The 72,089-nt window shown below is 39.2% G+C and overlaps 4 protein-coding genes across 5 annotated transcripts; 3 read left to right on the top strand and 1 right to left on the bottom strand.

Annotated features, from left to right (window-relative positions):
* The first annotated feature begins 4,038 nt into the window (after positions 1–4,038).
* LOC103971446 (auxilin-related protein 2) lies at positions 4,039–14,010 on the top strand. Its single transcript, XM_009385467.3, has 8 exons — positions 4,039–4,899; positions 7,954–9,538; positions 9,617–9,752; positions 9,886–9,983; positions 10,136–10,201; positions 10,425–10,514; positions 11,956–12,132; positions 13,613–14,010. The coding sequence occupies exons 1-8, from the start codon at positions 4,226–4,228 to the stop codon at positions 13,649–13,651; spliced, it is 2,865 nt and encodes a 954-aa protein (XP_009383742.2). The 5' UTR covers positions 4,039–4,225; the 3' UTR covers positions 13,652–14,010.
* A 1,534-nt stretch (positions 14,011–15,544) lies between these two features.
* On the top strand, positions 15,545–24,220 carry LOC135597279 (serine/threonine-protein phosphatase PP1-like). The gene is made up of 4 exons (XM_065090027.1): positions 15,545–15,885; positions 22,801–23,360; positions 23,444–23,635; positions 23,803–24,220. The coding sequence occupies exons 1-4, from the start codon at positions 15,690–15,692 to the stop codon at positions 23,824–23,826; spliced, it is 972 nt and encodes a 323-aa protein (XP_064946099.1). The 5' UTR covers positions 15,545–15,689; the 3' UTR covers positions 23,827–24,220.
* Positions 24,221–24,945: 725 nt separating this feature from the next.
* LOC103971444 (U1 small nuclear ribonucleoprotein A) lies at positions 24,946–34,753 on the top strand. 2 transcript variants are annotated; one of them, XM_009385464.3, is made up of 5 exons: positions 24,946–25,118; positions 26,090–26,262; positions 33,388–33,481; positions 33,669–33,763; positions 34,306–34,753. In XM_009385464.3, exons 1-5 carry the CDS (start codon positions 25,022–25,024, stop codon positions 34,597–34,599), a joined length of 753 nt encoding a protein of 250 aa, XP_009383739.2. In that variant the 5' UTR covers positions 24,946–25,021; the 3' UTR covers positions 34,600–34,753. The 2 variants fall into 2 exon arrangements, with proteins under 2 accessions (XP_009383739.2, XP_009383740.2); XM_009385465.3 differs by having other exon boundaries at positions 33,672–33,763.
* An 862-nt stretch (positions 34,754–35,615) lies between these two features.
* LOC135597281 (folate-binding protein 1-like) lies at positions 35,616–43,425 on the bottom strand. Its single transcript, XM_065090028.1, has 4 exons — positions 43,269–43,425; positions 37,292–37,650; positions 36,631–36,965; positions 35,616–35,984 (listed from the first exon to the last, which is right to left on the bottom strand). The coding sequence occupies exons 1-4, from the start codon at positions 43,357–43,359 to the stop codon at positions 35,879–35,881; spliced, it is 891 nt and encodes a 296-aa protein (XP_064946100.1). The 5' UTR covers positions 43,360–43,425; the 3' UTR covers positions 35,616–35,878.
* Between the last annotated feature and the right edge of the window lie 28,664 nt (positions 43,426–72,089).

A 72,089-nucleotide genomic window follows, 5' to 3' on the forward strand; every position in this document is an offset into this window, starting at 1 on the left:
GGCCGGTGGATTGGTCGACGTATCAACAGAAGGCTTCGGGCCGTGGAATCGGGCATCGGGCCAAGAAGAGCGGGTATTGTGCCAAGGATATTGAAGTTGCAAAGTCAACTGGTCGATTGGGCAATAGGCCGCAGGAGAGGACGATGCGCCGAATAATCGGACGAAGCGTCGAGGGACCAATGACATGCCAGGCAACTTGGTTAATTGCTTAGGATTAATTATCTCGATCGAAGTTTTGTTTTACATGTGCAGGATTAACTACGATGGAAGTAAGACATGCAGCAAAAGTTGCACCGGAGTCAAGACCATGATCACGTTGGGGGTTCGAGAGTTCGACGGAAGTCTGGACGGTCGTCGGAGGTTCTACGGGAACAAATCCGAGAAGTCCAAGAGCTTGCCAAAGAAGCTCATCGGAACTCGCCAAGTGGATCGTCGCAAGTCCAGGAGTTTGCCGGAAGTCCGCCGGAGCATCGCCGAAGGTTCGTCGGAAGTTCGCCGGAAGCTCGCTGGAAGAAGCGATTGACGCACCGGAGCAAGTTGCAGTAAATGTCTTAAGAAATATCGTAGTTAGCATGTAGATTAAGTTAGGAATGGGAGGTGATCTCATTAACTTAATATGGGGGCAATTGGATCCTTGATAGACCTAAATTGGGCCGAATGGATCAACCTATTCGGACCAGAATTCCTACTAGGCGGTGGCACCGCTAGGGTCGGTGGTGGCACCGCTAGGGTCGGTGGTGGCACCGCTAGGGTTGACGGTGGCACCGCCCAAGAGATGGTCTTCCAGGAAAGCTAGGCGGTGCAACCGCCCCAGTCAGGTGGTGGCACCGCCTGGGCTCAGTCTCCGAGCGAGACTGGGCGGTGCAACCGCCCCATTCAGGTGGTGGCACCGCCTGGGCTTAGTCTCCGAGCGAGACTGGGCAGTGCAACCGCCCCTGTCAGGCGGTGGCACCGCCCAAAGGCTCAATCTCCGAGCTGCCAGGCGGTTGTACCACCCCAGTTAGGAGGTAGTACCGCCAGGACCCCGAAAATCCGGGAGGTGACATTTTTAAGCTCCAAATTCAAACCAGTTTGGGGCCGATATATACCCCACCCTTTCCTGCATGAAAGGGTAACCAAAAGGCATCAAAAATCCAATCTTACTCTGTGATTTTTAGAGCTCAAAAGTTTTGTAAAGGCTAGAAGTTCTCCTCCCTTTTTTCTTCCAAGTTTTGATCTTTCAAGAGATGAGAGAAATTTCTGTAAGGGTAGTCTCCTAAGCCCGTCAAAAGAAGTGAAACTATAAAAGGGTGATTGGCCTTCACCTATTGAAGGAAGGCCTCTAGTAGACATCGGTGACCTTGTCAGAGGAGGAAGCCAAAAGTGGATGTAGGTCACGTTTGACCGAACTGCTCTAAAATCTGGTTTGCATTTCCTTTGTGCTATTTATCTTAACTGCAAACTGCCTTCCTTACTTTACTTCAAGTACGTTTCCGTAAGCTTTCAAAGTTATTATCTGCATGAAACGACTTTTACGTTAGAATCGGATTTCAACATACGAATGCAGTTTTAATCGTCGAAAGTTTTCCGCTGCACTAATTCACCCCCCCCCCCTCTTAGTACTCTTGATCCTAACAAGGTTCACACCTCCTGAATGAGGATTAAATTTAGGGGGCGTGACAATTACAATATCTTAGATATGAATAACCTTTACACTAATTAGATATGAAAAATATCTTTCTCAATAGAGGAGAAGAAGGGTAATAGATCTATCACTCGATTTTAAGAATTTGTATGACTCAAATAAGATGTGCAAAAAATCTCAAAGAATCAATATGCACCTAGTTTAAGAGGCTTATAATGTTGGTACACAATCATGATTATACTCAAACTCACTTGAACCATATAATGTTTTACAAATACTTAGACAAAGGATATATTACTATTTTTATAATTTATATAGATGATGTTCTCATAATAGGTAATGATATTTCAAAATTGAAGAAATTGAATCATGTCAGAGAGATTGTAACTAAATAAATTAGCTAATATTTTTTGGACATGGAGATAATAAGATCAAAGAATTAGATATTTATTTCATTAAAAAAACACATAAACTTCCTAAAAACACAAGAATGCTTGGTTATAAATATGTGGATACTTCAATTATTGTCAATCATAAATTGGGATGTCTCTATCAAAGAAGCCACAATAGATAATATAAGATATTGATATGTAAATTGATTTACCTATCTTATACTCCACTAGACTTCACATTTGTAAGGAGTGTAAGTTAATTTAAAGAATATTCAAAGATAGTATAAATATATTATTTATACTATAAAAGGAATCTGGGCAATAAATTATAATTCAAAAAAGATAATCAGATGAGAATTGAGATCTTTACTAATACCAATTGGGTAGGATCAGTAAATAATAGAAGATCAACTACAAGATATTATATATTTGTTAGAGGTAATTTGGTAGATAAAAAACAGTCAATTGTAGCTAAAATCAGTTCTGAAAGGAGTCCAAAGTAATAGTAACACAAAGCATTTGTGAACTTTTATGACTAAGAACACATCTAAAAACACTACCAATTGAAACTCTATACTGTAATAATAAGGTCGCTTACAACATCAAATTAATCCACTGCACCATGATAGAACAAAGCATGTCGAAATAGATTGACATTTCATAAAGAAAAAATAAAAAAAAATTTGTATGCCTTATCTTCGAATATAGAAGTAATTGATAAATATTCATACAAAGATCCTCTTTTGAGTATCTTAACTAGGAAGCTGAGAATGATTGACATGTCAATGCTAACTTGAGAGAGAATGTGAAATATCTAATGATTAAAGAATTATTAATGTTGAAAATCTAATGATTAAGGATATCTATTTCCTATTTTAAGACATATAAACGAGATCAAATATATGAAACAATCAATCGATATTATAAGGACTATAATATGAAATATACTAGAATAAAATAATTTAATATATATATATATGTATAATTAATTAATTTTCTTAGTTATTATAGTCAACCTATATATATATGTATATATTCCTTTGTTTAAAGGAAAAAAATGGCATGAATAAAAAAAAAATTCTCTTACAAAAATACCTTTGTATTCATTAAAATTATCATAATTTATTTTTAATTAATTTAGAATATCATTAATAATAAATATCAAATTTATTATATGTTTGGAGATATTATTAAATAATTAATATAAGAATTTGAATGATTTTGGATAAAAATTATAAAGGATTCAACATATTTTTAAAATAAACCATATAAAAAATTTATTTTTTTTCCTCTTTGTCTTAAATTTATATGTGAATATTAAAAAAAATTATAATATATAATTATGAGTCATCATCCAATTATAATGTTTTCTAATAAAGTTACAATGGTTCTGGTTCACTTACAATTGTAGATATATTAAAAAATATTGTTAAATTAAAAAATGTAACTCCATTTAAAAGAAATGTAAACAAAAACACTATAACTCAATTCAAAAATATTATAAACAAAAAACATTGTATTACTTGACCGGGTTAATTCAAGCTAATTTATGGTAGGAAATTATTTTTTGAGAATATTTTTTACAAAGGGAAGAAGATCTCTTTGAAAAATATAAAAATAAGGGAGAAATTCAAAATGGTTTTTCTCACAAATTGTTCGAAAGAAGAATATATGAAATATATAAAAAGTATTTTGGGGAATTTATTCTCATCACTTTCTTTCTATCGAAACTTTTTCTTCTGCATAAGTGGTGGAGTATATTAGTTAAATTTTCTTGCAAGAATATATATTATTTAAGTTACTAACCCACGGAATTAAGCAGGTCTTTGTAATATCATATTAATTATCAATCGCGATTAATACTTACCTCCTCGGATTAGTCGCTTGGTTTCAAACACCAAACACTCGCACCCTCAACAAAACCCCATCCCCATGTGATGTGGGTCCCGCGCCAAATTTAGGGCGTGCGACCGTGTCCACCACCGCCCTCTCGATCTCCATCTCCCTCCCCCCGCATGGGTCCCGCACCGAAGACAAAAAGTCTAACACCATTTCCTCCTTCCCCGGGCTCGAATCCCTTCCTCCTCTCCATCTCTCCCCCCGATCTCTCCTCCCATCGTCGGCCTCCGCCCGCTGGATCCCCGCCGATCGCCGCCTACAGAGGCCGCTCCACCTCTACCCGCATCTCGATCGCCCGTCTCGACCCCCCATGGACGACTTCCCGGGCATCCTGGCTCGGGATTTCGGCTTCCGCCCCCAGGGAAAGTCCGTCCCCATGGCCGCTTCCAAGGCCGCTGCCTCGTCTGGCGGCGGATCCGCGAATTTTGAGTTCGGATCGGGCAGATCCTCCGCAGCAAACGGCTCCTGGGGCAAATCAAGATCCGGCTGGAATCCCAACTCCGACAGCGAGCCTTGGCTTGGCGATCACGGGGTTGAGATCTCTGAGAGCCGCAGCCCCCCGGCTTACGATGATGTGTTTGGAGGTCTGGCGAGGCCCTCGAATCGGTCGGCCTCGTCTTCGCCCCCTCCTGCTTTCGACTCCATCTTCGACGGGTACAATAAGGATGCGGCTGTAAAGCCGTCGTCTTCGTCTTCTTTGCCTGTTTACGATAAGCCGGTCTATGACGATGACATCTTTGATGGGGTGCCTGGGGTGAAGAGCTCGTCGTCGTTCAAGTACGATGATGTCTTCGGTTCGATGTCGTCAGGATCTAATAATGTCTACCCTCCTCCATACGAGGATCTCCTTGAGAATCTTGGCAAGCCAACGTCGGAGTCTAAAGGTACGAGTTATAGGGGATCCGCTGTTGAAAAAAATCAGGACTTGTCTGGTTTCGATGATCTTATTCCTGGTTTCGGTGGGAGCAGTCCTCCTAAGAAAAGGTACGGTGCTAGATTCATGCATGCTATTTCAACATTGGACTATATATATATTTCTTGTTATTGGTTTTGTCCATGCCTAGTTAGCAACGTGGAAGAAATGTCTCCTAGAACTAATTACTTTAAACTACAAATTTGACAATTAATTAAGACGGAGGTTTTTTGGTGTTTAGTCTAATTGTTGATTCTGGTCTCCTGGATCAAAAAATGTATGTATGTCTCTTATGCTTAAACTTTGTGCTGTTCACCCATCATGTTGGGGTGGGATATATCTCATTATGTTGGGCTGCAGGACAGATCTGTTGAAAGAATTTTCAGTCACAAAGTTTCATGCCACCTGTCAGCTACCCTTCTTTTTCTGGCTCTGGGATCAGCTGTGAAAAGGATAGAATGTTATGCATATGCAAGCATGCTTTTGTTTGAAAATGATGATATTTTATAAAACTGATACATGGTTAAGCAATTGCAAGCAGATTGCATTGGAAAGATAATAATCTCAGAGTTCAGTTTTACAGTATATAAATAGACAGTTTTATTTGGACATTGTGATGCCACTCCCTGATCATTTGATGTCCAGAGCTGTAAAGAGGAAACAGATTGAATATGGATAAGACCGATTGTGGTTCCTTTATCATCCCAAAACTGGATCAAAATCTTTATCTATGTCCAAGACAACAGTAATTTGTGTTGTGAGCATCATCAATGCCTATTTTATTATTTTAATTCTTGATCCTAATATTGCTTTTTCTTGAACCTACTTTTTGTATTATGTTCTTGCATATACTTTTGCTATACAACGGTAAAGCTTAATGCCTACCATAAGATATCATCTACTCCCAAATTTACTTGAACAAGGTGGCCAGGTACATTCTGTTGAAAACCCGGCATCTAGCCATTTCTTTTTCTTTCACACCCATTTGCTTCTGATTTCAGATAGTTAGAAGTTTCTGCTTGTTACTACCTTACTTGGAACATGAACCAATTTCCTGCTCCATATTAGTGCACAATATACTTTGGGGTTTTTGTTCTTTGATTATTTCAATGATTTTTCATCATTTTATTTTTAATTGGTGTGACCTCAAAATTTCCAGTCATGCAATATTTCTTAATCAATATTTCCTGGAATCAGTCATTCATCTCAATGTTCTCTTCTTATTCAACATTTGTTTATTATTTCCTGTAACCAATCAGTTGTCTCAAGAATCTCCTTTTAAAAGTAATAACACATGGTTACCTATTAGCCATCTTTTTAGATTCTCACCAAATATAAGTGATTTTCTAGGGTAAGACAGTCATCAGACAAACCTCTTAATTTAGTCATCTTTCTAGCTTTATGAATGATTTGTTCTTTGGTGTAATTCTTCTGATTATTTTTTTCTTGATCTTCTTTTTTAATCAAAACTTAAACTTATTGTTTAATATTAGTAAAATTGTATTTGGTTACTTGCCATAGTCTTTTTATACCTTGAAATCCTTGGGTTCTTAGTTTTCAGTAAAAGTCTGGAGTTTTTTCATATTCCAGTTACCTGAACAAAAATTCCTCAAGTTATCATATGATGTTTAACCTGACACCAAATACGCCTGGTACATTTTTGAGAAGTCCGGGTAGATAATCACTCAAAAGGGAACTTTTTCCTTTTTCCTAAACCACTAGAAGTGATGGAAATTAATCTCTTCAGTCACGTGTCACAAATTCAATGCTTCTGTTATCTAGATAAAGCAGAGAGCTGATTATCTCGACTGGCATTGATGGACAATTAATTAGTTTTTAGTCCAATTTAAATGTATGATCTGCAAGTTTGAATGGTTAATCTTTGGACTCTGAAGAAATTTACCGAGACTAAAATGTATGTGCATTGAATTCTAGACTAGAAGGCAACTTGTGATTATTATTTCTCACATTTTAAACTCAATCATGGTTTTATGTTTCGGCCTTATACTGGTTTGATAACTTATTATACTGGTATTTATGTACTAGGAGATATACCAACTTGTGTTGCATGGTATAACTGATACCTAATTAGAAATGAATACGAACATTATATCTACAGTATCATTCTATATGTTTTGTTATTAGTATTTGATGACTGGTAAATGTTGTCTGATTGATAGTTAAAACCTTGAGATATATACATGTACACTAATTATTAGTATTATTTTGTTGGTTTACTGACACTTACATGGAATAATAAATTCACTGATTACACTGGTGTAACCAATATTTAAAATCTTGAGCTAAATACATTTACACTGAAGTGCATTATTTACTTTTTTTCCTAAGACAAACATGTGGAATAATAATCTCACTGATAACACTAGAACTAGCAAGGACCCCTCTGTTATGCAGCCATTGCACCACATTGTTTGATCTTTGTATACATCTGTAGAGAAGAACACAATTCTCTTGGATATGTTCTTTAGATATAACTATAGAATGTACATCCCAATTCCAGTATCAAATGAGAGTTGGAATGTATAGATGTAGAATGATAATTTCCATCAGACCATCAGCTGAGTTGTCTTTGAAGCTTATCTTTTAGTAGTTTTCTATAGCAGCCTTTTGGTCTTTTTCCACAATAAACTTTAAATTTAGTTCATTTGAGTTTGGAAAGTGATTCATTTTCACTGTGTACAGCAGTCAAACGTGTAGATGCATGTGCTTTCGTGATGTAGGATTGGAGCTACAAGATTTCCAAAGTACAAGTCATTGCTTTTTTAGGAAAATCCCTTTGGAAAACTTAGAATGTAACTGTACTTAAGTTTTGAGGAATATTCATGAAGTATTCTTAGCATATCCTTGTGATCCTATATCATGTTTACTCTACAGAGATGAATTGAACACTCCTATGGCAGTTTCCTCTTTGCTTATTTAACAGTGCCAATGAACACTCCTATATCATGTTTACTCTATGTTATAGCATTATGGGATTAAGGGCAGAGTCTATGCTCCACTCATCTTGTGATAGATGTCTTCCTGCCGTATTGAGGCTCTGCATTTTCATGTTATAGTTGCCATTATCTCTTATTGTCATATTCTTTAATACAAATGTTTTGCAGAGAGTTTTCAGTGGCTAATGAACAGAAGCCCGCTGTTTCATCAGCTAAACCACCTGCCAGTACGACGGAAGATCCCTTTGTTGTTTTAGAGTCAAAACCTCCCTCCACATATTCAGCCTCTGGGTTCTTTGCTGACCCTTTGGAACACATTAGTAGACCAGAAAACTTTGGGAACGTGAAAGTTGATGCCTCCTCCAATAACAGTGGAATACCTGATGATAGTATTGCTTCTAATGGAGTCTCAAGATCAGAACCCTTCTTTACAACTCAAACAAATGATGTTAGAAGGGACAAGAGCCCTCTAAAAGGTGCCCAGAACATGAGCTCTGGACACAGAACAAAACCATCTTCTCAATCTCCAATGGATGCTTTTGAGAACATCTTGCCAAAGATGCAGACTAACAAACCGTCTTACTCTGAAGAATCTGGTGGCAGCAGTGGTTTTCAAAGTTCTGACACAGTTGGAAGAAATATCTCGGGAAAATTTTCAGAGTCCAATGAACAACGGGATACAGCAGATGATGTTTGGCTTACTGTTGATGAGGTTCCCCTCTTCACTCAACCTACTACTGCTCTGCCACCTTCTAGGCCACCACCTCCACTCGTGATCAATCAAGCTCCTTCTAGTGCTACTGTGACAAGAAAGGGTAATGAATTTTATAGTCACCACAATGAATCAAGAAGGAAGCCTGTTGTATCTCCAATGGATGAACTTGAAGATTTTGTAATGGCCAAGCCTCAAATGCCTTCCCAAGATCATTCAGATATTTTTCCTGGTGAAGAAGAAATTGAGACAAATTCAGCTGCTGCAGCATCTGCGGCTGCCATGAAGGAGGCCATGGATAGAGCTGAAGCAAAATTCAAGCATGCTAAGGAGGTAAGGGAGAGGGAACGTGATTCAAAATTTGCTAAAAATAGGGAGTCCATGCTTCAAGAAGATCTGGAAGATACTGATAAACAAGAAAGATTAAATTGGGAACGGGAACAGAAGGAACGGGAGTATAAAGAGGAGCGACAGAGACTTGAAAAGGAAAGGGAGCAAGAACTTGAGAGGGAAAGAGAAAGACACAGACAAGCTGTGGAGAGGGCTACAAGAGAGGCCAGAGAAAGAGCTGCTGCAGAAGCTCGAGTAAAGGCTGAGAGGGCAGCTGTTGAGAAGGCAAATGCGGAAGCACGGCAGCGAGCTGAACGAGCTGCAGTTCAGAGGGCAGCTGCCGAAGCACGTGAAAGAGCTGCAGCAGAAGCAAGGGAAAGAGCAGAAAAGGAGGCCAGAGAAAGAGCTGAAAGGGCTGCTGCAGAAGCGAAGGAAAGGGCAGCTGCAGAAGCACGAGAAAAGGCTGCTGCAGCTGCAGCACGAGAAAGGGCTGCTGTGGATAGAGCTGCAGCAGAAGCTCGGCGTAGAGCTGAAAGAGCTGCAGTAGAAAGAGCTGCTTCTGAAGCTAGAGAAAGAGCTGCTGCAGAAGCTCGAGAAAGGGCTGCTGCAGCTGCAAGAGAAAAACAACAAAAGCCGGAAAATGATCTGGAGTCCTTTTTTGGTATGGGTGCTCGAGCAACCAGTGCACCAAAGGAAAGAGCTACGCCGTCGGTGAGAGCCAATTTGAAATTATTGGGAGCAATGACTTTTAATTTCTGCAGGTTATCACTTACAGGTTAAATATTTTAGGAAGCTATGTTTGATGGTCAAGCACAAAATAAGGGTGGTTTTGATGCGACAAGGAGAACGACTTCGAGTTACTCCTCCGTCAGAAAGACAGCATCGACATCAAATTTTGCAGATGATCTAGCTTCCATTTTTGGAGGTAATATTCTTATCTGTGCAGCTTGGTTTTCAATTTTTGCTTTTCTGCAGTGACTCTTTTTGTAGATTGTTTTATCTAATTATTGTCTCTCATCCTTATCCTTTCCTTCCCCCTCTTTTCTTTTAATTAAAAGGCCCTCCATCATCTGGAGAATTTCAAGAAATTGAAGGAGAGAGCGAAGAGAGAAGAAGAGCTAGGTTGGAACGACATCAAAGGACACTTGAGCGTGCGGTAATGTTTTTTTTTTACCTTGGTCGTATTGTATAAAAATGAGGATAGCCACTTGTGCTTTTCTGCTGGAAATGAACTATCTGATTCTGGAAGTGCATAACTTGGCTGCAGTAAATCTTTATTTTTGGCATAATAGTCTCGATTCTGTACAGGCTAAAGCTTTGGCAGAGAAAAATGAGCGTGATATGCAGACTCAAAGGGAGCAGGCAGAAAGACATGTATGCTTTCTAGTTTCTACTTTTCCCAATGCTATAATTAGTCTTATCAACTATTTGTCTCTCCCTCTCTCTCTCTCTCTCTCTCTCTCTCTCTCTCTCTCTCTCTCTCTCTCTCTCTCTCCCCAAAAAGCTTATATCACATTTTTTCTATTCTTTGTTCTAAGGTCATTGTCTCATACGCATTGCTTGTCATCTGTCTGATAATTGTCCATGCTAATTTCAGAGGATTGCTGAAACCCAAGATATTGAGATAAAACGATGGGCCTCTGGTAAAGAAGGCAACTTGCGCACCTTGCTATCAACATTGCACTATGTAAGCAACTGTTCTTTCATATCACTGAATTTGTTGCCAATATTTTGAGATTGGCATGTTGCATTGGTAGTGGTTATATTTCTTGCACCTGTACTTCTAATATTTTCTTGCCCTGAATTCTGTCTTTTGTAAAGTGTAGTCTCTCTTTTGAACTCCTTAATATTGATCATTCTACAATAGGACATGTGCTTTCAGTCAAATGCTTCTTCACTGTTTACTTCAAATATGTGTTGTTATTATAGTACTGGAATATATCAATTTGTCTTGAATCATGCCACATGCCCCTCTAGCTATTCTTTTTTGTATGTTACTAAGAAAATCTTAGGAGTTAAATGTCTTCGTAATGTGAAGGGAGTCATAATTGATGCCTAACAGATATCGTGATGTTGATATGGTCACCCAGTTGAATTATATCTAATTGGTTGTTGCAATTATTCAACTTCCTTACAGACCTTACCAGATAGGGTGTCATGTTTAAGGCAGTACGGAACAGAACTAACGATTTGTAAAGTTTTCACTCTTATCTGGACAACCTGAATCTTTATGATAAAATCATAAAAGTATGTACTATGTGTTGTGTGCCCAAAGATATCTAGGAGCTTGTGTAATACGCCTTATGCCTAGGAGAATTAGTTCCATGGTGGAACTACAATGTCCATTTATAGGTAAGAATGTCAAATGATATGGAAAATTCTTCAAAGCAGTGTTAATGAGGTTACTATTATATTAAAGGTCATCAGTGGTATGTTGGAGTTGGAGGTGGAGGGACTAGGTGGAGCAGGGTTTTATCAGTCGGCATATCTTGAAAAAGGTGGAGGTGGGGGATAGGAGGAATGAACGAGGGAGGTTCCTGATTTTGATCTTTCCATCTAATTGCTTGTTAGCCTTGAAATTGTGAACAACTTAACAGTCTTTTGTAGTCACAAATTGTTTCTTAACCCTTTGTTTGAATCAACTAACTATCATCATAATTCATGCATGTTAGGATTCATTTTATGCTTTTAATAAAATATGAGAAAGCAGTTGGGCATTCATATATATATTTAAATATAAATATCTGTACTTGGGAGGACATCTGTGTCATGATCAGATCAAAAGAGAGACCTTGTTCAATTGGAAATGTGCTTTTGTGATCGTACATAATGTGCTACTTGCATGCAGTTCCGGCAGATGAATGTACATATATATGAAATTTAAGCAGTCGGCGGCGGAAGGGTGTCAAACATATGTCAGTCCATTCTAGTGGAATTTTTTTTTTCAGTTTTCTAAAGATAAACTTCAGAATTTGATTGAAGTTTTAAGGGTTCATTTGGATATGCAAGAAACACATTTTGATTTTGTGTGGGAAGTTCAGTATTTACTTAAGACAAATGGACCGGGATTTGACGTTAATTGTCACCTACTTGTTGATCATCTTCCTGATTTTACAAAATGTTGGCAGGTACTCTGGCCTGAGTGTGGTTGGCAACCTGTATCTTTAACCGATTTAATCACTGCCGCGGCTGTGAAAAAGGTCTATAGAAAAGCAACTTTGTGCATTCATCCTGATAAAGTTCAACAGAAGGGTGCAACTCTTCAACAAAAGTATATTGCAGAGAAGGTGTTTGATCTCCTTAAGGTATGTATCTCATTGCAACTTGCTCCCAATTCTTGTTGATTGCTTTCATAATGAGCTTTGCAGTCTCAAGAAAAAGTAAAATGGCTATTGTTTTCATTTTGGTGTGTCATGTATGTTATGAACTAAACAACAACAGTGGTTTTGCAACCCTTAGTGTTCTTTAGAACTCAGAGCACCATTTGAAAAGAGGATTACAAATTTCTTGAACCAAAGCTTGGGTTTGGTATCATCATTGAAGAACTTGATGAACAGATGAAGAACATATATTATAAAATGAGGGTTTTATTACATTTTGAGAGGCTCATTGATGTGTCCTGATGAAGGCTACGAGTTTTTGAGCTAAAAGTCTTCTTATTTAAAGAACTTAACCTGAAACCCATAACAGTTCTATATCCCCTTTATTAGAAATAAAAAGTTTTATCACTTTGAGAGAAACCATACAGCATAGATCCAACTTATTTAAATGTTTACGCCCTCTTCAGATATATTAGTTTCCTGAGCTTTGTAATTCTGCAAAGATTGCTGAACTTGTTTATCTTGGAGAGCTTAGATTGATATCATAGGAAAGGTTCGCAATATCGTACCGTACCGGTATTTCGACCTGGGCTCAGTACCGGTATGGTACGGTGTACCGAGCACTGTAGCACTGCTACAGTACAGTCCTACAATGTACTGGTACACTGTAGCACTGTATAGTGCACCGTACTGCAACAGTGCACTGTACTGCTACAGTATCGCCGTACTGGGCGGTCTGTATACCGCTGGCCTGTCGGACCGGTATGTATCGCCCATACCGAGCGGTATGATTCGGTACAGCAGACACACTAGGAAGTATACTAGTGATCGATGATATTAATATTTTAAGAATGTTTTGTGAAGTTAATTCATGCTTTGATTACTCGTAGTTTTGTGTTTATGAATCTTTTATGTAGGTGATTGAACATCCCATTGAAACTTGTTTCTTGTCCCCCCTTGTATGTGTGGTTTTACCGAGGAACAACGGTAGCATAAGTTTAATGTCTGGATTTAAAACATTATTATTTCTTAGAAAATACCTTAATTTACTAATACATCACTTTGGGCCAATATGCTCTGGTACCTTGTTAATTTAATTTTCTCTATTTAATAGATCAGGAGTTCTACCGGGTAGCTGGGCCGTCTTGTCTCGTCATGTTCTGTTATTATGGTCTATATTCAGTTATCCAGATTAGGAAATTAGCTAATAGCACTGACCTGATCTAGGCATGTCCTTGTCAACATGGTGCCCTGCAGTCTTTGCAATCGAGTTCATAACCTAGACAGCCTTATGCTAGTTTTGTGTGTGTCGTAGTGTGATTATCCTTCTCTGAAAATTCTGAAAGTAGGCAATTGTAAGAAAATGACGGGAAGACAAGCTAGTTTGCTGTGAGAAGCTTGATCCGAGTTCAGTGTATTCCTTTTTGCATTTGTTATCAATCTGTTCCTTTGTGATGTGAAACAGGAAGCTTGGAACAAATTTAACTCGGAGGAGCTCTTCTGATGTCCCTGAGATACGTTGTATGTCAATTGCATAAGCTATCCTGGAGCAAAACTCCATCATCAGTTTCGCCAAGGCCTCGATTTGTTGATTTTCTCTTTCAAGTTTTCATTTCTTGTTTCTAATGTGTTGATCCATGAGTGATGCCTTTTATATTAGCTGCAGCCACATATTAGAGACATCGTCTGCTGTAAATGTATTTTGCTTCTCATATATCACTGTTTGAGTAGCAGGGAAGGGCAGGAGTGCAACATATTATGTGAATCCCCTGCTTATCTCTACTCAAGCCTACGTCACGTTGCGGAACCTAGTTTTGATAATCAACGATCTTGTAAGTGCAATCTATTTGTTCCTTTCATGAAGTCATGTTACTCGTGTAAGACCACAATTTTCAAGACTACAATGGTTAGGCTGTACCAAAAAGAACCTCGTGTTGGGTTTGTGTTCTGCAATTGTTTCATCATAGCGTATGATTGCAGATTACGTTATTTAGTAGTTATGTCTCATAACTTGATTTCAGGCTGTACCAAAAGGTCCGGATGCAAAAAAAAAGCCTCATAACACTCGAGGTTTTGTGATCAAAGCCTTGGTTCATCCCTTTCTCCTCCTTTACGACTCTCATATCAGGGAGGATGTTCATCCGTGTTTGCGTCAGTCATATGATGTAGGATTGGGATCAATGTGGTTGTAGTACTAATAGTTGTGTTCACAGATAGCTAGCTTTGATCACAATACTTGAAGCGATATAATTTTGATTCCATATATTCAGGAAATGGATGGAATAACGAAAGAGGAGAGAAATATCCGATATAGATATCCGAGCAACTTTCGATCACATTGGTGCTTGCTACCACAACATACTAGACAAATAAATTCCTGTCTCTTTATAGAGCTCAAACATTACAATTAGTTTGCGACTCAACAACTCAGTACTTACCAAACTTAAAACTCTAAATCATATACAATTCTAGTCACAATCAAACTCAAGACTCCTAAAGCAACATTATCTTAATTGGTGACTCAGGTGATGATGAGCTACCATCATTCCTTTGAAACAAAGAGACTACTTGTTCTGATGCAAATTAATGGAGTTCTTGTTACAAGGAAAGAGAAGAACCTCAAAGAACTCGAGGCTGATATCATCGCTACTTAGGAGGATTGTTTTTGTTGCACAAGCCTTGTTCACTTCTTAAGGTTTTGTTTCTCTGTGTGCTAATCTTCAAGTATGGTGGAAATGTATCAAGTCATGATCCCACCCCAACCGCCTTACATGCGTTGGCAAAGAAATTGTGTGCGACTTTCCTTGAACTCTAAGTTAAACATGCAGAGGGTACGAAACCCCCACCACAACCCAACCAAACCCAACCCAACCCAACCAGAACAACACATACTAGTCAACAACTACATCTCAACCATAATCCTAGTGGGGCTATTCGACTGTTGCTTCAAGATTGTTCGATAACACATGTTTCATTCCAACTTCCTTTTAACCCATCAAGCACATCAATATACCTCGATGGTAGGTCCTGATCAATTAGTTGGACTGGGCCAAGCCAGGCCACGTTGAAAGAGTCGGGTCGCATTTGATGGCCCATAAACCGCTCGTTATTTGAGACCCTATTCAACAGTTACCCGCCGCACGTACCCCTCCAATCAGAACTGAGGGACCCGCATGAGTCGCCAAGGCTGGTAGGGAGACAATTTTGAAGGCGGTTTAAGCGAGGTGTCTTATCAAGTGCAGCAGCGCCACGCGCTTTGTCCGACGGCTGAGATGATTTCATGCTCTAAATCCGACGTCTATTTCACATCGACGCGCTTTTGAATTCCGCTTCCGCGGAGGCTTTTCCTTTGTTCCAATCGTCTAATCCTGGCAGCATTCGTGCTCTGTGTTTTTCCCACGCTTCAATCCCCTATCCGAGGATTGAGAGAGAGAGAGAGAGAGAGAGAGAGAGAGAGAGAGAGACTTCGATTCGCCAAGAGGACAAAGAGAGACGCGCTGCAGTCTCTGGGAGCTGGGATCGGGAGGCGAGGGGGAGCGAAGATGATGATGACGAGGGCCTCGATGGGCGCCATGGAAGGCCCGGTGCTCGATGACGTGATAAGGAGGCTGCTCGGTGGCGGTGGCCGGCAGGTCAAGCTCTTCGAGGCGGAGATCCGGCAGCTCTGCGTCGAGGCGAAGAAGGTGTTCCTCTCGCAGCCCAACCTCCTCGAGCTGCACGCCCCCATCAAAATCTGCGGTAAGTTCGGATCCTCCTCATCCCTCGATCGACGATTTTCAATTTAATGTGGTGCAGTTGCCTTTTACGAAAAACAGATTCTTCTGTTCTTCTCGGAAACTAACTAAAAGCCAAAAAATTGCAACTGTTAAACTCTCCCACGCTGTGCTGTTGATCGATGATTGTTGTTCTTTCAGATATGCATCTTATGCCTTTCTTATGTTTTGGACTAGAACTTGTTATTTAGTTGGAGCTACTCTGCAAATTAGGAATTGCTGCTTGATTGAGTCAGGAGCCAGAAAGAAGTGAGGAAAGGTTGTAGAGGATGGGGGAGATCTTAAGGTAATATTTGAGGAAACCTAACTTCCTAAGGTTTCTTAATCAAGTTAGTTGGTAGAAAGGAATTTAGCAGAATTTAATCGGTAAAGAGTAAGGAAGGAATAATGTGGAGCGAGGCGATTAAACTAGTGGAAAATTACTTATGCAGACTCACTGACCTTTATGTTGACAAGAGCAACCAACATATGTTCCATTATGATAGTAATTTACGTGACCACCAAATCTTACTTTACCATTGTTGGATAAAAGATTTTGCCTCCCTCATTTTAGTATTTATGATCATTCTGTATCTTCTATCTACACCACCATAAATGTCTTTCTGGAGCTCTTATTTACTTATATGTGGTTTTATTTACTTATATGCGTATTAGTTGGTCCTTCAGTAGATGAACGTAAAACTAGTGCATCTTGTAGTCTTACTCATGTAATTGTGCAAAATGCATTATCTTTTGCATGCCTTACCACTCTTTAGCTTTAATATGCCAATTTTTATATAAAGTTTTACAAAATTGTACAATCAAATGCACGTAAGGATATTAGTATTTTGGCTACTTGTATTTGGTAGCATGCTTTTGACATTTATTTAATATTTATGTGAATAAAATGATTAGATTTGTTAATCTAGATTTTGGTTGTCTGACGTGGAGGTGTTTCAGATCCAATCGTCGCCCTTTCCTAAGTCTATCACAGGAGGATTCGGTGTTGAGAACGTCGAAATGTCGAATTGAAATCTTGCAAAATTGTGTCGAGGTGTGCCCAACAAAGTCCAACCAATGCTTAAGTTAGCAAGTGAGCTCGAAGGATTTGGTCAAGTGCTAAACCTAATAAAAGTCAATCCTAATCCTCATAAGTGACATACTTATGGGGGTTTTATAGTACGATGAGGGATCGTGAGACCCGAGATGTGGTTAAATATCGGGGGCGGTAATGCGCATCTTTCGACCATGAATTCATCGAATCTAGGAATCACGGGATTGTAGCTATGCTCATTTTCCTACTCAACCACATCACCTACTTAATGGACTAGGGACCCACATACATGTGAGCTAGAATGTCGACAACTTGTGTTATCTACCCATATCATTTGCCACCATCATGCTTCGACATATGAAGTAGGGCCAAAGCACGATGTAACTCTTTTAGGCTATTCACACAAAGAAGGACTTGGTGGTTAATTGAGTTATATTTAGGTTGTCGAAGTGACGCTTTGTGGTTGATTCAGTGTTGTTGGCATTGAAGATGGTACTTTAGGCTGCTTCAGTTGTGTTGGCATCTAAGATAGTGCTTCAAGTCTATTTGATTGTGTTGGCATCGGAGGTAGCACTTCAGGCCGATTCAATTGTGCTAGTGTCGGAGATAACACTCTAGGTTGATTCGGTTGTGTTGGCATCGAAGATAGCGCTTCAGGCTGATCAGATTGTGTTGGTGTCAAAGATAGCATTTCAGGTCAATTCAACCATGCTATCGTCCAAGATGGCACTTTAGGCCAATTTGGTTGTGTTGGTGGTGGGGGTAGCGGTTCAGATTGATTTGATCGCACTATCGTCAAAAATGGCGCTTCATGCCGATTTGATTATCCTGTTGTCAAAGATGGCACTTTAGTCCGATGCGGTCATGGTTGTGTCCGGGGGTAGCGCTTTAGGCAGATTCAGTCACGTTGGCATCGGGGTACGCTTCCCTTAGTGGGATAGTCATTTTGGTGCTTCCTTATACTATGCATCATGTAGATTTTTTGTTTCGTAGAGGCAAGTTGCATGATGGTTTCGTCAATGAATATGATCGATGCATGTGAGCTATCTCTATTAATTTGATTTCTCACAGACACATCATATTAACAACTATGTCGGATCATGGGAGATCTGATCCTTGGCTTGATGCAATAATTACCTGCTATCTCACATTGTGGCACAATCGAGAAGCTTTGCGTGGCGGTCAGCTGAATTGTTAGGGATCCTGAAAGATTACAATGGGGTCCTACCACGTCCTTGATCCTAAGGGGATCACCCGACGATCCAACGACGAAAGCTTAGGGGTCACTCAACCCCTATAAATTGGATCCTGACTTTATTTGCTCCTCTCATGCTTTTAAGTGGTTTCGGAGCATTCGGGCTTCTCGAGCTTAAGAACTCCTCAAGGATTTAAAACTTCCTTAGAAAAAGGATTGAGATGTCCTCCAACTCTTCTTCTCCACATCCATTCGGGACTTGAACGAGTTATTGGCTATGTCACCATCTTTGTTTTCAGCCAAGGAAACTTCTTCCTCCTTTGAAGGGGTCGAAGTTATTATTGAGGGAGGCTGCCCTTTTGGAGGAAAATCCCTCTAGTAGTAAGTACCCACAATCTTTAACAAGATCATTTAAACTCGACTTGCGCTTTGCTGTGAGGACTTAGGATAATAATGAGATTTTTCATATTTTGATCGAGTTTGAGCTTATTACTGCTCAGCGTGGTGATCGACCCTATACATTGAACCACTATTTCCACACATAAACCAATGCACTGGAGGTTGAGCTTTGATTCCTCTTCATTCGTTCTTTGTCGGGGTCTTTCAATATTGGAGGACCTCGCCTGCTCGGGTGGCAACTAACACTTTAAGTTACCTTGTGGCCTTTATTGGGGAATGCCAAAGGATCGACACTGCCTGACGTCTTCTGTTGTAATCATGTTGCAACATATGCTTCAAGGGTTTAGTATACTTCCTTTTAGCCCGAAGTAGCTGCAACATCAAAGGGACACTGAGCTTCAACAAGGGATGGAAAAGAAGGTTTTTTTAATGTCATTTCAAGGAATGGATGGCTCGTTAGCATGTCTTAGACCGTCCGAAAGTTTGCTATTGCCCCTCCGAAGTTGCACAAGTTCGACTTGGAGCAATTCCGTTGAGTTGCTCACTCCTTGTTCAAGTTCACTGCAATCCAGCAGATGAGCGAATAGTGGGTTATTGAAACAAAGCTTAGTCTCGTGTCTCGGGGTTAGTCTTTGCTACCTTCCCCTCTTATACTTTGAGGTTTCGAGTTCATGATTGGTTTTGCTTCTTTGTGTATTTTACAAACATGGATTTCCATAGAGACATGCTTCAGGTTGCTTCCAAGCATGGGAAGAAGCATTCTAACCCTCCCAATCCTCTTGTTGGGACAAATGGGTTGCACGTGTCTGAAGGCATGAGGCAGAGCCGAATCCTCCTATTGAGATTAGGGCTTCATTATGTCGAAAAACTTAGACAGAGCATCACATACGCAGTGGAAGAACATAAAACAAAAATCCCATATTTCTCAAAAGAAAGAAGTTCTCGTCATCGTGCGATGATTGGTGTGCGAAAAATTACAAAATCGAAAATTATATGCATGTGAAAGATGTGTTACATAGGGAGATCGTATATCCCTAAAAACTTCTAGATCTATAGGAGAGGATGAAGAAGGTCAATTATCCTCCTCTTTACCGGTGATCCACAAGGTAGATATGGCGAAGACGCTTCTCAAATTGCTGCACGATCATCCTCTCCACATGTACCACGTAATCAAGAAGGGGCCGACCCTTCTTACTGTCCACACACCCCAAACTGGGGCAGTCGGCTAAGGAGGAGAGGGAGGGAGGAGAATAGGAGGTGACAGGCAAAAAGGGTCTAGCCTATGCCCCTTTGGTTCCCTCCTATTATAGAGGTTCCTGTCAACTTAACCCTAATGGATCCTGTCTTATTGAGTACTGGATCTCTATCCAACTACCCAAGCCTCTTTGATTAGTGGATCTCTACCCAATAATCTCTCATTGGCTCTTATTGGATCTTATCCACAAGATCCAATAATTCAAGGGCTTATTGGATATCCAATAAGATAGGGTCTCCAGCGGATATCTCATATTCGAACCTCTACTTGTTGCAACACCTACCATATGTGTGATCCTCTAGGCCCAATATCGAGCTGGCTGTGAGTCATACCTGTTAGAACTCTTAACTCAGTGAATTATCATTTCTTATAATAATTCAATCGACTCATCGACTACGGACGTACTAGGCCACTACGTCGTAGTTCCCAAACGATATAAGAGAATCCAATCTATTGGGTCTATTTGTCCTTAATTACCGTGTATCTATAGTCCCTCATCCATTTAATATTCCAGAGACCGTATAACGAGCATGGTGCTATCAGGCCCATACAAAATCTACTCGAGTTCGCTCTAATCAAATTCTCTTGGAGAATTCTTTCTCTCAATCCGAATAACCCTGGCCAGGGATTTGCTTGAGCAAGAACACATAGGATATGCTTCTCATGACACCGAGAGCGGATAATCCTCTATCGATACTCAATTGCTTTCGTAACGTTGGCTACGACCCCCGACGATCGGTTGTGTCAGATCTGAAACCTCCAGACCTATAAATCCAGTATCAAAGAGCGAAGTACTCATACTAGACATCCTTGGTGTCTCAGGTCTAAGGATCAAACACACAAATGAGACCACGAAATCGTTATTTGATAATGAAGTACTATCAACCATCCAACGTTCCGTGAGTGGATCAATCAGTGAACTCATTCTTCAATGAGCACTTGTATTGTATCCCTAGTGTCCCCACACGAGCAGCTATGAGACCAACCGCCTCTATCATATAGATGAGTATATAGCACACTAGTCTGTCCGGTTATCTCGATGTCTCTTTGGAGTAGTAACCTACGATTGAGATTATTTAGTATCTGTGTTTAAAAGTGAATCAATCTCATTATCGCGATCTGATTCTCATTGCACAGATCCATGGACATTACAATATATGCAGCATGCACCATAAAGTGAAAAAATGCCAATAATAATAATAAGCAAAAAGACTGCGTAGCATGTCACACGTGCCATCACTCACGTGGTTGGCTTGCAAGGCACCTATGACTAGCACACTAGGCCCGAGCATCGGGCACCTCAACATGCTTGAAGAGGAATGGCGAGCCTTGGCATTGAATATGATACACAAGCACCGAAGGGACTCACCACTACCACCTCTATCTAGCTAATGCTAGAGGATTAAGGAGCCTTCCTTTTTAGGGTGTATAGAAGGTCCTATCCCCCTTTCTGCCACGAGGGGGGAGTCTTCGAGGGTTGTTGAATCCTCCCGTTCGAGGAGATCTCGATGGGAGAGGCAGTGGTAATGGTTTGGGGGGGTTAAGACCTTCAATCTCATCGGCCCACTCGAGCGGCCCACCTCTTAACGTGTTCAAGGTCTACTTGATAGATCGATTCTCATTCGCTGCGAGTTGGCACCAAGTTGGCCTGAAGCAGGAGAGGGTCCCCTTCTAGCTCAATTGGGGGTTGGTTGCGACCAACCAACTCTTGGAGGTTCCACGAGTGGCCGCCTTAAGGAACCGGGGTGTCCTACACTTGGGGTTAGTGAAAGGTTTGTATGTGAGGTCCAGTAAGGACCTCATCGTTAACGCCCATAAGGGTACCATCATGGTAAGCGTCTAAACCACCATATAGTGGGAGCATTGATCAATTGAGTCCTCGATGCCTTGGTCGTCGTGTCTCACTTGTTGAGGGAGTGCAATGACCTTCAGAATAAGGCAATTAACTCGAACATAAGATAACAATCATGCACGAGGCAACTCAATTCTAGCTTAAGGTGGATGAGATGGAGTTGAAGTCCATTGCAACAAGGCATATGGTGTTGGAGCCATAGGATCAGCCATAGATCTCATGGCGTAGAGGAAGTATAAGTGGAATGGGACTGATTTGCTCAAGTGGCAATGACAGCCTAAATCAAGCTCGCCAATCTCCAAGGTATCGTGGAGGGTCTCAATGGGTTGCTCCAAGAAGAAGAGGCCTGTTGTATGGAGTACAAGGCCTCTCGGGGCTTCGCCAAAGGATTAACCCAGTTTGGATATAGTTCCTTTAACTTTGGGTATCTCTTGGCAATTTCTCAGGTGACTTCGACCACCTTAGATTAGCTTTGCCCGAAGATCCCATCAACATCACCCCATCAACGACAAATTCCCCTTTGGGAATAATAGATTCAACGGTCATAACGAGTCCTCAGATCCTATGAAAGAATATGATGTTGAACCTGGTGAGGGGGTGGAATGGGTGGTAGGTGAGGAGATGACAGAACCGAGACGAGTCCTCAATTCAAAGAATGTCGAAATGCTAAATCATGACTTTGCAAAACTGCATTGGGTGCATGCCCATCAAAGCCCATCTGATACTTAAGTTAGCAAGTGAGTTCAGAGAATTCGATTAAGTGTCAAACTTATTAAGTCAATTGTAATCCTCGTAGGTAGCTTACTTGAGGGCTTTTATAGTACGGTGAGGGATCGTAAGACTCGAAGGTATGGTTAAATATCATGGAAGATTATCCTACGATCATAAATTCACCGAATCCAAGAATCACAGGATTTTAGTTACCCCCGTTCACCTCCTCAATCACATCACCTAGTTAGTGGACCAGGGACCCACATGATGTGCGAGCCAGAGTATTGACAGCTTGCCATGTGTTATCTTCCCATATCAAGATTAAAATGGATGCTTGAAATTTAGTTGTTTGTTTTTACTAACATGCTTTTCACATTTGAGTGATAAATTGGCTTGAGAATCTTGAAACATTTTGATATGCCTTTTCTGTTGCAGGTGATATACATGGGCAATACATTGACCTTTTGAGGTTCTTTGAGATCGGCGGTTTCCCTCCTCATTCGTCTTATTTGTTTCTTGGAGATTATGTGGATAGAGGCAAATATAGTTTGGAGACCATATGCTTGCTTTTGGCTTATAAAATAAAGTACCCGGACAAAGTCTTTCTTCTAAGAGGCAACCATGAAGATGCTAAAATCAATAGAGTCTATGGATTTTATGATGAGTGTAAAAGGAGATTCAATATTCGACTATGGAAGACATTTTGTGATTGTTTTAATTGCTTGCCCTTGGCTGCACTGATAGATGAAAAGATTTTGTGCATGCATGGCGGTCTTTCACCAGAATTGGAGAACATTGACCAAATTCGAGATATCTCAAGGCCCACTGAGATTCCAGACTATGGTCTTCTTTGTGATTTGCTTTGGTCCGATCCTGATTCTGATGTACAAGGCTGGGGTGAGAGTGATCGAGGAGTTTCAGTCACTTTTGGTGCAGATAAGCTTGTCGAGTTTTTGGAGAAGAATGATCTGGATCTTATTTGCCGAGCTCATCAAGTAATCACTGTCCTTTCTCCTTCTGTTCCATTTTTTTTCCTACGCTTTGTTAAATGTTGCTCAAGTTGATAGTTATTTCGTAGGTGGTGGAGGATGGATATGAGTTCTTCGCTCACCGAAGATTAGTCACAATTTTTTCAGCTCCAAACTATTGTGGGGAATTTGATAATGTGGGTGCTTTGTTGAGCATAGATGAAAACTTACTATGTTCATTCGAGATATTGAAAGTAGCCACACCCGGAAGCTTTGACGCATTGGCAAAGATACCCAATAAGGTAACCTTCTTTTTCAACTTGGAGAAGATCTGTTGTCTTACCAATGATTTATGTATAAATATGAAAAAATGATAACAAGTTTATTATATGCTTAACATACTAGTTAAATTTCCTGCTTTACTGAAAGACACTAATCCAGCTGTTCGTTCTTTCTTCCAAACAAGCAGCCATCAAAAGGAGGAAAAGTTTGATGCGTCTATTGACGATGTTAGAGGATGAGTCGGCCTGGCGGGCGGGATCTTGTGGGTTTGAGCTGACCGGAGCTTTACATTGTTTGGTGCTGATTCTGGTTGGCCCTGAAACACATTCCACTGAGTCTTGAATCATTAGGAGAGTGAAGCCTATGTCTCGTTCTTGCGCCAGTAGCCGACGCTTTCTAGTTGTACAGCAAACTAATACATGTTTTCTTCTTTTTTTGCCACTACTCCTCCTGTACACGACTGCTTTCAAGGGTCATGCTGATTCAGGATGATCCGAGTCTCTTAAGCTGTTGAGATGAATGGTGACCAAGCAACAGCCGATGCTTTTGACATGACCTGAAGTAATCAGTCAATTGGGACCTGACAACTACATTTTTTGCGGTCACCCTCTCATTGCTACGCTGATAGGTGAAAACAAAATACATTCTATACCTTTTTCTTTATTGAACTCAATCGTGTTTGTTTAAGATCAAATGACACTTTGTTACGCAAGAGGTAGGATGATAATGTGCCGGAGAATCGGCAGGCCAATTCCTGTTAGTATTAATTATATGCCTCTGTGAATGCTGGTTTCGGATTAATAGTTTGGTATTATGTCTTAATCTTAATCCATTGATCTATTAACTTCGTTATTAGCTCATGCAAATAGAGGCTTCGTTGGATAGTAATACCGTAATGTTGGGTTCTATCTACCAAAAAAGCACATTTGGAATAAATACTTCATTTTAAAATTTGGCGTTCGTTTTTTTGAGAATTAATAATTACGAATATATGGTAATTAATAACCATTCAATTCATGATACGTGTCATGGATTTAGCTGGCTTGTCCAAGTTAAATGGTATTTTAATTTACTGCATTTGTAGCTGACGAGCCAAATTAATGTCTTTACTTCAAAAGGGGTCGGATAAAAATTTGCACAAGGTGATTCCACAGGATCGTGCGCTTCCGATTTCATCATCATAACATGACCATCGGATCGGACGACAAGTGACCGATCTTTAGAGGAAACCGAACGCCCTAACGCGGTGTGAGACGGGAGCACACGTGGCGACCTATCTTTGTTCGGAGTCGTGCGGTCTAAGGAACGGTTCGACTAACTCACTCGGTGATCACCGCTTCTCCAGTTGGGCTCCCAAAACGTGTCCCGCTTAGAGTGCGGAGGGAGAGAGAGAGAAATCGAGAGAGATGAGCACCGATGGCGGCGGAGGCGGGGAGACTCCGACGGTTCCACCCAACATGACCATCTACATCAACAACCTCAACGAGAAGATCAAGCTCGACGGTGATTTATCGTGAACCCTAGAAGCACCAGTTCTTGTTTTCCTCCTGCTCTTCGTTCCTGTTCCTTTTTTGGTCTGTTGCATGAACATAGGACGATGAGTTCTTGCTTGCCCCATTCTCTTCGTTCTTTCTTTCTCGGGTTCTTGCCTGTCCACGTCTCTTCGTTCTGTTTGTTTCTTCCTCCCTGGAGTTCTTGACGGGTTGTTGTTTTCTATTCTTTTTTTGCACTGTAAAACCTAGAAAGGATGCGTGCGCTTCGGTAGGGTTCTTTGGATCTTTCTATCTTGCTTTTGGTGCTTGGAACTAGCGATGCATGCTCATTAAGGCGTGTTATATTGTCCTCTTAACCCTAATTTACCGCCAACCCTAACTGGAGTTCTTGACGCCTTCTTGTTTTCCTAACATCTTTAATTTTCGTCTTTTTTCGAGTTTTTTGCTGCGCTCTCTCCCTTTCTCACAAACCTTGGAAACGACGCTTAGAATTTCCGAGTAATCTGTATGATTTCTTGAACCTGTTCATCAAGATCTCTTCCTCTTTTAACGCTAGGTTAGCTCCCGTCCAGTCAGTCAAATTACGATCATAGCGAGGCAAAATCCTTCTTCTCTTTGTTCTTTATAGATTTATGCTTATCACACCTCTGTCTGTTAAATCTCTCACTTGGCGTCATTTGTACAACAATTCACTTGTACAACAATTCACTTGGCGTTATGTTACAATTTACTACTTTTAACTGAATATTAAATAGCAGCACTTGGTTTGTTTCTGATTCTTGAGTAGTATTTCCATTGTTCATAGCGAGCATTGAAGAGAAGCCAGCAACCAAATGTTGTTATGCTAATTCGCATTAATTGATGTTTCCCATATCATAATTTTGCAAGCTACTGCTGTAAATCTGCTTGTCCTTTTTCTTTTTCTAGTTTGATTATAATAGCTGGTTACAAGAGCTAATTCAACTTCTTATTCCATTCTAGAACTCAAGAAGTCTCTGCATGCTGTTTTCTCCCAGTTTGGGAAGATATTGGAGGTTCTTGCTTTTAAGACATTGAAACACAAAGGGCAAGCGTGGGTAGTCTTTGAGGATGTTTCATCAGCAACTGAGGCACTTAAACGAATGCAAGGATTTCCTTTTTATGATAAGCCTATGGTAAGCTTTTAATGCCTCAAGTTGCCTGTATGGAACTTCTGTGAATTTGAATGTCTGTCAGGAATTTCTTGTCATTTGCACCTGGGGAAAGCTTTCTGCAATGTCCTGAATTAATTGTGATAAACATTTTATAATTAATGCTTCAACTTTTGTGATTTTAAATAGCTACATATTTAAGCACTGTATTATCATGCACTTAGCTAGTTTTGCCTAAGTCGTACGGTGCCCTTGTGTGTCCATCTGCCAAGGTCAGTTTCCTCGAAAACTCCTATAGTCCCTTAGGACCTACAAAAGAAAAAATGGGTTAGAGAAAGTGTTTCACTCGATATTTACAAGTAATCATTTCAGCAAACGCTTCATATTCAATATAAACAAACTTTACAAGCTCTGAACGGTCATACAACAAAGGGTCTAAAATTGTTAACTACAGATTGAAATCCCCATATGACACAATCTTTGTTTGTAAGCCTAAGACAACCACCAAAACAAAAGAAAATGGGGTTGCTAAGCCTACTATCAGTCCTTTATATGCTGTGCAAAGCATGAACAAAACCGAAAGATATGGGCATACATGAGCATTACATCAAACACCCCGTTTACAGTTTTGTTCGTGACATTCTCCCCCACTTATTCCTCCGACGTCCTCGTCGAAGCCTTTGCAGACGCTGCATCTCTTCGCCTTTGCTAAGTTTTTAATCTTTTTCTCCAGTTGTAATGCGCCTCTTGATTCTCAACTGGATTCCGCTATTGTTGTTGAGTAGTCGAACTTTGATTCGCCATGCTGCTTTAACTTGCCAATGACTCTGGCTCTAGTGTGGGGTCGGTTGAGTTGTGCTGATCCCTGTTGTTTCTTATGGATCTCTCGGATGAAGGAAAAGATCATCCTTAATATGTTTTAGTCCCTCAAATGCCTCATGTCGCTTGAATTAGGTGGATGCTTGTTGGAGCTTTAACGAGCATCGCTTCGCAGACCTTAAATTTTTTGGGTCCTTCCTCTGTAAAATTTGTCCATCGATTCTTCTTCCACTTAGTCGTCACTTCCAAGTAGGTTTGCATCACTTCCGCTTTCGATTGACATTCTGTTGGGAAATGAAACGGATAATCTACTCTCAGTAGCATTGATCACTATTGGTCAGAATTTGATAACTACTGTCTTCCATTAGGTTTCTTCAAAGAGTCTTTGAACCGGTGCAGAGCTCCTCTGCTGGATAGATAAGAGAATTGAGGTACTCGGTTTCACTCATTCTCTTAAGAGTTCAAAAGACAAATGTTACTTGACTTCGCTTGCTTCCTCGAGGGTTGTACTCCATGCATCGAGTTGGTTACTAGCCTTCGCCGCTTTTTTGCTCATACTTTTGAAGCACCTGAAGTATTTACATACCTTGTGTCGAGTTAGCTACTGTGATTCATCTTCTCAATGTCATCGAACTTTTGGAATGCAAGAAGTTTTCATCCCAACTTGGAGCAAGTCTCTAATAGTTTTGGTTGTCTCTGGGATTGTACCGTATCTCCATTATTTTTGCCGCCTATTCCTCTGAGTTGCAAAGGTATAGCACCGCGTACTGCATGCTTCGTTTCTTGGTTGAGCACTCTTGCATCGACCCGAAGTCCTTCACTTTCGGCTATCTTGATGATAAGCTCGTTGACATTGGTCTTATGAAGTTCCTTAGCCTTTGCTCTTTAGCCTTGTCTTGTTATTTGGAGTTTGCCTTTACATTCTCCACCTCCTTGGCCCCTTTCACGACCAAGCACTCTCCATCTAAGAGAACAAGGGATCGATGACTTCACGGAAGCCCCGTCTTTGCGGTACCATAGCGTTGCCATGCCCACGACCCTATTATTCATCGCCTCGCATCTGTGTCCCTTTCTTCGCGATTGGTAGATCTACCTCTATGGCATTGTGGCCTTCTTTCGAGTCTACCTCCATTTTAATCGATGCTTGGTTTTGGGTAGCTAAGTTCTTCTGGACTCGTCGTCGCTTTCTCGCCCCTTTCGACCACTTACTTCAACACCTCTGTGTTCTCTGAGCAGTTCCCCTTAGTCGATGGAAAGATAGCATGTATCTCCTATGCATAACTACCGCCATCTTGTTGTAGGGTTCGTACCGATTCTGTTCTCCTTAGCTTCATTGATAGCGATGTTCGTTTACTCGGCCTTGTCCTTTGACTTGCCGGGCTCCCTTAATCAAATATGAGCTCTTGAGCAGTCCAACTCTCTAGCCACTCCAATCATACCTTTACATGATCAAGTCCCCCCCCCCATAAGACTCACTAGTACTTGCATTCGATATTCTCCCTCGGTGATACATAGCCCCCATATGCTGATGACCAAGACTTTTATCTGATACAAAATTCGATGCACGCACGAAAGACTCGCCTCTACGATACCATAGCATTCACTTCTTAAATCCATAGCCTTTCTTGCCGTCATGTTGTTCACTGAAGTGGAGCTCTCAATGGCTCCCGATCATACCTTTATATGATTTAGTCCCTCGCGGGATTAGTTTCATATGTATCGTATTGCCACGAATTGTTCCACCACGATCCGTTGTATCATGTTGCCACCTGGTGACATCTATATTGCATTCTGATCATTGTGGGATGAACTCAGATTGTGATCCCTCCATATGTGGCCTTTGCCAACACATCGCAAGACCTCTTCCACCTTCGATTATGTTCGGTCCATTAGCAATCAACTTTCGTTCACCCGCTCTCGGGTCACACCCAGACGAAGCATAGCTCTACGACGGTCTATCGCCTAGTAGCTCTCGAAATCCACTGACTTCGTTGAAATTAGTGCACCATTGTTTGGATCTTGGGCCTCTGCCCCTACCAGCACAATCGTCGCTACGCACCGCTTCCTTAATGGCAACTTGAATGACAGCACTATGGCGTATTCTTCAAGAGTACCCGCCTCTGTGTCCTCTTGTCCCATGCCAAGGCCTTCCGAACCTAACTTCGCCTCCGCAAGTTGAGTTGCCTTGGTTCCTCCGTCAAATGCTTCTCCGAGATAAGGTGCACGTACCTCGACGCTCCCTTCGTCTTTGGCACCATGCAGGATGAGTCCGCTCCATCAGAATGACGGACCCATAGAATGACATGATCCTGCTCTTACCTCTAGAAGAGTTCATGTCCTTGACCTCTATCTAAGGAAAGCTTCATGCCTTCGCTCCATATTTTATCTTCTATGCCGACTTCCTTCATGCAGCTTGGGTACTTCACCAAGTTACACCCAAGTTGCTCTACTCCTCGATATGCATTGAGTTGATGGTGGCCCTCACACCCACCATTGCACGGATCAACCCTCCGTTGAGTCCGATCTCCATATCAGCTCTAAGTGTATTTCATTTTGTGTTGTCTTGGGTCGCTCCCCTACTTGATCTCACAATGCATCCATCAATACATTACCTCATTCGAGATCATGCGATAACTCCTCGCCACTCGCTCGGTCCGTTGAGCTTTGTGGGGTTGTTGTCTTAAGGTACTCCTATTCAACATGTGTAGTCCATTGCACATGATTCTCCCTTTGGAGAATCGAGACTTATCCCTCTAAGGTATTTGTCGCATTGGAGCAACTTCTCTCTTCGCATCCTTCCCTATGGAAGTTTCGGAGACCACCATCCCCTTGGACTACTCCGTCTTGCTGAACAAACTGTGCATTGTTTTATCCCTGCAAATGCACTTGCTAGATTGTGACTCCTCACCAATACAGCCCCTGTTGCACCCCTTGAGGCCTAGCAACATGTTGAACTCACTGCACACATCAGCCTCCTACGAACGTATCCTTCTCATGCCGAAGAGAAAGTTTCAATGCTCTATGACGTCGAGTTTCGGTTGCCTTGGGATGGCCACGAACATTTCATCGTTCGCATACAAGTCCTTGCATGAGTATCGAATTCTTCGAGTTAGCAATTCCACTCATCTCTATGAGCTTTGCATAACTCTTTCGGTCATTGAACAATCCATTCCACTTTGCACGGTCTTATCACCAAGCGCCTCGCTTGCTTTGAGCACCATCAAGTATGGTTGCTAATGTGGAGTTGTAGCTCGAACTTAACCATCCCAACCTTTGTGCACACACATTCTTTCCAGCTTGCTTGTCCTCGTGGTGCCTCTTACGCGAAGGGTTGGCCATTCCTCTGAATGTCAATCTCAAATGCTCGCTCTTCTGAGCGACTCCTTTTCCCTACATCTCTATGTCGTTTCCCCTAAATGGTCGCGTGTGTTGGCTGCCCTCAACGCAGCCCCATTAAGTCCCCCACATTTGCATGCCAAGTGTTTCTATGTATGCTTGTCCTGCTTTGATACAATATATCACGGACTTAGCTGGTTTTGCTTAAGTCGTGCGACACCCTTGTGTGTCCATTCGTAAAGGTCAGCCCTCCCCCCCCTCGAAACCTTTTATGGTCCCTTAGGATCTACAAAAGAGAAAACAGGTTAGAGAAAGCATTTTACTCGGGATCCACAGGCAATCATTTCAGCAAACACTTCATAGCCGATGCAAATTATAGACTTTATAAGCTTTGAACAGTCGCACAACAAAGGGTCCAAGATGGTCCACTACAGACCAAAATCCCTACAAGTGCCCATATGACACAACCTTTGTTTGCAAGCTTAAGACTACCACCAAAACCAAAGAAAATGGGGCTGCGAAGCCTACTATCAGCCATTTACATGCTGTGCAAAGCATGATCAAAACTAAAAGGTACGGACGGACATACATGGGCATTACATCAAACACCCCGTTTACAGTTTTGTCCGTGACAGTATGGATGGACCATGTTATCATGCCTCGCAAAATTATAATGTGAGCATAGACCTCTTTTAGAGAGGGGTCATAGGTTTAACATTGGCATGTTGTTGTAGATGGATGCGACGGATTATAACCTATAATTAAAATGAAACTGCTATAGTCATGATATGCTTGCTGAGTCAATGTGTTTTTTTTTTTCTAGTTCCCATGAGAAATAGTTTCATGAAAATATCAGCTTTTTTTATTCCAGAGTACCACAGATGGCATTATGGCTTGTTGTTGGGATATAATGACTTCTTGTTGATGCTGTTGTGTACAACACAGTTGATAAATGAAAACCATCTTTATGGAACTTAAGGTTTTAGATGTAAAGACATCTCGAGTGGATATTCATGAATTCATACCTTGTACATGTGGTAGCTAAGGTCTTAAAGCATATTACTGGCTAGCAAAGTGCCTTTGTCTCTGTCAATCTCATTTTTCTAAATTGCATCACTAAAATAAAAAGGTTGAAATTTGCAAGGGTAAATAACAAAATAAAAAGCAGTGGAGTGAAATGAGAGGTGCAAGGATATAGGCTCATGTGGGAGGAGAGGAAGGATAGTCTGACTCCTAATATTTTCGTGGGGTTCGATGGGGATATTGAAAAAGTATAATGAATTTGAATAATTCAATAACAATATTAGTTTCTGTGTTTTGAATAATTTCTTCTCCTATGACAACAGAATAATCATATCATAATTTTCCTTCTATTTTGCTGTGAATGTAGGATTAAGGCTACATAAATTTATTTTTCTGATTGACACTTGATGGTTAGGTGGAGGGCAAGGAAAGAATTGACCAAACATCTTTACATCTTTATGATTTTTTTCGTTATTCGAAATATTTAGTACATTTGGAGGTATTTCTGGTATGGTTAACCCATATTGTTTGACAAGGTGGTAACATCTTCTGCATTAAATTTAGTTCCAGTGATTTCAATATCGATTTAAATGGTGAGTGATGAAACCAACTTCTAAGAAAGAATATATGATATTGGATTAAGGTGGTTTACTTTGGAAGCAAGTTATGATGATTAGGTGGAGGAAAAAGGTGTGTGTCAAATGATGCTTATCTTGTTAGGAAAAGTATTTAATATTTATGAGTTAGTATTACTGCCAGTGAAGGTCAACGATTCTTTGTTTAAATTTATAGAGGGATTTTTTAACTGTATAGTATCTATGATAAATTATTGTGCTTTGCTATCACTTCCTTGAATGACTCCTTAGCCAGCATCTGAGGTATAATGAGATAATTGTAACATAAAACTTAAAACATGTATACTTAGTCTCATCTAGTGTTTGTAGCTGTGACAAGTGAATTTTCTGTTATCAACCTTATGATGGGCTTTTTAAACCAAGGTTAAGGGAAACTCATATTTTCAGTCTGTTGCAATTTAACCTGATACTGAGATCATCATTCATAATCATTTCATTATTTCTAGAGCTGATGGTTTTGGACCCTCAAATTAGCCGTGCATGTAGGATAATCTTGTAGACAAACAAAGCTTTGTGGGCCCCATATTCATTAGCATTGTACTTGTTTACATGGCTGCCCCTTTTGTACTGGTTTATGAGATTCGTCGAGATGAATAGTGCAGAGCCATAAATGCTTGGTTGCTTCTTAGATCAGCAATCAATAAGAGAACATGTGGAATTCCTTCTGTACTGGAGATAGCACTCTTTCATCATTCATAAAAAAGGGAAGGAAAGGGTTGCCATTCCTTGGCTAAAATATGTAATTATTTTTGTTGATTGTAATTGTGGTATCTGCCAATGTGTTGTTATTTTTCAAATGCTTATCTGCATCAGATCTTTGTTATTTTGATGCCACTCGTATCAGTTTGATAACTGAGATCTGTAGCCTCTCAGAAATTTACTACTGCAGTACTGCTACACTCAATTATATTGTATTTGGAATTTTGCTTGTAGCAGTCCAATTTTGCACCATGTGAAGAACATTTTGGTTAATATGTTATTTCCAAGACATATACGAAGCTTTGTAGACACAGATATTCCCCTTGAATCTTCCTTATTTTCATACATCATTCATGTTCAAAATGTTGAACAAATTCTTTGTAATTTCATGTTTGTAACATAGCCCGCATTTATAAGATATTTTTATATATTGCTGATTAGTACATATTCCAGAGCAAGCAAAGCTTTTGTGGCATTAGTTTAATATACAGTCTGATGGAGCATCTTATTTATTTATGTGGCATGAAGTGATCTCTGTAAAGTTGTAATTCAGTATTGAACTTTGAGAGTACCCTTGCCCCTTGTAACAAATGCTTCTCATGTTTGCAATTGACCAACTTATTTTCTGAGAAATCAGAGAATTCAGTATGCAAAGACGAAGTCAGACATAATTTCAAAGGCTGATGGAACTTTTACCCCTCGAGAAAGACGGAAGAGGCATGATGAGAGAGGTAGAATTAAAATTATCTTCTTTCCCTTGATTTCTCGATCCTTGTGCAGCCAATCATCATATATTATTTGATTTGGTGACTGAATTTGGGGATATTTTCGTTTTTGTGGCCTCGTAATTTGCACCTCTTTGTGTTTGCTATTGTGTGTAATCTATAAGACGATGTATCTGGGTTTCATGTGATGCAGCAGACAGAAAGAAGCGGGAGCAACACCATGATGCTAATCAAGCTGGGACAGGGATAAATTCTGGTTATTCTGGTGCCTATGGAGCTGTACCACCGGTAAGCATTGTGTTTCATATCTCTACTTTCTTCTTTTTTACAATGGCATATTACCTCATGTAAATCCTAGGTCATGGGACCCAGTAGCTTTGCATTACAGTTGCAAGTGTTGCATTAAACATGGTCTTCTCTCAAAGGACTTTATCAACGTACCTTTGAAAGTTCTTCAGCTCTTGCCTATTCTTTGTGATTATGTCACCCCACCAAAATATTAGAATTTGCATGATTAGCCTGATTTGTGATGTGTAGTGAGGAAGTTTGTTTGGTAATTAATTAGCTGTAATTAATTTAGATACACTTATTTTAGTGTTGCCAATAGTGTGTGCGCTTTGGCATCATGCTGAGGCTGCTCCTTTTGCAATATGGTGATCAGGGTTCGAGTGATGTGTTTGCAGGAAGTAAGATTACATACATGAGTTCTCTACTAGATCCTATATTGACGTAATACGTTTAGGTTTCACTTCCTTCGGAGTAGTAGTACCTATGGTTGTGGTGTCTTCTCCTATATGTGACGTAATAATTTACATTGTGAAACCTTTCAGCTGGCTCAAATGGCTTACGGTGGAGGGGCCAAGTCCATGCTGCCGGAAACACCAGCCCTGCCCAATAATATTCTGTTTGTTCAGAACCTCCCCCATGAGACAACGCCAATGATGCTGCAGATGCTGTTCTGTCAATATCCCGGATTCAAGGAGGTGCGGATGGTGGAAGCAAAGCCAGGGATTGCTTTCGTGGAGTATGGGGATGAGATGCAGTCTACGGTGGCTATGCAAGGGCTTCAGGGCTTCAAGATCACGCAGCAGAACCCCATGCTCATCACATACGCTAAGAAGTAGCCTGCTTGTTTGGCAGATTACTTTTTTCCCTGATACCTTCTGATCCTCGATACCTTTTTTCCCGGTGATGTTTTGCTCGCTCGCAGTTTGTGTCAACAATGTTTCGATTTTGTTTGTGCTTGAGATGTGATTTCTTATTAGTTATTCTTCTCAAGACCGGAATCCCTCTTCATAACTCTGAAAAAAACAGGCCCTCGTTGCTGGGTGAACACTGCATTTTCTGGGGAGAGAGCACACCGCATTTTCTTGCAGCTCGAGAAAAGGGAGCAAAGATTGAAAATGACCCCTTTCTCAAGTGCACCATTTTTTATTTGGGACAAACTGTTCGTTCATTCAACCAAAATATGGGGTACCCTATTTTAATTATGTCAGCAAAATCAGACAAACCTAAGGCTAATTATACGTAGATTTATCCTCTATAAATCTAAAGATTTAAGATAATTTGTTTTAATATGATCTCTACATTTAAAAATGATGATATATAACAATGTATATACATCGACACATATATATTAGCGACCCTTTCATTGTCCAACAATTGCATCAACATCAACGTAAATATAAAATGATACTCACCTCTTATCACTACTCTCATCATCTACAACAACTACCTATAATCCCCAATGACGTCATCATCTATTACCAACAACTAAAATATTAAAATTATCTTTTACTTTTTATTTTTTATATTTTCATTAATAAAATTAATAATATTAAAATAAATAAATCTAAATATTTCACTCTCATAACTATATAGTTAATAATAAGGGATAATCTATAATTAACATAAACCTACGTTGACCAATGCAAAGGCTTTTTCCCATTTAGCCATCCTAACATCTTAGGACACTGCAAAGGGCCACAACAAGCACAATTGCAAACCTACGTGCATGGTAGGACACTGCAAAGGGCCACAACAAGCACAATTGCAAACCTACGTGCATGGTAGGACACTGCAAAGGGCCACAACAAGCACAATAGCATGGCTAATCGACGTCATGCAAAACTAACAAACACAAAAAAAAAATCCGCTGCTGAATTTGGTAAGGAACAAGCCCCACAATTCATATGAGAGGGTGCAACGCTTAAAATGATTACAACTCCACCGACATCCTATGCCTGACCTGACTACATCCTACAACTGTTGAGCCTGAGCGTAAGAGTCTAAAAAGTGAGAAGGATAATCAACCAGTACATGGCACGATAAAGATGCAACCCGTTATAAAACATGTCATTGCAAAATCACTGCACAATAATGGGTAGATCCAACTGATACTACCTATTTCCTTGTAGTTGAGGACTGCTGGTTGATCCGTGCTTCTAGCCTTTTAGCAGTGCGACGGATGGCTGCTTGCTTATGTCGGTGCGAGTAGCCCTTTCTCTTGCTGTAGGAGCAATAAATAATTCAGAACCTCAAATGTGCAATAAATACCTACTGTAAACCAAATGCTTAATATTAATTCGGGCTTAATATAAATACCTACTGCAAACCAAAGTTAATCACATAACAAGAATATCTAGCAACCATTCAGAAACTCAAAACTAAGATGGTCATATACTCCATTCCACGGTCATATAGGCCACCATGTCACGCTAATGAAAACAGCATGATTAAAATCTTAACCGGGACTTTGTGTAGAAGACTAAAAGACCCTAGCCTCTGTGTGTTTGGTTATCCAAAAGTCTGGCAGAGTCGAGTGCCCCCAAGTCAAATCAAATAACTAATCCCTCCTTTCCAATCCTGTAAATAACTTAGGACTCCACTGAACTTCACTTTCCCCAATTCCAGACCTTCCAGAGTTTCACTTGCACGTTCCAATCGATCTATTTCCAATGAACCACCAAATACTTTCCTCAAAAGTACTTTCGATTAAATAAACTGCCCCAAATAAAATTTTTGATTAAAGCATTGGCAGTAGTTGGACTAAAGAAAGACAATTCTTTTGCCAAAGAACATGTCAGAAAGCTACAAACAGATGATCTAAAATCTATTCTTTCCAATCATTACACGGTATCTGGTATAAGACTAACCTTATTAGAAGAAGTCCTGCAGTAAGAACCATCCCTCCTACAGCCCAAAAAACTTTTTCACTGATTGGCATGTCTCTCACCCATTGCTGAAAATCTTCAAGCACCCATAAGTTTGAAGTTCTTGACCGTGATCTAGATTGTGGAGATTTCCATGAATGGGAAATAGATTCTAGACTTGCTTTTCCTCCATAGCAAAATGGCTCATCATGTCCCTCTATGCTTTGCCTATCTGGCTGAACAGCGAAACCTGCAAAGTGGCAGAGCTCTGTACCATTAGAGGCCCATTCTGTAGCTCTACCACAAATAGTGTCGCTTAAGCCACAAGGTGACAAAGCCTGATGAAGAAGGAAACAAAATGAATAACAAAGTGACTGAAAGCTGAATGTTGCAAGTAATGCAATTACATTGGCATAAAAGAAAACATGGTCACGGTCTCAGAACCAGAAAGAATGTGCTCATTTTAACATCTCTTATTAACTACTGACATGTCTGAATAATTACGCAAACTTTTGATATTATATAACTAGAAGAAGCATAATGCTTCTCAGCTTCCCAAAGAAAATATTTAATGCATTTGCGAAAATTAGCTGAAAGAGATGAAGGAACAAGGGAATTCGCCTAACATCAACTAAAATAAAACAACATTAACTCGAAAAATTACCTGAGTCTTGGCATCAATGGAAAAATATGCACTCGAGCATGCCTGAAAAACCATATCACAGAAAGAGGCACAAACTATAGGTGGTCCAGGCTGAACACCGATACGTGGATCACAGATAGAGCACTCCAACAGTTCCCACAAATGCAAACATTCTTGGCTGCCTTCTCCAGCAGAAGCCAGTCTTCTTATCAGTAGTAAAGCAGGATATGTTTGGGCCACATCACAACATGTATTTTGGCGAAATATTCTACACAATGTAAGATCCTTAGGTCCCTTGTTTACTTTTCTGGGAGGTTTACCATCAGTTGAAAATGCTGGGAAGCGGCCACCAGGAGAAACACACAGTCCACTCGATTGACCTGTATTGAAATGAACTAAATATCACTTCATGTTACTATTCAATCATGCATACCACTCACAATCAACTATCTGTATGTGCAACAGATTTTCAAGAATGTTCATCTTTATGAATCACATTAACAAACATTAAATTAATTACCAATCACTTCCAAGAGAAGGCAAACTTGGCTGCAAAAGGAATTAACTGACTAAAAGGGCAAAGTAGTAAATGGTATACCAAACTTGCTGATGCAGCTAAGAATCCTATCTCTAAAACTACTTCCACTTCTAGAAAGACTCTTAGACATATATACAGAAGCCAGAGTAGGATAGAAGCCAAATTAAATAAAGTACCCTAAAAGCTTTTTGCCCCTTTACGTATAGCTTTCCCAAAAATTCAAACACTTGCAATTTCCGAAATTTTTGTCTAAAGCTTACTGTAAAGACTACAGCATCACCACTGACCAGCTTCTGATGAGAGTCTATGGATTTGTTTGGTTTAAGTTGAGATCAAATTTGTGTTTAGATTCTATCTGTTTGACTCTCGTAATCATTTTCAATTTTCTGCTTATTCAGAGTTCTTTATTATGTATTGAGAAGTTGGTTTAGCTAGATTAGACTTCAATCATGCTGAGTACATGATCAGGTTAGAATGATTATATTAAGTCAATTGAGTTTGTTTTGGTTGTAAACCCTAAAATTATATATGGCGAAAGCTTGACCAATCAACATAGATTGATGATATTGATGGTATTAGATATTTATTATAGAAAATGAAAGAAGAAAAAGAAAAAAAAAATCTATTAGGACTAGATGGTGGAATTTTAAAAATAATAATATAAGAATTTTTAAGAATATGATGGAAAGGAAGACTTAGAATTTAGATGAGATAATATTAATATTATTAGGACTTAGATTAAACCTTAATAACATCAGTATAATTAGTGGATACATCAATATAATATTATTAGGACTTAGATTTATTGTGATGTTATTATACATCAGTATAATAACATCACAATAAATCTCTAGAAACTCTATCGTAGGCTTTCTTCAGATCAATAAAAATCACATGCAAATCTTTTTTCTCTATACTTTTTCATTAGTTGTCTTAATAAATAAATAACTTTTATTGTTGATCTTTCAAGTATAAAACCAAACTGATTTTCAGAGATATTTATTTTGAGCCTTATCTTAATTTCGATAATTCTTTTTTAAAGTTTCATAATATGATTCATGATTTTAGCTTCTCTATAATTTAAAAAGTTTTATATGTCAACCTTATTGTTATAAATTGACACTAAAAGACTCTCTCCATTCATAAGACATCTTGTTGAATCTCATAATTTTATTAAATAAGCTAGTTAACCAATCTACTCTCTGGTCTCTTAAACTTTTTCAAAACTCAATAGGGATACCAACTGGTCCACACTCATAGCGATTTTCACTTTCTTTTTTAGCATCTTTTACTTCACTAGCTCTAATTTCACTAGCTCTAATCTTACGAACAACCTAAAGCTAAATCATTTATGGAATGTTCATCAAATAATTTATAAAAAGAACTTCTCCATCTTTCCTTAACTTCGTTATCATTAACAAGTATTTTATACCTTAATCTTTAATGCATCTAATATTACCTAAATATTTACACTTTCTTTTTCTGGCTTTCGTAATTCAATATATATCTTCTTCTCCTAATTTGTTATAAAAATTATCATAAGCTATATATCTTATTCTACTAACAGCTCTTTTAGCCGCTTTTTAAAATTCTTTAAATTTTTTAAATTTCTCCTCATTTTTTATAATTTTACTAATCTTTAAAAAATGGTTTAATAATAATGCTTTCGGAACTTCCTCACACCACCACCAAGCTTTGAAGGCCTCAATCCTACCATTTAAACTCAATCATGAAGGTTTTGAATCCAATATCAACTACAGCATGATGTACACTGAAATTTTAAAGTCAAAAGTTCATGTGATTAAGACATCCTTGTATGTTTATTACATGGTATAAAAGCTATAGGTTTAGACTATTTTATGTATATGTACATATGTATGTTTAGTAAGTCTGCATCTCTCAGATGTTTGAATAACATTATGCTTAATAGCAACATTAGAACCAAATCTACAAAACCAAAACCTTAATGATCTTAATACCCTAAAACTAGAGAGTTCATAACAAGGAAGAAAAAAAATCCTAAAGTTGCATGTAATCTGGAAAATAGTGCACACAAGATTTTCAGTTTAATTTTGCTTTGGCATATCTTCAATAGGCATTAATAGGCCATACATAAAGTCCAACCACCACCCGTGGAGAAAGATGAAACTAAATTTTGAAAACAATGCTAAGCATTAATAAAATAAGCACCAAATAAATTTAAATCAGGTACTTATACATGAATGAAACTAAAAACAGCTGCAAATTTTATGCATCTTCCAAATTACATTATATTGTAGTAGATTCAACCGTTATCTAAGGCAAGAAAGTAAATTAATATATAACGACACCTAGTTATGCTTTTGGACTTAGTTGGACAAACATGTACCTGAAAAGAAGGAATCTACAGTGATGGGCATTCAATGACCCTTTACTCATGAATCAAAATGACATGAAATCATGTCGTATCTGCAAAATTTATTATCCACTTTGGACACATGAAACCGGAAGGTATGATGGGACAACTAGATATCATATAAGATATACTATGTAAAACATAATAGAACAACCTCAGTTCTGTCATGAATAATATGTGCTTTGATGTCAAACAAGCCACTTCATTATCAACTCTAACATGGTCTACGGCATTTAGAAATTCTGATGTCAAAGTTCATGTAATTAAGACATCTTTGTGTTTTTATCAGATGGTATAACAGCATTCACAAAGCAGAAATATAGACTGTTTTATGTATGTACATATGTATGTTTAATACATCTATATGTCACAGATTTATGAATAACATTAAGCTTAATAGCAACAGTAAAACCACATCTAAAAATCCAAGACCTTGAGGATCTTAATACCCTAAAACTAGAGGGTTCATTATGAGGGAGAAAAAGTTTCCTAAAGTTGCATCTAATCTGGAAAATAGTGAATACAAGAGGTTTTCAAGTTTAATTTTGCTTTAGCATATCTTCAATAGGAATTGATTGGCCATACATATAGTCCAACTTCTACCTATGAAGGAAGCTGAAACTAAATTTTGATAACAATGCTAAGCTATATTAAGCTAAGCACAAAATAAATTTAAATCAGGTATTTATACATGAATGGAACTAAAAATTGCTCCAAATTTTATCCATCATCCAAATTACATGATATCGTATTAGATTCAACCATAGAAATCATACAAGATTCAACCACTTTCTATGTGAAGAAAGTAAATTAATTTATAGCTACACCTAGTTATGTTTTTGGACTTAGTTGGACAAACATGTACCTGAAAACAGAAATCTATAATAATGGACATTCAATGAACCTTTACTCATGAATCAAGATGACAAAGTATCCTGTCATATCCATAAAATTCATTACCCTCTTGGCCACATGGAAACCAGAAGATAAGATGGAACAACTAGGTATCATAGAAGACATACTATGAACAAAAGAATAGAGCAATCTCAGTTCTTTCGTGAATAATATGTTTCGGATGTGTCATGAACACCTGAATTAGTTCAGACTCTGAACTTCAGATAAGAAGTGGTTTGTTTGACATCAAAGCTAATAAGCATAAGTTTCCATTCAAGAAGAGATCTATTTTTGGGACAAATATTAGACTCCAAGTGCTTGCTAAATCTTAACCCTGTTGTGTAAGGTAGGCATTGAACTATGACATTTAGAATTTCAAGAATCATTTGGCTTGTTCAATATAAAATTCCATTTAACAAAGTTGTGTACAAGTGATCGGTTTTTTACTTAAGACACAATTTTGATTCAGGTACATGCTAAAGCAGCTACCTTGAGATGCATAGCAATGAGGCTACCAATTGGATCCAATGTCCCTATTAAAGGAGTCCCCATAAAAGGTACATCGTAAGAGCGCATGCTATATCACATATGTAACTGGACCAGCTCTGCAGATGATGGCACACCACACAAATGCCTATGCCTAAAATACATACATGCATCAACAAGCAACTTAATGACACAAAGTTGACCAATGAAATCATGAAGAACATGTCACAAGATCCAGAAGTCCTACTTCATGATTTTTTTTATTAATGCACAGAAGTAACTCACAGTGATAGTCTAGGTTTGAGATACACTAGTGTCTTCCATATGTGATGGTAGGCTGCAACCCTTGTCATAACAGGAAACCGACCAAGACCAGCTTATGATGCAGGTATTCTACATGCCTGCTGAACTGTTATGTTTGTAACTGTCAAACACTACTTTGTTAATATAACATAGCACTCACCTTGCAGAACCAAGGCTACACAATAAGGGAGAAAATCATGAACTGGAATCTAACAATTAGTCCATGGATCCACAAAGTAGGTCTTACTGAAATTAGAGAAACATGTAGAGTTTTATATTGTGGATATTTATCTCATCAACATCAAGAAAAGGCAGTTGTTATCAGCCGAGAAAGTGAGAAATTTATCGATGAGTTCCACAAAATTGAATATTTGGGAGCAGTTGCTTTGGATAACATCAAGTTCAACAAATCAGCGGGAGACAACATCTTCATGTCGAAGCTGGTTGATGTGTAAGCCATATGGTCAGATAATTGGCAATCAAGACACATAGGAAAACTAATAATTAGAAGTTGCATCATCATGTGGCTACAGAATTATTTACTCTAAGGTATTTCACATCATCTGTGCATTCAAATTATTGTCTCCTTTTTTGCTTCTATTCATCGTCCCTTGAAAATCTTTTCTTCCTCCTCTTCCTTGGGAGGCCAAGCTCCCGCTGGAGGAGTCAGCAGTAGTAACAATTTCACAGACTGCAGCAAGAGCTCATCTACATGGGGACGTGGCTACTGAAAACCCTAAACAAAGAAATTAAGGTGCAGAGGGTTCCAAAAGCTTAGGTTTTACCTATTTTCAATGAACTCCTATATGATCCCCCTTAGCAACCCCATTTAGAGGGTCCACAAGAACCCATTCCATAATAAAACAAACGCCAAGAGCATCAAGATGATACATCATCAAATCAGACTAAAGTGCTCTTGATCAAACCCATAAGTTCTCGTGCCGACCATCACGAAAATCAAGACACGAAAAGAATCAAGATTTCTCGACCAAACCTAATGAATCCCCTTGCAGAACAAAAGCCAAGATCCAATGAATAACCTACGAGAACCAATATTCAATAAACGAATCGCAGTGAACGAAGGCGAAGACCACCAAGACAGTACATCATCGAATCAAAGTCATGCTTTGTTGACCAAACGCCTGGATCAAGATAGCGACCGCCACGAAGATCAAGAGAGCAAAGAACACCCAAGATGATCCAAACACCCACGTATTGGTCCAAGAAGCATTCAGATAACGAAGGAAAAATCGAAAATGGGGTCAAGATCGAATCCAAGAAGCTCATTGAACTCCAATTTTCCAATTCGAGATGCAAGACATTTCAAGAAAAAGGGTTTTAGCGATTTAGGGAGCCTACGAAGGACTCGGACGGGATCTTACCAGCGGCGATCGGAATCGCACTGTTGATGAAGACGAGGAGGAGCAGCAGAAGCAGTGACGCCGACTCGCCGCAACCCATTCCCTCTCCCATCCCTCCGTGTGACGGCGCGTTCCGGCTTCGGAAAGGATCATTCGATGGTAGGAAGTCGCCAGGTGCGGTAACGGGTCGGATGGCGTAGGCCGAGATACCCGACCCGATTACAATTTAGTTCGGCCGAGTCGACGCGAACCTAGTTTTACGGTGGCTCGACTTCGATTTTTAGTGCGGTTTGTCAAACTTTGTTTTAGTAACTCCACCTAATGTCTCATCTCTGTTGTGAGATCCGAATTGATTAATATAAATCGGCCTCCCAAAGTCTGTCAAAATGCCAAACATGTTATGATTATTGCAACAGCAGTTACATTCTACAAATATGAGAAAAGTAAAAAAGAAGTGTTCAAGAGTGGAAGAAGACAAAGAAGTAGATGCATAAAACAATAGCAAGGACTTGAGAGAAAGTATATATATATATATATATATATGTATATGTATATATATACATATGTATATGTATATATACATATACATATATATATATATATATATATATATATATATATATATGTATATGTATATATATACATATACATATATATGTATATGTATACATATACATATACATATACATATATATGTATATGTATACATATACATATACATATATATGTATATGTATATGTATACATATACATATACATATATATATGTATATGTATATGTATACATATACATATACATATACATATATATATATGTATATATTGTTGAATCTCGTATTTTGATGATGAAACTACTTGATATATGTTTATGATTTAATCTGCGTTTTAAGTGACGCAGGATGCTTCGATCCGGATGAGACAATTAAAGCAGGAAAATCATGTTGTGCCGAAGGAACATGTCAGAAGATTGGACGTCGGGCCGGTGGATCGGTCAACGTATCGACAGAAGGCTTCGGGCCATGGACTCGGGCATCGGGCCAAGAAGAGCGGGTATTGTGCCAAGGATATCAGAATTGCGGAGCCAACTGGCCGATTGGGCAATAGGCCGCAGGAAAGGACGATGCGCCGAAGAATTGGACGAAGCGTCGAGGGACCAATGACATGCCGGACAACTTGGTTAATTGCTTAGGATTAATTGTCTCGATCGAAGTTTTGTTTTACATGTGCAGGATTAACTACGATGAAAGTAAGACATGCAGCAGGAGTTGCGCCGGAGTCATGACAATGATCACGTTGGGAGTTCGAGAGCTTGACGGAAGTTCGGACAGTCGTCGGAGGTTTTGCGGGAACAAATCCGAGAAGTCCAGAAGCTTGCCAAAGGAGCTCATCGGAACTTGCCAAGTGGATCGTCGCAAGTCCAGGAGTTTGCCAGAAGTCTGCAGGAGCATCACCGAGGGTTCGTCGGATGATCGACGGAAGTTCGTCGGAAACTCGCCGGAAGAAGCGATTGACGCACCGGAGCAAGCTGCAGAATTTGTCTTAGGAAATAATCGTAGTTAGCACATCGATTAAGTTAGAAATGGGAGGTGATCCCATTAGCTTAATCTTGGGGCAATTGGGCCCTTGAAGAACTCAAATTGGGCCGAATGGATCAACCCATTCGGACCCAGGTTGCTGTGGGAGGTGCAACCGCCCAGGCAGGGAGGTAGCACCGCCCAAGATATGTCTCCCAGCGAGACTGGGCGGTGCAACCGCCCCAGCCAAGAGGTGGCACCGCCCCGGGCTCAGTCTCCGAGCGAGACTGGGCGGTGCAACCTCTTTTGTCAAGAGGTAGCACCGCCAGAGCTCAAGTTTCGAGCTCTGCCAGGTGGTGCAACCTCTCCAGTCAGGCGGTGCAACCGCCTGAGCTCGGTCTTCGAGCTCTGGCAGAGAGGTGCAACCGCCCCTGACAGAGGTGGCACCGCCCAGAGGCTCAGTCTTCGAGCTCTGCCAGGCGGTGCAACCGCCCCAGTCAGAAGGTGCAACCGCCTGATCCCGGAATTCAGGGAATTGACATATTTGAGCTCCAAATTTGAACTGGGTTGGGGCCTATAAGTACCCCACCCATTCAGCACTGAAAGAAAAGAACATACACTTGAAATCTTGCTGTCTTTCTGTGTTTCTTAGAGCTCAAAACTGCTAGCTCTCCTCTTTCTATTCTTCAAGTTTGAGTTGTAAAGAGAGGAGAGAAAACTTCTGTAAGGATTGTCTCCTAAGCCCGTCAAAAGGAGTGAATCTGTAAGAGGGTGGTTGGCCTTCGCCTATTGAAGGAAGGCCTCTAGTTGACGTCGGTGACCTCGTCGGTGGAGGAAGCCAAAAGTGGAGTAGGTCAAGATTGACCGAACCACTCTAAATCTCGGTTTGCATTTCCTTTGAGCATTTTACCTTCACTGCAAACTTCTCAATAGCTTACTGCCCTCTGCGATTTTATGAACGAGTTTCAAGGTTCAGACGTAAATCTGCTTTTTCGTATGATCGTCATATTGCAGATTGCGTTTACATTTTGAGCTTTACCATAACTGCACACTGCCTTTATACTCCTGCTTAAACTGCGTCTTGTCTCATCAAGTGATTTACGAATCAGCATTTAGACATAAATTAGTTTCTTCGTACGAACGCCGGATTTCAGTTTGCGTCGATATTATGGTTTTCATCATAGCTGCAAACTGCCTGCATAGTTTGACTTTAACCTTGCTTAGTATCAACTTTCATACAGAAGTTGTTTTTATCGTTCGAATGCAGCTTTTGATTTTAATCGTAGAAAGTTTTCCGCTGCACTAATTCACCCCCCCCCCCCCCCCCCCCCCTCTTAGTGCTCTCGATCCTAACAATTGGTATCAGAGCGGGGTATTTCGCATTTCAGATTTACACCCGAGAGAAATGGCTCTTCATGGCTTTCAAGAGGGCTTATCGGTCTTTCGTCCACCGTTGTTTAACGGATTGGACTACACTTATTGGAAAACTCGAATGAGAGTTTTCTTGATTTCTTTGAATTTGGATTTATGGAATATCGTTGAAAACGATTTTCAACTTCCCTCTAAACCGATGAACGAATGGTCGGATTTGGAGAAGAAGTATTTTTCTTTAAACGCAAAGGCTATGAATGCCTTATTTTGCGCTTTGGACAAAAATGAGTTCAATCAGATTTCTACGTGCGAAACGACTTTTGACATTTGGCGAACACTTGAAATCACGCACGAGGGAACTAGTAGAGTCAAAGACTCGAAAGTTAACATTTTATTGCATGATTTTGAGCTTTTTCGAATGCAACCAAGCGAGACTATAGGCGACATGTACACCCGTTTCACGGATGTCGTCAATAGTTTAAGAGCTTTTGGAAAATGTTTTTCGGATTTTGAACTCGTAAACAAGATTTTGCGCTCACTTTCTAAACCTTGGGATTCAAAAGTAACTGCTATTCAAGAATCGAAAAACTTGAACCAATTTCCACTTGAAGAACTAATTGGTTCCTTGATCATATATGAAATGACGTGCAATGCACGTGAAGAACTTGAGAACCACCTTCCAAAAAACAGGAAGGATTGGGGACATAGAACATTTGAAGACCACTCGAGCATAAGCTCAAGTGATGGTGAACTTAAACTACAAATGAAACAAAAATTAAAAAGTAAAAAGAACGGAACTACTTGCTTTGAACGCAAGAAGAAGAACAAAAATTGGGATGAATCGAGCTCCTCTGAAGACGAGAAGAAAATCAACAAAGGCGAGGTGGCAAACTACGCCTTTACGCCTTTCGACGCTGAGGTAATCAAAATGCCTTTAATTTACTTCGAAATTACATGATGTTTTTCATGATGCATTTTTCTTTTTCTTTAAATTTTCTTGAAAATTACATTTTTAATAATTTAATAATGAAAATGCAAAAATATGATCATGCTTGTAATTTTGAAAATGAAAATGAAAATTGCATGTCTTATGTTAATGCAAGATATAAATCTAATGATTGTACACCTAGTGAGATTAAATCTTATTTATGTGCTTGAGAAGCAAGAATGTATATTTTGATGATTTTCATATTGCTTTTCAGACGATACATGGCTTTTGTCTAGAAGGCTTGATATTTTTCATTGTCTTTGTTTGTTAAATATGATGTATGGTTTTGACATAAGAATAAAGAGTTGAGCATGCTATTATAAAGTCAATCATATAAATTAAAACTAAAGAAGTTTTAGGCATTTATAAGAATCATTCAAAATTATGTTCAATGAAACCTTGCTTAATGTTGCAATGAAAATATTAAAGTTTTGATACTATGATTTGACGATTTTATGCATGAGATTTTAAAGTTATACATGATGATTTTTGTGATTGATGGTTTTATGATGAAATTCATTTTACGATCCTAAACGTTGATGCATGTTTTCATTTGACATAAATGAAAAGGCATGCTAACATGAAATCGATCACTTAAAATGAAACACTTAAAAAAGGGGAGAAATATATGAATTGATGCTATAAACACTATGCTATGATTATCCCATGCTTGCATCACCAAGAAATATATGATTGCTATCATTGCTATATGCCATGTATCAAGATATCAAACAAAAATTTGCATCATACGAGCTGATATCTTACCATGTGATGCAATGCTACACTTGCTAAAATATTCGAAATGTGTACATCATGCCCTGTATCAAGATATCAAACAAAATCTCGCTTCACAGTTTTACGCATTGATATCTTACCATATGATGAAATGCTACAATTAATGAACACTTGAAATGTAATCCTCTATCTTATTGATTTTTCAATAAATCTATGCTTGTCATACATAAATTCATTGAATGTAATTTTGAGGATGATTTCAGATTTGACAAATGGTTGATTCGTATTTACGACATAAGATACACTTTAAATATGAATCATGCTTCAATCATGTTAAATGCTTCAATCATTTTCTATCTCTAGAGTTCTCGATTTTGATGAAATACAAGTGATAAATTCATTTATGATATCTTGTAAATCACTTGAATTATGAATGAGTTTTTTATGATGTGTTAAAAGAATCACTTAAAAAGAAAATGCTTTTCCCATCTTATCGAGATTAATGATTTCATGATATTGTGTGAATCTCGAAATTGATTTTGATGAAATAGTAATAACGTTATTCATGTTATGAATCTTAAAAATGATAATATGCTTCATGTGATAATATGAATACATGAAACACTTATGATATTCCGTGTATTCATAAAATATTTATCTCATCATCCAATAACTCTTCTTGATATTCCTTATGAGATGAAATGAAATAAAGCATGAAATACAAATGAGGAGTCAATGATCATACATAATAGGATGTAATGAATTCTGACATTTAGATACCATCGTTTGAATATCTATGATCATGTTGCCAAAATGATATATCATGAATGCTTGAATATCATGTTTGATATGTTCATGATGATGATTGATTTTTCGGTATTGTGCATAAAAAAAATGAAATGTAATGTTAATGAATTTGTGCATTGAAACTATAATGATGCACAAATAAGAATGATTACTTATCTTTGTCATGATTTAGAAATTGATGTAAAGGGTTTTTCCCTTCTTTTTGACAATGACAAAGGGGGAGATAGATTGCTAGCACAATTCAAGAAAAAGGCAAAAATTACAAAAGAGAAGAAATTGCTATCTTGAACATCACCGATAATTGCTAGCTTGAAATGTCAAGAAAATGCAAAAACTTGTTTATTTTCTTGCACATCTAAAGAGAAGATGCAAATGTAATACTTGCCAAATTGTTTGATTGCCTCATGTAAAACATTATCTCTTGCTAGTTTGGCATTTTGCTAGCTTGCACTTTGCAAAGAAAGCAAAAATGACACTTCTCAAAAGAGAAGAAAGAGCTTGTTATCTTGAACATCACAAGCTTGCCAAACAAAAATTGCAAAAGTGCTATCTTGCCTATCTCAAGAAGCAAAACTTGCATATCGTAAAAATTTGCTAGCTTGCAACTTGCATATTTCAAGAAGCAAGAGTTGCCTTCTTGAACATCTCTAAATTGCTAGCTTGCAAGTTCTAAAATGTTGCAACATTGCTAGCTTGCATGTTATAAAAGTGCTATCTTGTATGCTGTAAAACTTGCATATCTAAAACTTGATAGCTTGAATGTTCTAAACATGATGTAACATTTGCTAAATTTTCTAGCTTCAAAACTGCATGATGATAAAACTTGATATTATGTTTTTCATGCAATGAGTTGAACCAATATCATAAACACTTGATTGTGGTACTTCTTCTTTTTGTTGATGACAAAGGGGGAGAAGTATGTTGATGACATGACATGTTATGCATAAGTTTATGCATAAGTTCATAATGATGTGTTGCAAGTATTCATGATGAATATTGCAATGACTTGAATTCAGTTTGAATTCAAGATTCTATCAATATGGCATATTGATAGGGGGAGTTTGTTTAAACTCTGGGAGTTAAGTTTAACTCCGTCATCGAGTAGTTGTCATCATCAAAAAGGGGGAGATTGTTGAATCTCGTATTTTGATGATGAAACTACTTGATATATGTTTATGATTTAATCTGCATTTTAAGTGACGTAGGATGCTTCGATCCGGATGAGACAATTAAAGCAGGAAAATCATGTTGTGCTGAAGGAACATGTCAGAAGATTGGACATCGGGCCGGTGGATCGGTCGACGTATCGACAGAAGGCTTCGGGCCATGGACTCGGGCATTGGGCCAAGAAGAGCGGGTATTGTGCCAAGGATATCGGAGTTGCGGAGCCAACTGACCGATTAGGCAATAGGCCGTAGGAAAGGACGATGCGCCGAAGAATTGGACGAAGCGTCGAGGGACCAATGACATGCCGGACAACTTGGTTAATTGCTTAGGATTAATTATCTCGATCGAAGTTTTGTTTTACATGTGCAGGATTAACTACGATGAAAGTAAGACATGCAGCAGGAGTTGCGCCGGAGTCATGACAATGATCACGTTGGGAGTTCGAGAGCTCGACGGAAGTTCGGACAGTCGTCGGAGGTTCTGCGGGAACAAATCCGAGAAGTCCAGAAGCTTGCCAAAGGAGCTCATCGGAACTTGCCAAGTGGATCGTCGCAAGTCCAGGAGTTTGCCGGAAGTCCGCAGGAGCATCACCGAGGGTTCGTCGGATGATCGACGGAAGTTCGTCGGAAACTCGCCGGAAGAAGCGATTGACGCACCGGAGCAAGCTGTAGAATTTATCTTAGGAAATAATCGTAGTTAGCACATTGATTAAGTTAGAAATGGGAGGTGATCCCATTAGCTTAATCTTGGGGCAATTGGGCCCCTGAAGAACTCAAATTGGGCCGAATGGATCAACCCATTCGGACCCAGGTTGCTGTGGGAGGTGCAACCGCCCAGGCATGGAGGTAGCACCGCCCAGGCTATGTCTCCCAGCGAGACTGGGCGGTGCAACCGCCCCAGCCAAGAGGTGGCACCGCCCCGGGCTCAGTCTCCGAGCGAGACTGGGCGGTGCAACCTCTTCTGTCAAGAGGTAGCACCGCTAGAGCTTAAGTTTCGAGCTCTGCCAGGTGGTGCAACCTCTCCACTCAGGCGGTGCAACCGCCTGAGCTCGGTCTTCGAGCTCTGGCAAAGAGGTGCAACCGCCCCTGACAGAGGTGGCACCGCCCAGAGGCTCAGTCTTCGAGCTCTGCCAGGCGGTGCAACCGCCCCAATTAGGAGGTGCAACCGCCTGATCCCGGAATTCAGGGAATTGACAGATTTGAGCTCCAAATTTGAACTGGGTTGGGGCCTATAAATACCCCACCCATTGAGCACTGAAAGAAAAGAACATACACTCGAAATCTTGCTATCTTTCTATGTTTCTTAGAGCTCAAAACTGCTAGCTCTCCTCTTTCTATTCTTCAAGTTTAAGTTGTAAAGAGAGGAGAGAAAACTTCTGTAAGGGTTGTCTCCTAAGCCCGTCAAAAGGAGTGAATCTGTAAGAGGGTAGTTGGCCTTTGCCTATTGAAGGAAGGCCTCTAGTTGACGTCGGTGACCTCGTCGGTGGAGGAAGCCAAAAGTGGAGTAGGTCAAGATTGACCGAACCACTCTAAATCTCGGTTTGTATTTTCTTTGAGCATTTTACCTTCACTGCAAACTTCTCAATAGCTTACTACCCTCTGCGATTTTACGAATGAGTTTCAAGGTTCAGACGTAAATCTGCGTTTAGACGTAAATCTACGTTTAGACTTAAATATGCTTTTTCGTATGATCATCATATTGCAGTTTGTGTTTACGTTTTGAGCTTTACCATAACTGCACACTGCCTTTATACTCCTGCTTAAACTGCGTCTTATCTAATTAAGTGATTTACGAATCAGCATTTAGACGTAAATCAGTTTCTTCGTACGAACGTCGGATTTCAATTTGCGTCGATATTCTGGTTTTCATCATAGTTGCAAACTGCCTGCATAGTTTGACTTTAACCTTGCTTAGTATCAACTTTCATACAGAAGTTGTTTTTATCGTTCGAACGCAGCTTTCGATTTTAATCGCAGAAAGTTTTCCGCTGCACTAATTCACCCCCCCCCTCTTAGTGCTCTCGATCCTAACATATATATATATATATATATATATATATATATATATATGTATGTATATATTTATATATATATGTATATATAAATATATATGTATATATACATGTATATATACATATACATATATATATATATACATGTATATATAAATATATATATATATACATATATATGTACATATATATATATACATATATATATATGTATATGTATATATATATATGTATATGTATATGTATATCTATATATATATATATATTTATATGTATATATACGTGTATATATATATATATATATATACACATATACATATAGAGGAAGGCATTTGAACTCCTTTATCCAATCCTATAAATCTACAAGAATTCAAGAATATACGATCTTCCTAGGTAAAACACTATCTTACATGTGGATTTAAGTTTTGTGGGTTTTTGCACACCAATCTTTGCATGACGATGAATACCTTTTTGAAAAATTTGAGATTTTTTTATTTTCTATTCTTCCACTACGCATGTGATGTCGTCCCGAGATGCTCCTATAGTGATATCAGATTCAGGTTGTTCATGCGAAAGATTAGTTTTAAACTATGTGTTGTCACGGACAAACTACGAAACATGATGTTTGATGTAATGCTTATGTATGTCCGTGTCTTTTGATATGTTCATGCTTTGCACAACATGTAGAGGGACGGCCGAAGGCTTAATAACCCATTTTAGTTGGCTTTGGTGGCCGCTTTAGGCTTGTAAATAAAGGTTGTGTCATGTGGACACTAGTGAGAGATTTTCGATCTGTAATGGATCATTTTGCCCCTTTGTTGTGCAACTGTTCAGAGCTTGTAAAGTTTGTTTGTAATTTGCATTTTCTATGAAGTGTTTCCTGGAATGTTTACTTGTGGATCTCGAGTGAGACACTTTCTCTAACCCGTTTTCTCTTTTGTAGGTCATAAGAGACCGTGGGAGGTTTCGGGGAGGCTGACCTTTACGGACGGACACGCAAGGGTGCCGCACGACTTAGGCAAAACCAGCTAAGTCCATAACATATGGTATCAGAGCGGGACAAGCACACATAGAAACACTTGACATGCAAATGTGGGGGACCTAGCGGGGCTGCGTTGAGGGCAGTCGGCACGCGCGCGACCGTTTTGTCACGGACTTAGCTGGTTTTGCCTAAGTCGTGCGGCACCCTTGCATGTCCGTCCGCAAAGGTCAGCCTCCCCGAAGCCTCTCATTGTCCCTTAGGACCAACAAAAGAGAGAACTGGTTAGAGAGAGAACGCCTCAATCGGGATCCATAAGCAAACATCTCCGAAAAACACTTTATAGACAATGCAAATTACAAACAGACTTTACAAGCTTTGAACAGTGGCACAACAAAGGGTAAAATGGTCCATTACAAATCGAGAATCTCTCGCACGTGTCCACATGACACAACCTTTATTTACAAGCCTAAAGAGGCCACCAACCCAACTAAAATGGGACTATTAAGCCTTCGGCCGCCCCTCTACATGTTGTACAAGGCATGAACATGCCAAAAGACACGGACATACATAAGCATTACATCAAACATCATGTTTCGAAGTTTGTCCGTGACATTCTCCCCCACTTATTCCTTCGACGTCCTCGTTGAAGCCTTTGTCGACACTGCAACTCCTCGCCTTTGTTGAGTCTTCAATCTTCTGCTCCTACTACAATGCGCCTCTTGGCTCCTAGCTGCTCTCCGCTGCTGTTTTTGAGTAGTCGAACCTTTGATCCGCCATGCTGCTTCAACTCACCAATGACTCTGACTCTGGTGTGGGGTTGGCTGAGTTGTGTTGATCCTTGTTGATTCCTGCGGATCCCCCAGATAAAGGAAAAGACCATCCTTACTACGCCAGTCTCTCAAATGCCTCATGCTGCTTGAACTGGGTGGATGCTTATTGGAGCTTTAACGAGCATCGTCTCGCAAACTTCTGAAGTTTTGGGTCCTTCCTCCACAACATCTGCTTATTGACTCTTCTTTCACTTAGTTGTCACATCCAAGTAGGTTCGCATCACTTCCGCTTTCGATTGGCATTTCGTTGGGAAATGAAGCAGACAATCTACTCTCAGTAGCACTGATCACCGTTGGTGAGGATTTGACAACTATTGTCTTCCATTATCTTCGAAGGGTCTTTGAACTTGTGTAGAGCTCCTCTACTGGATAGATAAGAGAATTGGGGTACTCGGTTTCGCCCATTCTCTTAAGAGTTGAGAAGGCAAAGGTTACTTGACTTCGCCCGCCTCCTCGAGGTTGTACTCCATGCATCGAGCTGGTTACTAGCCTTCGCCTACTCTTTGCTCTCACTTTTGAAGCACTTGAAGTGTTTGCACTCCTTGCGTTGAGTTAGTTACTGTGATTCACCTTCTCAATGCCATCGAACTTTTGGAATGCAGGAAGTTTTCACCCCAACTTAGAGTAATTCTCTCATAGGTTTGGTTGCCTTTGGGATTGTACCGTCTTCTCCATCAACCCTGCCACCTACTCCACTGAGTAGCAAAGGTACAACACCGCGTACTGCCTGCTTCGTTTCTTGGTTATGCACTCTTGCATGACCCGAAGTCCTTCACTTTCGGCTATCTTGATGAGAAGCTCATTGACACCGGTCTTACGAAGTCCCTCGGCCTTTACCCTTCAGCCTTGTCTCGGTACTTGGAGATTGCCTCTGCATGCTCCACCTCCTCGGCCCCTTTCACGACCAAGCGCTCTCCCTCCATGAGAGCAAGGGATCAATGACTTTCACGGAAGTCCCGCCTCTGCGGTACCATGGCGCTGCCATGACCATGGCACTACTATCCGTTGCCTCGCATCTGCATCCCTTTTCTTCACGATCAGTAGATATGTCTCTGTGACACTCCTCTGAGTCCACCTACATTCTAACCGATGCTTGATTTTGGGTAGCTAAGTCCCTCTGGACTCGTCGTCGCTTCCTCGCCCCTTTCGACCCCCTGCTTCAACACCTCTGTGTTCTCCAAGCAGTCCATTTGGTCGATGGAAAGACAGACTGCAACTCCCATGCATGGCCTCTGCCATCACGTTGTAGGGTTTGCACCGATTCTGTTCTCCTTGGCTTCCTTGGTAGCAAAGTTCGCTTACTCGACCTTGTCCTCTGACTTATCGGGCTCCCTTAAGCGAATATGAGCTCTAGAGCAGTCCAACTCTCCAACTGCTTCGATCATACCTCTGCATGATCAAGTCCCTCCCATGGAACTCACTGGTACTTGCATTCAAACTTTTCCCTTGGTGGAACCCAGCCCCCATATACTGATGACCAAGGTTTTCATCCAATGCAAAATTCGATGCACGCATGGAAGACCCGCCTCTGCGGTACCATGGCCTTTACTCCTTGAATCCATAGCCCTTCTTGTCGTCGTGTTGTTCACCGAAGTGGAGCTTCCAATAGCTCCCGATCATACCTCCATATGATCTAGTCCCTCCCGAGACTATGTCGTGCGTATCGCATTGCCACGAACTGCTGCACCATGTTGCCTCCTGGTGACATCTCCATTGCATTCTGATCCTTATGGAATAAACTCGAATTGTGAACCCTCCATGTGTGGCCTCTGTCAATACATCGCAGGGTCTCCTCCACCTTCGATTTTGTTCGCTCCTTTGGCAATCGACCTTCATCCACCCACTCTTGGGTCACACCTAGATGAAGCACCGCTCTAGGACAGTCCGTCGCCTAGTAGCTCCCGAAGTCCACCGACTTCACTGTAATTTGTGCACCATTGTCTGGATCCTGGGCCTCTGCCCCTACCAGCACAATCTCCGCTGCGCATGGCTTCCTTCATGGCAACTTAAATGGCAACACTATGACATATTCTTCAAGAGTAACCACCTTTGAGTCCTCTTGCCCCGTGCTAAGGCATTCTGAACCCAATTTCGCCTCCGCAAATTGAGTCGCCTTAGTTCCTCTATCAAATGCTTCTCCAAGATAAGGTGCATGTGCCCAGAAGCTCCCTTTATCTTTGGCACCATGCAAGATGAGTCCTCTATGATAGAATGAATGACCCATGGAACAACATGATTCTACTCTTGCCTCTGCAAGAGTTCATGTCCTTGACCTCTGTCTAAGGAAAGCACTGCGCCTCTGCTCCATGTTCCAACTTCTATGATGGCTCCCTTCATACGGCTTGGGTACTTCGCCAAGTTACACCCAAGTTGCTCCGCTCCTCGTTTTTGCATTGAGTCGATGGTGGCCCTCGCGCCCACCATTCCACGGGTCAGCCCTCCCTTGAGTCCGATCTCCATATCGACTCCAAGTGTGCCTTCATTCAAGTTGCTTTGGGTCGCTCCCCCACTTGATCTCGCAATGCATCCACCAATGCATTCTCTCAAGCGAGATCATGCGACGACTCCTCGCCGCTTGCTCAGTCCATCGAGCTTTGTAGAGTTGTTGTTTGTTGAGGTACTCCTCAACATGTGAGGTCCGTCCCACATGATTCTCCCTCTGGAGAGTCGGGACTTATCCCTCCTGGATAACTGTCCCATTGGAGCAACATCTCTCTTCGTTTCGGAGACCACCATCCCCTTGGACTACTCCGATCTGCTGAACAAATTGTGCATTGATCTGCCTCCTGCAAACGCACTTGCTAGATTGCAACTCCATGTCAATACAGCCCCCGCTGCACCACTCAAGGCCTAGCAACATGCTGAACTTATTGCACACTTCAGCCTCCTATGGATGTATCCTTCACATGTTGAAGAGAAAGTTTCAATGCTCCATGGCGCTGAGTTTCGGTCACCTTGGGATGGCCACGAACATTCCATCGTCCGCATACAAGCCCATGCATGAGTACCAAATTCTTCGAGTTAGCAATTCCCCTCACCTCTGTGAGCTTTGTATAACTCTTTTGGTCGTTGAGCAACTCATTCCACCTTGGATGGTCTCATCCTTTACCAAGCGCCTCGCTTGTCTTGAGCACCATCAAGTATAGTTGTCAACGTTGAGCCGTAGCTCAAACTTAGCCATCCCAATCTTTGTGAGCTCCACATTCTTCCAAGCTTGCCTGTTCTCGTGGTGCCCCTTGCGCGAAGGGTTGGCCATTCCTCTGAATGCCAATGTCAGATGCCCGCTCCTCCGAGCGACTCCTTTTCCCTATATCTCCATGCCCGTTTTCCCCCAAACGGTCGCGCGTGTGCTGATTGCCCTCAACGCAGCCCCGTTAGGTCCCCCACGTTTGCATGCTAAGTGTTTCTATGAGTGCTTGTCCCGCTCTGATACCATCTGTCACGGACTTAGCTGGTTTTGCCTAAGTCGTGCAGCACCCTTGCGTGTCCATCCGCAAATGTCAGCCTCCCCGAAGCCTCCCATTGTCCCTTAGGACCAACAAAAGAGAGAACGGGTTAGAGAGAGAACGCCTCAATCGGGATCCACAAGCAAACATCTCCGAAAAACACTTTATAGACAATGCAAATTACAAACAGACTTTACAAGCTCTGAACAGTGGCACAACAAAGGGTAAAATGATCCATTACAGACCGAGAATCTCTCGCACGTGTCCACATGACACAATCTTTATTTACAAGCCTAAAGAGGCCACCAACCCAACTAAAATGGGACTATTAAGCCTTCGGCCGCCCCTCTACATGCTGTACAAGGCATGAACATGCCAAAAGACACGGACATACATAAGCATTACATCAAACATCTTGTTTCGAAGTTTGTCCGTGACAGTTTGGGGGAAAACGGGCATGGAGATGTAGGGAAAAGGAGTCGCTCAGAGGAGCGGGCATCTGAGAGTGACATTTAGAGGAATGGCCAACCCTTCGCGTAAGAGGCACCACGAGGACAAGCAAGCTTGGAAGAATACGAAATGCACAAAAGTTAGGATGGCTAAGTTCGAGCTACGGCTCGACGTTGACAACCATACTTGATGGTGCTCAAGGCAAGCGAGACGCTTGGTAAAGGATGAGACCATGCAAAGTGGAATGAGTTGCTCAACGATCGAAAAGAGTTGTGCAAATCTCACAAAGGTGAGGGAAATTGCTAACTCGAAGAATTTGGTACTCATGCAAGGGCTTGTATATAGACGATGGAATGTTCGTGGTCATCCCAAGGTGACCGAAACTCGGCGCCATGGAGCATTGAAACTTTCTCTTCGGCATGTGAAGGATACGTCCGTAGGAGGCTAAAGTGTGCAGCAAGTTCAGCATGTTGCTAGGCCTTGAGTGGTGCAGCGGGGGCTGTATTGACATGGAGTCACAATCTAGCAAGTGCGTTTGTAGGAGGTAGAACAATGCACAGTTTGTTCAGCAAATCGGAGTAGTCCAAGGGGATGGTGGTCTCCGAAACGAAGAGAGATGTTGCTCCAATGGGATAGATATCCAGGAGGGATAAGTCCCAGCTCTCCAGAGGGAGAATCATGTGCGACGGACCGCACATGTTGAGGAGTACCTCAAAACACAACAACTCCATGAAGCTCAATGGACCGAGCGAGCGACAAGGAGTCGTCGCATGATCTCGCTTGAGAGAATGCATTAGTGGATGCATTGCAAGATCAAGTGGGGGAGCAACCTAAAGCAATACAAATGAAGGCACACTTGGAGTCGATATGAAGATCAGACTCAAGGGAGGGCTGACCCATGGAATGGTGGGCGCGAGGGCCACCATTAATTCAATACAAAACGAGGAGCGGAGCAACTTAGGTATAACTTGGTGAAGTACCCAAGCCGTATGAAGTGAGTCGACATAGAAGATGGAACATGGAGCGGAGGCATAGAGCTTTCCTTGGACAGAGGTCAAGGACATGAACTCTTGCAGAGGCAAGAGCAGGATCATGTTGTTCCATGGGTCTTTCATTCTGATGGAGCGGACTCATCTTGCATAGTGCCAAAGACGAAGGGAGCTTCTGGGCACATGCACCTTTTCTCGAAGAAGCATTTTACGGAGGAACTAAGGCGACTCAACTTGCTGAGGTGAAGTTGGGTTCAGAAGGCCTTGGCACGGGGCAAGAGGACGCGGAGGCAGGTACTCTTGAAGAATATGCCACAGTGTTGCCATTCAAGTTGCTTGAAGGAAGCGGTGCGCAGCGGAGATTGTGCTGGTAGGGGCAAAGGCCCAGGATCCAGACAATGGTACACTAATTGCAGCGAAGTCGGAGGACTTCGGGAGCTACTAGGCGACGGATTGTCCTAGAGCAGTGCTTCATCTAGGTGTGACCCAAGAGTGGGTGGATGAAGGTCGATTGCCAAAGGAGCGAACAAAATTGAAGGTGAAAGAGACCTTGCGATATATTGATAGAGGCCACACATAGAGGGTTCACAATTCAAGTTCATGCCACAAGGATCAGAATGCAATGGAGATATCACTAGGAGGCGATATGGTACGACGGATCGTGTTGGAACAGTTCGTGGCAATGCGATACACATGAATCTAGTCCCGTGAGGGACTAGATCATACGGAGGTATGATCGGGAGCTACTGGGAGCTCCACTTCGGTGAACAACACAATGGTAAGAAGGGCTATGGATTCAAGGAGTGAAGGCCATGGTACCGCATAGGCGGGTCTTCCGTGCGTGCATCGAATTTTGCATTGGATGAAAGCCTTGGTCATCAGCATATGGGGGCTGTGTACTACCAAGGGAAGAAGTTTGAATGCAAGTACTAGAGAGTCCCATGGGAGAGACTTGATCATGTAGAGGTATGATCGAAGTAGCTAGAGAGTTGGACTGCTCCAGAGCCCATATTCACTTAAGGGAGCTCGGCAAGTCAAAGGACAATATCGAGTAAGCGAACGTTGCTACCAAAGAAGCTAAGGAGAATAGAATCGGTGCAAATCCTACAACGTGATGGCAGAGGCCATGCATGGGAGTTGCAGTCTGTCTTTCCATCGACCAAAGGGATCTGCTCGAAGAACACAGAGGTGTTGAAGCAAGGGGTCGAAAGGGGCGAGGAAGCGACGATGAGTCCAGAGGGACTTAGCTACCCAAAATCAAGCATGAGTTAGAATGGAGGTCGACTTGGAGGAGTGCCACAGAGACGTATCTACTGATTATGAAGAAAAGGGATGCAGATGCAAGGTGACGGATAGTAGGGCCATGGGCATGGCAGCGCCATGGTACCATAAAGACGGGACTTCCGTAAAAGTCATTGATCCCTTGCTCTCATAGAGGGAGAGCGCTTGGTCGTGAAAGGGGCCGAGGAGGTGGAGCATGCAGAGGCAATCTCCAAGTACCGTGACAAGGCTGAAGGGCAGAGGTCAAGGAACTTCATAAGACCGGTGTCAATGAGCTTCTCATCAAGATAGTCGAAAGGGAAGGACTTCGGGTCATGCAAGAGTGCACGACCAAGGAACGAAGCAGGTAGTACGTGGTGCTGTACCTTTGCTACTCAGTGGAGTAGGCGGTAGGGTTGATGGAGAAGACGGTACAATCTCAGAGGCGACCAAATCTATTAGAGAATTACTCCAAGTTGGGGTGAAAACTTCCGACATTCCAGAAGTTCGATGGCATTGAGAAGGTGAATCATAGTAGCTAGCTCAATGCAAGGAGTGCAAACACTTCAAGTGCTTCAAAAGTGTGAGCAAAGAGCAGGCGAAGGCCAGTAACTAGCTCGATGCATGGAGTACAACCTCGAGGAGGCAGGCGAAGTCAAGTAACCTTTGCCTTCTCAACTCTTAAGAGAATGGGTAAAACCGAGTACCCCAATTCTCTTATCTATCTAGCAGAGGAGCTCTGCATGGTTCAAAGATCCTTCAAAGATAATGGAAGACAATAGTTGTCAAATCCTCACCAATGATGATCAATACTATTGAGAGTAGATTGTCCGCTTCATTTCCCAACAAAATGGCAATCGAAAGAGGAAGTGATGCGAACCTACTTGGAAGGGACAACTAAGTGAAAGAAGAGTCGATGATCAAATTTTGTGGAGGAAGGACCTAAAATTTCAAAAGTTTGCGAGGCGATGCTCATTAAAACTCTAACAAGCATCCACCCAGTTCAAGCAGCATGAGGCATTTGAGAGACTGGCACATAGTAAGAATGGTCTTTTCCTTCAACTGGAGGATCCGTAGGAATCAACAAGGATCAACACAACTCAGCCAACCCTTCACTAGAGTCAAAGTCATTGATGAGTTGAAACATCATAGCGGATCAAAAGTTCGACTACTCAACAATAGCAGTGGAGAGCAGTTGGGAGCCGAGAGGCGCATTACAGCTGGAGCAGAAGATTGAAGACTCAGCAAAGGCGAGGAGTTGCAGTGTCCACAAAGGCTTCGACGAGGACATCGAAGGAATGGGTGGGGGAGAATGTCACGGACAAACTATGAAACATGATGTTTGATGTAATGCTTATGTATGTTCATGTCTTTTGGTATGTTCATGCTTTGCACAGCATGTAGAGGGACGGCTGAAGGTTTAATAGCCCCATTTTAGTTGGGTTTGGTGGCCGTTTTAGGCTTGTAAATAAAGGTTATGTCATGTGGATACTAGTGAGAGATTTTCGATCTGTAATGGACTATTTTGCCCCTTTGTTGTGCAACTGTTCAGAGCTTGTAAAGTCTGTTTGTAAGTTGCATTATTTATGAAGTGTTTCTTGGAATGTTTGCTTGTGGATCCCGAGTGAGGTGCTTTCTCTAACCCGTTTTCTCTTTTGTATGTCCTAAGGGACCATGGGAGGTTTTTAGGAGGCTGACCTTTGCGGACGGACACGCAAGGGTGCCGCACGACTTAGGCAAAACCAATTAAGTCCGTGATAGTGTGTTATATTTTAGAAAATCTTTTGATGTCAAAATCGTTGACGTAAAAATGAGAAAGGGCAACAACTGTTGCTGCCCTTGTTGCCGTCATGGATAGCAGCCTTGTTGCCATCTGCATGCGTCCAATCGCCTGCAACGGCAACCGCAAGGGTGGCGGCCGTAGGCAGGTGGCACAACACCCATAGGCATAGGCGCAGCAAATGTTGTTGTGCACAGTTGCAGCCGCAAACGACCGGTGGGTGGCGGTCGGCCGCCCCACAAGTAGAGCCACCTATGCACAGGCACTGCCTGTGGGCATAGCGCCTGCAGGGGCAGCGTCACCCGCGGGCATAATGCTTGTGGGCAAGTAGTAGTGCCACCTGCGGGCACACCACCTGCGGGTGAGCTGCCCATGGGAAGAGGCAACCGCCACCCGTAGGCACACCACCTGCAGGCAAAGGCGATGCCCTCGCCCCCCCGCTATGGCCACCACAACGTAGTAGGAAGGAGCAAAGGTTTAGGTTTTCTGGGCAAAAGGATAATTTTGCCTCTTAGAATTTAAGAATTTCTAAATTTTATCCTTTCTATCTAAATTATCAAAAATATCCCTCGTAATTCAAAAAAATTCCTATATGTACCCAATTTTAGAAAATATTTATTAATTAAATAATTTAATTAACTATTATTATTTATCTAGTAGTCCTATATAATGATATATACATGTGACGTATAATGTGGACGGATGATCATGGATCGTGTGATGTGATGTATGTGTGATATGATCATTATTATTATTAGGGCCTACGAGCCTCTAATATTCTTATTCATTGTTCGGCCTACGTGCTTGTGATTATGTTGTAATTACATGAGAAGGCTCAGCGAGAGCGTGAAGGTGATAGTAAGACTCATGAGGTCGAGACAGACGATCATAACGCATGGAGATGCACCGAGATGCCAACGAAATCGACGAGAATGAGATACACGATCATAGGGCATGGAGATGTGCTATTGTACACATAGATCTTGATGTGAGTGATTAGACCCATTGGCTCGGGCTTGATCATATTTGGATGAGGTCTATGGTTATTTGGTGTGATTGCTTATATGATGTGTAATTGTTTGTACACTTACTATATATATATATATATATATATATTTGCATGCGAGGTAGATATAAATTAAATATGTATGTGTATGACACGTCATATTAGGAGACCAAATTAAAAATGACCTCTGTCAATAATATTAAATCGTAAATGGGCGGTAATTAGATTGACTTATGTGGCCTTCCATTGTTATAGGTAGGGATCGATTTCCGACGTAGATTGAGTTGGTTGAGTCACTTGAGGCTCACCTATATCATGATTTGCTATCTTACCTATGACATAGAGATATCACCGATGACCTAAGGACATGGTATGCTTGGTCGAGTCACTCGAGGACATATTATCAAATCATACTCATCTTGTAACAATGGTGATGACTTAACCAAACACCATGGTTGATCGAGTCACTCGAGGACATCGTGGTTCGGAGACCAAACAGGACAGGAATCATAAGGAGTTGTGATTGGCAAGAGTTGCCTACCTTTACAGGCTTAGCATAATTGGTCAAGTCACTCGAGATTACGTTAAGACGTCAATTGGATCCCGATCCCCATTAGAGATCTGTTGGAGGTCTTCGATTCACATACCGGAGGGAGTTGTATGATTAGTGAGAAAATAGTGGGAGTAGATTAAGATAGAAGTCCTTATCTTAATTGTTTATTTTTGTAAAATCTGCATGTTATTTATTTTTGTTGTATCTTTATAATGTTGCTTTCGAATCCTTTACGTGGTATACTTGATGTCAACCACATCACTGGTCCAAATTATATGGATTGACTCCGCAACTTGAGAATCATTCTCACGACGGAGAAAATTGCATACGTCCTTAGTACAGTGATGCCTACGCCCGACGAAGGAGGAAGTGAGGATGAGATCGCTCACCACGTGAAGTACATAGATGACTCCACTCTTGCTCAATGTTATATGTTGGGCTCTATGACTCTTGAGTTACAGAGATAACATAAAAAGATGGATGTCAGATCCATTCTCTTACATCTCCGTAAATTGTTTGAGAAATAGAGAAGGACTCAACGATATGAGATATCCAAGAGTCTCTTTCGTGCCAAGATGACTGAGGGGATACCAGTTCAAAACCATGTCCTGAAGATGATTGAGTAGATAGAGAAACTCACAGGTCTAGGAATGGTCCTAGAGAATAACATGTGTGTGAATCTTGTACTTCAATCCTAACTAGATTTTTTTTCTTAGTTCATAATAAATTTTAATACGAACAAGTATGAGGTAACTCTCCCTAAGCTCCTCAATATATTGAGGGAGGTAGAGAGCACTATCAAGAAGGAGAAGCTAGTTCTCTATGCTAGTGAGACTAAAAAGAAAAGGATAGTAGAAACGCCCCTTAAGAAGGGCAAGGGAAAACCAAGTAAAGCAAAGGTTACTAAGAAAGACCCAGCAAAGGACAATTCTTCCACTACGACAAAGATGGGCACTAGAAGAGGAACTGCAAAGAGTACTTTGTAGAGAGGGAGAAACAGAAGCTTATAGAAGCTTCAGGTACATTCATGATCAGTCTCCAATTGTTAGATTTTTATAATCTTACATGGGTATTAGATATCAATAGTGCTTATCACATCTATAATTTGTTAAAGATTCTGACAAAGCCTAAGAGATTGATAAGAGGAACATTGCATAATAGTTTGTTTGTACTAGACACTACTCCAAATATCATAAATATAAGTGAGTTTAAGATAAAACGAGATGACATGAATATTGCATACTTGTGGCATTATAGGCTAGGTCACATCCATGAGGAAATGATTCAAAAGTTGCTAAATGATGGATACCTAGATCCATTCAACTATGAGTCATATGCAACTTATGAGCCTTGCCTTCGTAGAAAACTGACCAACTCTACATTTAGTGGAATTAGAGAGAGAGCCACTAAGCTACTGGAAGTCATACATAGTGATGTATGTGGTCTTATGTCAACTCATGTCATAGGTGATTACTCCCACTTCATGACTTTTATTGGCAGTTTCTCAAGGTATAGATATGTGTATTTGATGAAGTACAAGTCCGAAGCCTTCGAGAAATTCAAGGAGTCTAAGAATGAAGTAGAGAATCAGATTAGAAAGAGTATCGAGACTCTTCGATCAGATCGAGGAGGTGAGTGCTTGAGTATAGAGTTCACCCAATTCCTCAAGGACTATAGGGGATTCAGTCTTAGTGGACACCTCCTTATACACCTCAACTTAATAGTATATCCGAAAGGAGGAATCGTACACTATTAGACATGATACGATCCATGATAAGTTTCGTTGACCTACTCATCTCATTTTGGGGATACGCCCTAGAGATCGTAGATTACCTTTTTAACAGAATTCCAACTAAGTCGGTAGTGTCTATTCCATATGAGATATGGAAATGGAAGAAGCCCGATCTTAAAGTTATTAAGATTTGGGACTATCCTGTCCATATCAAAAGACATAACCTGACAAATTGGAATCCAAAGTATAAATATTAGTATTTCATTCAAAAGTGGAAAGGAGCATTGTGAATAAACAAGTCGAGTTATAGCAAGATTTGTTAGGAAATGTGCTTCCTCGTTAGAATTCCTATGAACAAAATCCTTGTGAATTTGTTTTTTTAATATAAAATAGAATTCCTATGAACAAATTCCTTGATAAAAATATATTTTTTAATATAATTCCTATTAACAAAATCCTTGTGAATGTGTTTTTTTTTCTTTTTGCTATCTTGCTCATATTCTAGTTTTTCTGCCATCAAATGATGAATCCAATGTTGTCATTTATCAATTGGATTTTGTCAGTCGCAAGAATTTTTTTGAACCACATGTAGTGTGTTCTTTATGGTGTCGAACTCCAATTAGTGTTAGGGAGTCTTATTCATCAACCTTGTAGTATTCTAGTTTCAATATTTGATATGATCTTCTTCTTTATATCATTGTAGCTCCTAGGCTAGGTTGGTGAGCCATATGAGTCTCTAGTGTAATCTAGTCGTGCTTAGTTACATTTGTCTTTTAAATATGTTTTTTTCCCTCCTAAGTATTTACTCATAGTTTATCTAGGATTTTGTATGACTAAAATTCTAACTAAATGACACATAAGATTGTAGAACAACGTAGTTACTTTAGAAAGCAAACTAAATGACTCGTAGTTTATCATTTGATTCTCAAATGATAATGGTTTTAATATCTTTTAAGTTTCTTGCAGTAAAACTCTTTGAAGTAGAAAACTTTAATCTTCAAATGATTAAGGAAGAATCGATCGGAACGAATAAGAAGAAATATTAGAAAAGAACATGAAAGCATATTATCATTTATGTCTCTCTTAGACAAGTCAAATGACAGAAAGTGGTATGTATGCAAAACATGTCTCTTATTGCTTCCTACTAACTAAATAGACACTTGTCAACTCAACGACAACAACACCGATTATCTTGACATTTCGCTAAATGATAATTGAGTTCTTCACATGGGTCAGCACAATCATAATATGTCCTGCATAGCACCCCAATAATGGTGCAATCTATGTCTTGCTCTTTCCCTGAAATCTCTGTAACTAAACACAACACAAACAATAATAAGATCTAAAGAATCGTCATTAGTGTTTAGACTGAATTCAAAGAATGAGATGACAAGCATATTTAGGTGGCAAATAATTCTGATATGTACCAGTGGATTGCACGTGCAAAACAAGAGAGAAAACAAGAAGACTAATGGTGAAAACAGAAAGCTTCGAAGCCATCTCCTCGTGAACCTGATGAAAAGAGAGTTGATGTTAGAAGCATCACAACTATAATGTCACTATAGGCATTTGGAAGTAGCAGTGACCTACGAGTTCTAAAAGTATTCTATACTAGCAATGGTGTGAGAGAAAAGGTCATTAATTAAATCATTACAAAACTCATGTATAAAAAAAAATAATGATAGTTCTTATGTATTAAATAAAATTATATAACAGTAACAACCAACACATCTTGATGATGTACATAATAGTTTGATAATAAAGACGTACATCACATACGATGATACACTCTTCCAACGACGGATAAAGAGATATACTTTATGGGATAAATATCTCTCAATAGCATATATGAAGAGAACTCATATCGTACTCTAAATAATAGATAGAGTGGTATACTTCATTTGTCCAAGTGGGGACACGTTTCTCCTAATAGTAGATAATGAATTATTTAACCGTAATGTCTAACAGCTCAATAATCTCTAAAGGCAATTGCCCTATCTATCCTTGGCAGTGATACATAGTCAATCATGATTATTTTTTTATATTCATCTATTCATTCATATGCATTCAAGAATTAGCATAATATAAGATTATGAAAGACACGATTGATGTATGGCCTGTTAGACTATATCTATTAGTGGCTTCGCACTGTGATAGATCCGTAACTCCTTTCATGGGCTACAATTACAATGTAGACAACTCAGCATAGTTACATATAATACATGATAACAATTATATAATATCATCAATTTAATCTAAAAAATAAACCACTTATCAGTTTCAAATAATATATTCAGATAAAACTTTTAAGCTTATCAAATTATACAGATATGAGATAGTAATATCTCAATAAAACTCAATCAACCCTAATTAGAATAACCTAATTAACTTGAACCAAACTTAATCTAATTAGAACATAATGGAACCAACCTCAAATTGAATCACTTTATATTAGTCTAATTTGGATTTGATTAATTTTAATTAGGTTGAGTAGGTTTGAATCGATCAAATTGGTCTGAAATTTTCCTGAACTAACTTAAACTAATCAAATCTATCTGATTCACTCATTGAATAATTTTAAACAAATAAAAGGAGAAAAAATTGGGCTATATCGCATGGTGCTAATTCAGACAGAACCGACTCACCTAAGCATTGGATGGGTCATGTGCACCGCACATGCCTTTCCCAAGTACTAGGTTGGGTTGAGGTATAATAGGTTGGATAGAGAGGCGATAATGTGCCTAGTACCAATCGCATAGTTGGCAGACTTAGCTTCGTGGGCTGGGTCGAGCTTCACTTATAAGTTGGGCTAACCCTTACCTTTGAACGGTCACGCTTAGCTCATTGGTTGGGTCGTGCCTAGCCACATAGGTTAGGTCATGCTTGACCATATAGGTTGGGTCATGTTTAACCACATGAATTGGACTGTGCTTGACCATATGAGCTAAGTCGTACTTCATCACATGGTTACATCGTACTTAGTTATATGGTTGATGTCATGCCTAACCATATGGGTTGGACCATATTTGGCAATACGGATTGATTTGTACTTAGCCACATGGGCTAGGTCATGTCTAGCCATGTAGGCTTGGCCATACCTAACTATATGGGTTAGTCTAACCAATCAATTTAACTTAGATCAGACCCCACTTTCATCCCTCTTTAAAAATTATATTTTAATATTTTTAGAAGTACTTTAAAATATTACAAAATAATAATTTATTAAAATCAATTATTTTTATAAATTAACTAATCATTATAACATCACAATTCAATGATCATTATTCATTATTCATAAAATTTTGAATTTAAAATAATATTATGTATCATGCAAATTATAATAGTTCTAAATATCAATGAATTTAAAATATAAATAAAAACAAGTAAAAAAATAAAGTATCTTACCTCCTGAGGGAAACCTCTCTTAAATCCTAACACTAGTAGACTTAACGAGGAATGAGAGAGGGTAACCCCTTTATATAGTGAGCTCTTTCCACAACGTAAGCAATAATTTAATTTTTAATTTTAATTTTTTTAATTTTTACTTCCATACACAAAGATAGAATTCTAATATTTATTTCTTATGATTCACACATAAAAATAAAATTTGAATTATTTACTTTCTAAAAATTACATCACTTATTAAGAAATTAAGAAATTAATAATTTAATTAATTAAAAAATTACTAATTTGTCCACATGATTAAGAAAATTATTTTTTAATTATTTTCTTAAATATTCTACACAAATAAGGAAGTTAATAATTTAAATAAACTAACACATTATTTATGATAATTTGATTTATATTAAGGGAGAAAAGAAATCATTGATGTTTACATTCCTCTCCACTTAATAGAAATTTGGTTCCCAAATTTAATATGAAAAATGATATCAGGTCACCGTAGTTCACACTTGAAATACCAAGTCAAAAGATAAATCTAAATCAACTTAAAAATATTTAGCTGCAAATGTATCACTTGAAAACTTTAATACAAAAGATGTGTTCTGTTTCTATTTTTCTTAAGGACAAAAAAAAGAAAAAAATAGAAAACTCATTTAATAAATTTGTTTTTTTTATCACTCATGTAAAGTGATAATTAACAAGCTTATCAAGAGACACATCTAATAAATCATTAGATTTTTTAAAATTTAAAAATTAATTGATTGTTGACATAAAATAAAAATTGAGCCTACATGTGTAACTCAATAAACAAAAGCAATTAAAAGGATTAAAATTTATCCAACTATTTAACATATAAAATTTTTATAATTTTAAACGACTTATATATTATCTATGCCAAATAATTAACATTATATTTAATCGTTGTTAGATATCAGCATTGTATTAGATAAATGATATTTAATAATTGATTTGACACATCAAATCAAAACTCCATTCAAACCAGTTACACATACATATAAATTTCAATATCAAATTTATTCTATTACAAACGCATATATATTATTAATATCAAGAAATAACTTCATTTATACAAAGCATCCTAACACATGTCAAATCTAATCTCAATTTCAAGAATAATATGTGATATCAAAAATCATAAACATAAATACTTTTCAATTTATATATTTATGAAAGTCTATAAAAAAATTTTATTCTTAAAATTTATCAAAACTTTTACAATTGAGAAAATAATTGATCTATATTATTATCTTCGATTAGTAAAACTAGACATATTAACCACAATGATTCATAATAATGTAAGGCAAAAGTGAAGAATAAATTAATAATTGACCATAAAGGAACCACAAAATAAATAGCAAATATGTTCTTATAATTTCTTATTGAATTTATCCTGTTCATAAATATAGACAAGAATAATATTCGAGAGGGTAACAAAATTAATAAATTTGTATGTCAAATTGTAATAGAAATTGTGTCAAACTTCATATAATCTACCTAAAATTTAAAATAAGATTCTATGAAAGAATTCTAGGTCGCAAACAATAAACTATGGTAAAAAAAAAAAGCTATAAGACTCATAAAATAAACTAAAATTTTTAATAAAATAAAAATCTAAATATTTCATAGTAAACATAAGCATCATCTAATATTTCTAATCAACTTATCAAATTATTTTATAAAAAATAAAAATATTAGGTATAAATCTAATACATGTATTTTCATGAATAACTAAGTCAATTGATAAATATATCTCAAAAAGAAAACAATAAATTTTGCAACCAAATTAACAACTTGAAAATTAAAATATTATTATGCATCATACAAATTATAATAGTTCTAATATCAAAGATTTTAAAATATAAATCAAAATAAGTAAAAAAAAATAAAGGATCTTACCTCTCGTAGATCCTCTCACTAATAGACTCGGTGAGGAATAAGAGAGGGGGTGCCCTTTTATATAGGAGAAATGAGTTCTTACCAAAATATAAGTAATTATATAATTTTTATTTTAATTTATTTTTATTTTACTTTCACATACAAAGATAGAATTATAATATTTATTTCTTACGGTTCACATACAAAAATAAAATTTGAATTATTAACTTTCTAAAAATTACATCACTCATTAAGAAATAAATTAATTAATAATTTAATTAATTGACAAAATTATTGATTTGTTCACATGATTAAAAAAATAATTTTAATTATTTTCTTAACCATACTATACAAACAAGGAACTTAATAATTTAAATAAAGCAGCATATTATTTATGACAATTTGATTTATGTTAAGGGAAAAAAAATCATCAATGATTACATTCCTTCCTACTTAAAAGAAATTTGGTTCCCAAATTTAATATGAAAAATAATATCAATTCAACATAGTTCACACTTAAAATACTAAGTCAAAAGATAATTCTAAATCAACTTAAAAATATTTAGATACAAATGTGCCACTTGAAAACTTTAAGTCAAAAGATGTGTTTTGTTTTTATTTATTTTTGGAACAAAAATATTTAAAAATTGAAAAAACTCATTCAATAAATTTGGTTTTTGATCACCAATGTAAAGTGACAATTAACAAGCATATCAAATTACACATCCAATAAATCATTAGAATTTTTAAATTTTAAAAATTAATTGGTTGTTGACATAAAATAAAAGTTGAGGCTATATGTGAAAGGATGAAAATTTATTTAACTATTCAATATATATTTTTTTATAATTTTAAATTACTTATATATTATCTATATTAAATAATTAACATTATATTAATCATTGTTAGATCTGAGGTTTGTATTATATAAATAATATTTAATAATTGATTTGACACTTATTAAAGCAAAACTCCATTCCAGCCAGTTACACATTTAATTAAATTTCAATATCAACGTATGATCAAATTTATTCAACTGCAAAATCATATATATTATTAATGTTAAGAAATAACTTTATTTATACAAAGAATCCTAACACGTGTCAAATCTAATCTCACTTTTAAGAGTAATATTTGATATAAATCACAATGTAAATACTTTCAATTTATATATTTATAAAACACCCTACAAAATTTGTATTCTTAAAATTTATCAAAACTTTTATATCTCAGAAAACAATTGATACATATTATTATCTTCGAATAGTAAAACTATACAGGCTAACCACAAGGATTCATAATAATATAAGACATAAGTGAGGAAGAAAATTAATTATCGATCAAAAAGAGACCACACAATAAATAGCAAATACGTTCTTATATTTTTTTATTAAACTTATCATATTCATAATTATAGAAAAGAATAATATTCGAGAGCAGATGTCAACAAAATTCAGAAATTAATATGTCAAACTATAATGGAAATTATGTCAAACTTTATTTACGTATAATCTACCTATTATTTATAACAAAATTATATAAAGGATTCTAGGTCCTAAATATGAATAAACTATGGTTGAAAAAAAAATATATAAGACTCATGAAATATTTTTTTTTGTAAAATAAAATTCTAAATATTTCATAGTAATCATAAGCATCATATAATATTTCTAATCAAATTATCAAACTATTCTTTTAAAAAAATATTAGATATAAATCTAATATATGTATTCTCATGAATAACTAAGTCAATTGATAAATATATCTCAAAAAGAAAACAATACATTCTCCCATCAAATTAACTCTTAGCTACTTTTCAAAAATAGATCAAAGTGTCATCACAAAATTATATTCAAAACATAAAACTTTACAAGAGTTTCTAGAATAAAACATTACAAAACTTATTATAATTTTGAGAAAATA

This window comes from Musa acuminata, chromosome BXJ1-11 (genome assembly GCF_036884655.1).
Source record: "Musa acuminata AAA Group cultivar baxijiao chromosome BXJ1-11, Cavendish_Baxijiao_AAA, whole genome shotgun sequence".
In the NCBI taxonomy this organism is placed as follows: Eukaryota; Viridiplantae; Streptophyta; class Magnoliopsida; order Zingiberales; family Musaceae; genus Musa; species Musa acuminata.

Coding starts and splice junctions, on each gene's coding strand:
- LOC103971446 (XM_009385467.3), top strand. CDS start 4,226: ATGGACGACTTCCCGGGCATCCTGGCTCGGGATTTCGGCTTCCGCCCC. Junction 9,539..9,616: donor AGGAAAGAGCTACGCCGTCG/GTGAGAGCCAAT, acceptor TAAATATTTTAG/GAAGCTATGTTTGATGGTCA. Junction 9,753..9,885: donor TCTAGCTTCCATTTTTGGAG/GTAATATTCTTA, acceptor TTTAATTAAAAG/GCCCTCCATCATCTGGAGAA.
- LOC135597279 (XM_065090027.1), top strand. CDS start 15,690: ATGATGATGACGAGGGCCTCGATGGGCGCCATGGAAGGCCCGGTGCTC. Junction 15,886..22,800: donor CGCCCCCATCAAAATCTGCG/GTAAGTTCGGAT, acceptor TTTCTGTTGCAG/GTGATATACATGGGCAATAC. Junction 23,636..23,802: donor TGGCAAAGATACCCAATAAG/GTAACCTTCTTT, acceptor CCAAACAAGCAG/CCATCAAAAGGAGGAAAAGT.
- LOC103971444 (XM_009385464.3), top strand. CDS start 25,022: ATGAGCACCGATGGCGGCGGAGGCGGGGAGACTCCGACGGTTCCACCC. Junction 25,119..26,089: donor CGAGAAGATCAAGCTCGACG/GTGATTTATCGT, acceptor ATTCCATTCTAG/AACTCAAGAAGTCTCTGCAT. Junction 33,764..34,305: donor CCTATGGAGCTGTACCACCG/GTAAGCATTGTG, acceptor GAAACCTTTCAG/CTGGCTCAAATGGCTTACGG.
- LOC135597281 (XM_065090028.1), bottom strand. CDS start 43,359: ATGGGAGAGGGAATGGGTTGCGGCGAGTCGGCGTCACTGCTTCTGCTG. Junction 37,651..43,268: donor TGCGATTCCGATCGCCGCTG/GTAAGATCCCGT, acceptor ATTTCAATACAG/GTCAATCGAGTGGACTGTGT. Junction 36,966..37,291: donor CCATTGATGCCAAGACTCAG/GTAATTTTTCGA, acceptor CTTCTTCATCAG/GCTTTGTCACCTTGTGGCTT.